This window comes from Chionomys nivalis, chromosome 18 (assembly GCF_950005125.1).
Source record: "Chionomys nivalis chromosome 18, mChiNiv1.1, whole genome shotgun sequence".
Taxonomy (NCBI): Eukaryota; Metazoa; Chordata; class Mammalia; order Rodentia; family Cricetidae; genus Chionomys; species Chionomys nivalis.
This window is the reverse complement of record NC_080103.1, coordinates 5,629,203-5,700,177: the sequence shown is the minus strand read 5'-3', so window position 1 is coordinate 5,700,177 and position 70,975 is coordinate 5,629,203. Positions and strand designations below refer to the sequence as shown.

General features: G+C 47.1%; 2 protein-coding genes and 2 pseudogenes across 2 annotated transcripts; all 4 read left to right on the top strand.

Annotated features, from left to right (window-relative positions):
• The first annotated feature begins 26,366 nt into the window (after positions 1-26,366).
• On the top strand, positions 26,367-31,852 carry Aqp10 (aquaporin 10). The gene is given in 10 exon segments (XM_057793815.1): positions 26,367-26,393; positions 28,270-28,341; positions 29,093-29,126; positions 29,129-29,158; positions 29,161-29,198; positions 29,200-29,218; positions 30,299-30,436; positions 30,561-30,679; positions 30,925-31,142; positions 31,669-31,852. Coding segments are annotated over 10 exon segments (879 nt in total).
• LOC130890282 (U1 spliceosomal RNA) lies at positions 28,585-28,736 on the top strand (annotated as a pseudogene).
• Positions 31,853-33,197: 1,345 nt separating the features above from the next.
• On the top strand, positions 33,198-56,768 carry Atp8b2 (ATPase phospholipid transporting 8B2). Its single transcript, XM_057793248.1, is given in 29 exon segments — positions 33,198-33,360; positions 35,301-35,368; positions 37,364-37,422; positions 37,744-37,857; positions 37,977-38,075; positions 38,199-38,260; positions 38,360-38,432; positions 39,906-39,976; positions 40,194-40,273; positions 42,246-42,404; positions 42,547-42,635; positions 43,847-44,043; positions 46,833-47,041; positions 47,820-47,863; positions 48,312-48,477; positions 48,623-48,811; positions 48,952-49,067; positions 50,136-50,300; positions 50,378-50,489; positions 50,616-50,721; positions 50,836-50,980; positions 51,211-51,394; positions 51,573-51,683; positions 51,686-51,795; positions 52,584-52,667; positions 52,937-53,182; positions 53,268-53,406; positions 54,677-54,807; positions 55,048-56,768. Coding segments are annotated over 28 exon segments (3,570 nt in total). The 5' UTR covers positions 33,198-33,360; positions 35,301-35,337; the 3' UTR covers positions 55,327-56,768.
• A 1,695-nt stretch (positions 56,769-58,463) lies between these two features.
• On the top strand, positions 58,464-65,522 carry LOC130889880 (protein arginine N-methyltransferase 9-like; annotated as a pseudogene).
• Positions 65,523-70,975: the final 5,453 nt, after the last annotated feature.

Sequence of the window (70,975 nt, the reverse complement as noted above, 5' to 3'; positions counted from 1 at the left end):
TCTTTGGCCCAGGGGCATAAAATATCTGACAGACTTTTCTGTGAAGCAGTAGTTTTGAAAGACTCTCCTACCTTGTCTTGTCAAAGTTTGGCAGTTGTTTTGTTTCGTGCCTTGTTTGTACAATTTGAACAGCATATTGTCAGCAGTTGAAGCAAGGGCAGGGTTTTTTGTCCAGTGGCTAACTTTGTCACAAATGAAAACAAACTCCATATGGAGGTTTTCTGATCCCAAACATCCTCTTATGGAATATACTGGTGCTGTCAGGAGCAGATATGTCTCACTGTCATAAAAAGCACTATGTTATTAAAACATTAATGTTTTTATGTCTCTAAAGTGTTTGAAGACATCTATCTATTTAAAATGTTTCTGACTGCCCTTAAATATACATCTAAAATGACTACAAATTTGATTATAGATGACTAACTACTAACCTATATTTTTTATTATCCTAAATAGCTTTCAATGACTTGAACTTTAATTACATGTTTAAATGAGCTGTAGAGGTATAACACCTTAAGCAATAAATAAAAACACATAATACAGTATAACAAAAATAACCCTAAATTTATATCAATATACAAAAATATCTTAAACAAGAGGAGAAACATATATACAGTCTAACAAAAGCCCCTTAAATTTGTATCAGTATACAAGAATCTATACCAATGTAAAATATTGGAGACTAGTAGTCCTCTTTTTGATTTGAAAGTAGATTTAATAATCTATCCTTTATCCTATAGTTTCTTTTTTAAAAAATGTTTTATTTTTTTATGTGCATTGGTGCTTTGCCTGCATGTATGTCAGTGTGAAGGTACCAGCTTCCATGGAACTTACGGGACAGTTGTGACCTGCCATGTGGGTAGTGGGAGTGGACCTGGGTCCCTGGAGAGCAGCTGGTGCTCTTAACTCTGGAGCCATCTCTCCAGCCCTATCCTATAATTTCTATGTCCCCTCTTGTAGAATATTATTTTAATTTTGTAAAGCTATATTACATTTGATTCTGCTGCTTTTGTTAATGATGCAGCGATATGTTACGTTTGTTTTATTAAACAAAATTAACCTGGGATCAGGAGGCCAAGTCAGCAACTAGTGGTAGGGAGGAGCTAAGTTTAGTGAGGTTTATTTAGCGGCAGTTGAGCAGAAGGACAGCCCTTTGTTCAGGAGACTCGAACAAAGAGAGGGTAGCCATTTGATATTCAATCTTTCTAAGCTAGAAGGAGTTCACCTAAAAAAAGGGGGTATATAGGAATGATAAGATAAAAATATAGATTACAGAATCCACTTTAAACTAAAAAAACAACTATTAATCTAAAACATTTTGTATTGGTATGGACTTTTGTATATTAATACAAATTTAAGGTAATTTTTGTTATTACACACTGTATATATGTTTCTATTCTTGTTTAAAAGATTTTTGTATTTTGATACAAACAAGGTTATTTTTAATACAACACATTGTATATATGTTTCTACTCTTGTTGAAGGTATTGTACCAATGCAGTTAATTTTATTTTATCTATTTAATTAATTAATTTATTTTTTTGGTTTTTTGAGACAGGGTTTCTCTGTGGTTTTGGAGCCTGTCCTGGAACTAGCTCTTGTAGACCAGGCTGGCCTCGAACTCACAGAGATCCACCTGCCTCTGCCTCCCGAGTGCTAGGATTAAAGGCATGCGCCACCACCGCCTGGCTTGTAGTTAATTTTAAAATGTAAGGTAAGGCCAGGCGATGGTGGCGCACGCCTTTAATCCACACCTCCAAAGCCACAGAGAAACCCTGTCCCGAAAAACCAAATAAATAAATAAATAAAATAAATAAAATGTAAGGTAAAGTTCTAGTTTTTGGAAGCTAGTATTATGAGATATTTAGGATAATCAAGAACCATGAATCAGTAGTTAGTCAGCTATAGCAATCCAGTTTGTAAATATAATAGGCATGTTTTCAAGATCATACAGAGATATATTTTAGGTAGGTAAATGATCTTCAAACACTTCAAAGACCTATATAATATGACATTTAAAATGTTTTGTTAACATAGGGCTTTTCATGACAGTGAGACATGTCTGCTCCTGGCAGCACCAATCTACTTCATAAAAGGATGATGGGCATTAAAGAACCTCCATATGGAGTTTGCTTTCAATGTGGCAAGGCTAGCCACATTGGCAAGTGTAGCTGGTCATGTGTCTGGGTGGCTGGCCCCTGGCACCCTCCTCTCCTCCTTTTCCCACCCCAGCTCTTCTCAGTCCTCTTATTTATTCTCTCTGCCTGCCAGCCCTGCATATTTTTTTCTTCTGCCTAGATAATGGCTGTTAGCGCTTTATTAGACAAATCAGGTGTTTAGACAGGCCAAATAACACAGCTTTACAGAGTTAAACAAATGCAAAATATTTGAGATTAATAGCTGTCTTTTAGTTTAAAGGAGAGTCAGTGATCTACCCTTTTATCCTATCGTTCCTATATCCCTCTCTTTTTTTGAGGTGAAATCCTCCTAACTCAGTGAGGCTGAATGACAAATAGCTAACCTCTCCTTGTTAGAGTCTCTCAAGCAAGGGGTTGTCCTCCTGCTCAGCGGCCACTACAGAACCCTTGCTACACGTAGCTCCTCCCTACCAGCTAGGTATAAGAAAGGAAGAATGACATATAGAATAAAGAAAGGTAAAAAGCCCAGAGGCAAAACCTAGAAGAGAAATGGGATAATTTAAGTTAGAAAAGCTGGCAAAAAAAAAAACAAAAAACAAAAAACAAGCTAAGGCCAGACATTCATAAATATGAATAAGTCTCCATGTATTTATTTGGGAGCTGGGTGATAGGCCCACAGAGAGGGAAGAGTGTAAAAACCAACTACACCCCCTTTTTCTTTTCAGAATGAGATCCTGATTCTAATTTTCCTTTTTTATTTCCCTTCCTGACCATGACCAGTAAGAATTTGTGACCAACCCCCTAAACACTGACAAACATCCACTGAATGACCAAAAGCTACCTCATGGGAATGTGGACACTGTGTTTTTAAAATTACTTTCTGTTGCCTGGGGGTGATAGTGTCTTTAGGGGCCCCTGAAAATTGAAATAAAGATCAAGTTTAGGGAGACGTGGCTGTTGTCCACTCTTGGTGTGAGGGGAGAGTGTAAGGCTTATCTGCAGTCCTGGCTGGAGTAGTCTACGAGGCTGAACCATCTTTAGCTAATTGCTTTGACGTTGTCCTGAGCAGTTTGTAGTATAAAGCTGGTCTTTGGGTGGTGTTTGTCCGTTTAGTAATGTTATCAGAATCAGATTCATCTTTGTGGGTCCCCAAGATCCTTTTGAAGACTTCAAAGGTCACTGTTAGGAATGGTCACATTCCCTGTAGGGCACTATTGAGGGCCAACTTCAATGCTCTCTCAGATCCAGATTAGAAGCTACAAGAAGTGAAAAGAACTTTTTTCCTCTGGCTACCTGAAGGCAAACTAACAAATACTTATTCCATACTTCTTTGAGCCAGTTCTGCAGTGTTGCAAAGTCTCTGGTTTACACACACACACACACACACACACACACACACACACACTCAGCAATTCTCTGGTAAAAAGCAAGGTTACAGGGCTGGAGAGATGGCTCAGCAGTTAAGAGCATTGACTGCTCTTTCAGAGCTCCTGGGTTCAATTCCAAGCAACATCATGGGAGCTCACAACTGTTTGTAACTCCAGTTCCAGAGGACCCGACATCCTCACACAGACATACATACAGGCAAAAACACCAATGCACATAAAAATAAATAAAAAATTTTTTTAAAAAAGAAAAAAAGCGAGGTTACAAGGCCCAATTTTCCCAGGGTCATAAAACAGATATAAGCACTGCCCAAAGTAATACTGTCAGCATCTTTATGGCCCCAGAGAAGCATAGCTAGAAAGATGCTCAGGCAGCACTAAGAGGAAAAATGCTGATTAAGGAGGCTTTACTTTCTAAGAAGGGAGATGGGGAGTCCAGGCATGATACTGCATCAGTAAACCGAAGTGAGAATAGGTGTAGGGAATTCATAGCTTTTCTAGGGTTAGAGCTGGGGTCAACTGAGGTTAGCTCTTTCCCAGGTCAGCTGCAGAGTACTTGGGACACCCAGCCTCCTTAGTTCAGACGTGCCATACCCCTGTCTTTGAAGGTTCCAAATGTGACCTATTTGAAAGACTCCTCTCCTGACTAAATGCCCTGATAAATAAAAGGTAATTACAGGAAGCTGACTTCTAAGTTGTATCTCAGAGAATGAGCAGAGATTTCACTGTGGGAACCAAGGTTTTTGACTGTGTGACTGAATTTTTTCATCAGGGGTCCCACAGAGTGGAGGAAGTCACCCAATAAGCAAAAGTACAAGGCAGGTTTTTAAGTATTCCAGTCTTGTGGGACAAATAGATCCAGTTATGAAGCATGCCCCAGTATATATTCTATATATTAAAACTATCCAGTTAAATGAAAAGTCATCTTCCTGACCACCCACAGATATATGTACCCATAAGATTGAGATGCAATCATGAGATTACATCTCATGAGATTTCATACTACAATGCAGATATGAAGAGACACCAACCTGCTAATGTGAGCAACAGTTTCCAGAGTCAATGGCCCTGCAGGCCTTGCCAGGACAGGATTTACCTGCATCAGATAACCACTCCTCTGGTGGGCTGACACCTGCTGTGACTCTCATGGCACCTGACAAAACTTAAACATTTTAAATGATATGTGCAAAAGATCTCTGAGAGGTTAAAGGACCACAGTCTGTTAAATACATGCTACACCAACCTAGGTCTTAGCTACCTTTGTCAGACTTAAGCCTGAAATCACATACAGGAAGCTAGATGAAGACTGTTTTTAGAATCAGTTAGTACTCAATATTACCATTTAATATCACAACAAAAGGTTTAAATATATACACACACACAAATAAAATCTTTAAAATTCTGAGATAATATTTATACCTTCAGAAAAGTTTTAAAGAGTCAAAATAAAACTAAAGGATTATGAGACTAGTGGCAATAGAATAGTTCCAAATTTTGATTTTTCTTCTGTTCCATGCCAGTTGGCTCTGCTGACATGAGACAGAGATCTTGGATTTTCATTTAATACACATGATTGAGTTTAGAGTAGGAGAGAGCCAAACTCCAACTCCAAATCCAACTTTAATTTTTAATTGAATTGGGACTATGAAAAGACCATTTGCCTTATATGTCTGTAGAGAACAGTAGAGACAAACATTTGGGAAGATACATGAGATTTTATTGTGTTGGAAATATGCTATACCATTAGACCATTTTGCTCTTTTTCTTGGGGCATTGTAAAATTACAGAATCAACAGTTGTCCATGGAGATTCTGAATCTATGGTATGGTGCACATATTTAAATTTTCTACACTTTGTAAAATGATACACTTCCATTTGGCAATTTTTTTTAGTACCTTGGGTTACTTCCTGTAGCTAGTGGAGTTTGGTTTACAAAGAAAACATAGGACATTTCTTTATAATTTTCTTGGCTTTTTGCCAAGTGGTAGAAAAAAATCTTTAAAAAAAAAAAACTTTGTTTAAAAAAAAAGGGCTGGAGAGATGGCTCAGAGGTTAAGAGCACTGACTGCTCTTCCAGAGGTCCTGAGTTCAATTCCCAGCAACCACATGGTGGCTCACAACCATCTGTAATGAAATCTGGTGCCCTCTTCTGGCCTGCAGGCATGGAGGCTGAACACTGTGTACATAATAAATAAATCTTTAAAACAAACAAACAAACAAAAACTTTGTTCAAAGTTATAGTAGTGTATTTTTTAATGAAATTCTGAGGTTTCTAGCACACTCCCTACCAATAGCTGATCAATTTCATCATTATGTTGTAGACTCACATGGGATCTGATACTGATATGTGGTATATACAAGGAATGATTTTTTTTATTTCTTTTATTTTCTTCCTTCCTTCCTTCCTTCCTTCCTTCCTTCCTTCCTTCGTTTCTTTCTTTCTTTTTCTTTTTGGTTTTTTGAGACAAGGTTTCTCTGTAGCTTTGGTGCCTGTCCTGGAACTAGCTCTTGTAGACCAGGCAGGCTGGCCTTGAAATCACAGAGATCCACCTGCCTCTGCCTCCTGAGTGCTGGGATTAAAGGTGTGCTTGATTATTTCTTGCAACTGAATAAACAGCTAATTTAATTTTGAAGCATCTGGAAACATTCAATGGTGTTAATATGTAAAACAACTCTTTTTGCATATTGAGAGTCAGTAACTATGTTAAAAGGCTTTGAAAAATCTAATAATACCATGAGAATAGGATATAATTCTGACTTTTGTATGAAATTATAAGGGCTTTGAGTCATTTTACTTAAGCCTGCTTTTTTCTGATTTTTTTTATCAGTATAGGATGTAGGGGCTCCAGAAATTGGTGTTCCTTGAACAATGTGAGGAAGAATCCAATTTGTTTTATGTGTGTGTGTATATATGTATACACGCACATATGCACGCACACACATAAACTGAAGTCTCTTGTTTTGAGGATATTTGTGGCTATCTCTCCCCAAAAATTACTGCAAGCTCTTTGTCTATGTTTATTTTCTGACCATAATGAGGAAACGTGGTAAAAGGTACTACAATTTCTGTTGGGTCTATTCTTGCTAATTGACAAGGTTTCACTTTTCCTGTCATAATCAATTTAGAAAACGTTTTTACATAGTTCTTTAATTTTTTATTCTGCTTGTGTGGCAAAAACATTCTTTCTAAAATATTATCTTCTCTGTGCATAAGAATTTCTGTAGGGGAATGTGTAGAAGGTAGAACAACAGCAAGAACACAGTCAAGCTGTGGAGACGACAATCTACATGTGCATCCTGCAACTTCTTTTTAACCAAATGTAATTTTTTAGCTTCAGATGATAATTTTCTTGAACTATTTAAGTCCCTATCACCTTGCTAGGTTTGAAATAAATTACTTAGTTCTTCAGTTGTTAATTCAATTGTGGGCTATAGCTAGTTAGTATCTCCCAGCAATTTAAAAAAATCATTAAGAATTCATAGTTGATCTCTCCTCATTTGTACTTTCTGTGGTTGAATCTCCTGTAAACCTATTTTATGTCTTTCTAAGTAATTAACAGAATCTCCCCTTCGTATTTTTAGGAGCAATTTATAATCCCCAATAAAGCAAACTTTTTTACCTCTTTAAATACTTTTTAAGGTATCTGAATCAGGTAGTAAGATATCATCCATATAATGGTAAATTATAGATTGAGGAAACTGATTGCAAATTATTTCCAATGGCTGTTGTACAACACATTGACACAAGGTGGGGCTGTTTAACATCCTTTGTGGAAGAATTTTCTATTGATACCATTTAACAGGCTAGGAATTATAAGTAGGCACTGTGAAGGCAATTTTGTTCTACCCTGTTCTTGTAAAGGTATAGTAAAAAAAAGCAATCTTTTAGATCAGTCATGATAACAGACCATCCTAGACTATAAAGATCCCACTGGTGGGATCACCTTATTTATCCCTCTTAAATCTGTTAACAGTCTTCATTTTTTAGACTTTCTGAATGACAACTATAGCAGAATTCCAAGGACTGACTGATTCTTATGTTGAGCATTTAGTTGAACCTCTAATTTTTTGATATCAAAGGCCACTGTTCCATTTAACATTAATTGGCCAGTTAATCATTTTAAAGGTAGGATTGGCTCCCCAGTCCTGTCCAGACACTGAAGAAGAAAGATGTGACCTGTCCCACTGAAAAAGGTACCAAGTCACGTGGCTAATGCATACTAGAATAATGGGTTAGTATAAGTTATAAGAGTTAATAAGAAGCCAGAGCTAAGGGGCCAATCAGTTTATAACTTATGGAGAGGGGGCTGGAGAGATGGCTCAGTGGTTAAGAGCATTGCCTGCTCTTCCAAAGGTCCTGAGTTCAATTCCCAGCAACCACATGGTGGCTCACAACCATCTGTGATGAGGTCTGATGCCCTCTTCTGGCCTGCAGGCATACACACAGATAGACCATTGTATGCATAATAAATAATAAATAAATATTTAGAATAAATAAATAAATCTTTAAAAAAATAACTTATGGAGACCTCTGTATGATTTTCTTTGGGACCTTACCAGCTGTGGGAATTGGGCAGGACAGAAACCCCAAAAAGCAGGCCCTCATGTTACAAATGGTGCCAATGTGTGAACAACTGCATCCACATAAAGCCTGACAGAGCTGGGGAAGTAATTCTAGATCAAGATAACAGCATTACGCATGGTTTCTTGGTAGCAGCAATTTCTCAGTTCTGCTTTGCTTGCTAGAGGCAAGCAAGTGCTCTTATCTAAGAGAAGCTTCCTGACTCAGTTTTAGCTGCAAAACCCTGAAGCTCTTTAAGAGGTCCTGCCATGAAACACTTAAATGGTGTTGATAAAAGCTGACCACATGCTTGTTGGTTTTCAGCCATAGCAGGAAAAAAAAAAGCTGTGCCATTTTAAAATGCCGGCTTTCTGGGCCATCATGCCAGGGCAAACTCTGACTCTTTCAGGCAGGCAGTCTGACTATAGAGCATTTGAATGTTGTTTGTGAGCACACTGCTGCAGCTTGCTTACTGGCAGGGACCTTGAAACACCACAGAGTTGTGGCAATAAACATGGCTCTGGTGGTACCTCCCCCATGAGCCTGGAATCTCATAAAGCTAAGGAATGGGATGGATCCAGACATCAAAACCATGGCTTTAATCCTCCATATTGCCTAGCAAATTAAAGACTCATGTGGTCAGAAAAAAAAAGAGAGATATACAGTAAAGAGAGAGTCAAAAATAAAGAAAACCTCTAGATGTTTTTACAGTGTGTTAAAAATACATGCAGGCTAAAGGTTAAGGTCATTAAAATAAAAAAGAAAGAAAGAGAGAAGTTGGGTTTGTTGGTACATGCCTTTAATCCCAAAGCTTGGGAGGCAGAAGCAGAGAGACCTCTGTGAATTCAAGGTGAGGTGGCACACACCTTTAATTCCAGCACTTGGGAGGCAGAGGCAGGCAGATATCTGTGAGTTCAAGGACAATCTGGTGTATAGAGTAAGTCCCAGGACAAAGGTGCACAGAAAACTGGTCTCGGAATAGGCAGGAACCTGGAACCCCTGTGGGTCTGAGTGCGAGTCTGACACCTGTGAGGAAGTAAGCAGGTCCTCTGCAGGTTCAGGCGCACCCGATCCTGGGACCTCTGAAGCAGTACATCAGAACCAGAAATCTTTCCAGGTCCAACTCCAACCCAGGGGCTTCTGCAGGAGGGAATCCAGACCAGGATTACAGATACAGGTCGAAGCCAGTAACCTCAGCCAAAGTTGCCCTGAGGCAAGGAACTCCACCTTGGGCAACAAATTCCACAGGATAGAGAGGGCCAGAGGAAACAAGCTCCTCCAGGAGCAGAAGTCAGGAGCAAATCCAGCCCTGGGAGCCAAACCAGTCCTGGGATACTGGCAGACCATGGTCTTGTGGCCAGCTGCCCACTGCCACCACTTGGGGGACCTGTAGCATTTTATTTTTACCATAACAGTTACCTTGCCTATCTCTTGTTGATCTGCATTCATTAGTCCAATGCCAGCCTTTTCCACACCTTCTGCATACTGCAGAAGGCTGGGGCCTTCTGTTTAGATTATCTCAAGAAAATGCATTGATTCTAGGAATATCTTGTCGACAATTCATTTTCAAATGACCTTGTAGATTACAAAACATCTGACATTTGGATTTTTAAACAATTTCCTAGAAATTACTTCTGTCAAAGCAGCTTTATAAGTGTGAGATCTAATATCAGCTATATTCTTAATCCATCCATCTATTGGTGCTAATCTTGCCTTCAAAGGCCTAATTACCCTTTTGCATTCTGAATTAACATTTTCAAAAGTCAAAGATTCAATTAATATCTGTCTAAATTTCTGGATCTGATATCATTCTATTTACAGCTGAAGTCAATCTTTGTAAATAATTGATGAAGGTTTCTTTTTGGTCTTGTATAATTTTAGTAAATGACTCACACAACTTTCCTGATTCTTCAACCCTGTCCTAAGCATTCAAAGCTGCTGTGCTACACAGAACCAAGATGTGGGCTGGAGAGATGGCTCAGTGGTTAAGAGCACTGGTTGCTCTTCCAGAAGTCCTGAGTTCAATTCCCAGCAACCACATGGTGGCTCACAACCATCAATAATAAGATCTGGTGCCCTCTTCTGGCAAGTGTATATATAATAAATAAATTATATATATAAAAAAAGAACCAAGATGTGATCATCAAATGTAATCTGTCTTTGCAAATAAGCATACTGGCCTCAACAAGTAGCTGATTTTGGGAAAATTCAATACTTCTATTTCTATGTTGTTCTATGACCCTAACTTCCTCTCTTCACCATGTTTTCCATTGTAAATGAGGACCAGCTTCCAATATTGTTGTAACTAAGTCTTTCCAACATTGTAGAAAATTTCTATTCCTAGTTGCTTACAAAGGGTGTGTACATACCTTATGAAATGACTGCTTCCTTAAATCTCTTCAAATCTAACATTTCTACAGGATCCCCATTAACTTCTGCGTAGTCATGGGGGTGCCTATTATCTGGAGGATGTTCTTCTATGGACTCTGGATAAATTATGTTTCTTTTTTAAAGAACCCTCTTCAGTTTCATAATGTAACAGTATGGTGGATTCTGCTCTAAATTCTACTGTCTGAGTCTGAGTGTTTTCTTATTTTTATTAGTAGGTCTTTCTGAAGCTTGTATCTTATCAATAGTAAGTCATTCTAAGGTTTGTATCTTATCAGTCAAATTTTTCTTATTTTCATTAGCCAATCTTTCTAAAGCTTGTATCTTATTAATAGTAAGTCTTTCCAAGGTTTGTATCTTGTCAGTCAAATTTTCATATTTAGCATAGTTATCAAACCATTTTAAGGATAAATATGAATTACCAACCTGACAATAATTATGGTCAACATTATGTGAATCCCAGCAAAGTTGTTTATTTCCTCATTTATCATTTTTTCCATTTTAAGCCATTCATAGTAGCACTAAACAGGTTCATAAGTCCCGGCTTTATATTTTTGATTTTTAATATAGGAAATATTTTTCTCTCTTTTTAAAAACTTAATTGCTGTGGGAGCACATTCTGATCCTTCAGCCAATAGCCTTTAGGATACCAGTCCACTTGGGCATGGTCTCTGATACTGTTAAAGCGACTGTAAACATGTGTCTATTCTCTCTTGCTTCTGGCTCCCTCCAGCTGCTAGACTCTGTTCCTGTTCACATAGAAGACTGTTATCTAGGACAGTGATCTGTAAGTTTTCCCTTAAATAAATAATCTTTTTTATTATTCATAATTCTGAACTGGTATGGGATTGTTTTTTAACTTACATTGTCATATTTTTGATCTAAGCATATCTTTTAGCATCTCACTCTAAAATCAGATTCAGACCAGTCACATGACTCCAAGTGCGCTGCTGGGCCCAGCTGGGTTCGTTTTGTAAGTGACCTGCAACACCTACTGGCACATAATGATTATTGCACCTAATCCAGCTAATAAACCGCAGGTAAGATTTAAAATCTAAAATATAAATCATAAGTTTCTAATTTAAAAGGGCAATATGTCAGACAACTGTCCAAGGTTTCAATAGCTTCTTACATCATGTATGAGGTTTTACAAGACTTATATTATGTCCATTCTACATCACTATTTTTGATTCTAGAGATTAGTCTTGTTCTCAATATTTTTTTCTTAAAAATATGGTTTGACAATAGGGCTAAGAATGAGGCTTTTTTAGAAATGGTACATTATTTACAGACTGATACCAGGCTTCTCAAAAAAAAAAAAAAGAGGTTGGAACTCTGAAGAAGGATATGACCAATTTAACTAACAAAACTCAGTCAACTGAGGTACTTTTAGAAATGGTACAGATTGACAGTAATTTATTTAAAAGAAGATTCAGCACTCTGGAGAAGGATCAGCCGATTTGGCACATATAACCTAATCAATGACAGTGGGTGCTGAAACATTATTTGAGAGAATTCACACTGTTGAGTGTATTAATCAGACTCTGTCAAAGGGGTATGACAGATTGACTGATAGAATGTCTATCCAGGAAGGTAATATGTTATGAAGATTATGTCCAACAATGAGACATCTCTACTGGACAGACTTTATACCCTGGAATCCTCAATGTGGGTATTAGAACAGAACACTGGACAGGAGATCCAGACATTACAAAAGGCAGTGGTAAACAGACTTGCAAAGATTGAGGAACTTATTGAATTTGATGACAAGGGACAAAAGGTACAAAGGCAAAATTTAACCTTGTTGGTATGTAAAAATCTCCAGGATAGCTTCCCCAGAGTTCTGCCTGTCTTTCCAGTAATAACATCAGAAAACATATCTGGCCCCAAGTACCCTAAGGTTGTCAAAGAATATACATGGGAGCCCATACATATGACTGATCTAAAGGAAGTTAAACAAGCAATTGTAGCTTATAGACTACATTCGTCCTTTGTTAGGGAAATGGTCAAAATGTGGGCTTTCAGTAACAAAGCAATGCCTCAAGATTGGACTCAGTTAATCTCAAGTCCTAGAAAGCAGACAGCAATTACTTTGAAGGTGCTTTTTAAAAGGAAGCTAGAATTTTAGAGCAACAGGAAAAAGCAAAAGAACTTGAGATTTCCCTAGATCAAATTCTAGGCAAAGGACTTTACTCTGATCCTCAGGATCAAGTTATTTCTGATGACCACACCTTGTTCCTATGTAGCACAGCAGCTTTAAAGGCTTGGGACAGGATTCAGGAACAAGAAAGAGAGTTGAATCATATCTTTGGGTTAAACAGGGTCAGAGAGAACCTTCTAGTGACTTTTTGCAAAGACTAACTAGGGCTGTACAAATAGGGTTAACTGACCCCGAAGCTAAATGTATCATAATTGAATCTTTGGCTTATAAGAACGCCAACATAGAATGCAAAAGGATCCCTGGGCCTTTAAAGATCAGATCAGCACCCATGGATGAATGGGTCTTGCATGCAATGAATGTTGAGACACTTGATTATTGTACTGAAGCTTGGGTAGGAGAAGCAATTTTCCAATGGTAAGAGAAGACATCAAAATACCAAATTTTAATTGTGGTAGGATGGGACATCTGAGAAGGGATTGTAAACAATGGATTCCTAGGACTGATGCCTCCTCTGGGAATGGCAGAAATAGGGGGACTCAGCCTTCAGGTATATGTAGGAAGTATGGCAAAGGCCAACATTAAACCAATGAATGTAGGTCAACAAAAGATAGACAAGGCAACTGATACAATCAGGAAACACTGTGGGGGACCTCTTGTAGGTCCCCAAGATGAATGTGGTCCAGTCATTCCCAGTTACTGTCTCACCAGGAAAATTTAAAAATCCAATTCCTGCTGTTAACAATACTGGTCTGAATGATGGGTGATGTGGGATTTCATTGGTCAATAAAGAAACTGCCTTGGCCCATCTGATAGGGCAGAATTTAGATAGGTGGAGTAAACAGAACAGAATGCTGGGAGGAAGAGAAAGTGAGCTCAGACGCCATGCAGCTGCTCCCCAGAGCAGACACGATGAAGCAAGCTGCCAGGTCAAACATGCTGAATCTTTCCTGGTAAGACTGGTGCTACACAGATTATTAGAGATGGGTTGATCGGGATATGAGAATTAGCCAGTAAGGGCTAGAGCTAAGGGGCCAAGCAGTGTTTAAAAGAATACAGTTTGTGTGTTGTTATTTTGGGGCATGAGCTAGCCAGGCAGCCGGGAGCTGGGTGACAGGAACGCCAGCCCGCAGCTCCCACTACAGATGGGTTATAAATGTGGAGGTTGAGTCAAAAACTCCAGTAGGACAGAGGAAACATGTATTCTGGAAGACTTTTATAAGTGGTCAAAGACTAAATCAAGAGTGTGTATAAATGGTTTTTTACTGAAGGCTTATTAAACATGGGTACAGATGTAAGTATCATTATTCCAAAATCTTGGCATCTGAATTAGCCTCTTCAAGAAGTAGATGTTCAGTTCCTGGGAATTGAAACCCTATCTTGGGTAAAACAAAGCATGAGATGAGATGGGTTGGACGCATAGGGCCTGAAGGGTAAATAGGAAGACTAACGCCATATATAGCCAATATTGCAGTGAATTTGTGAGGTTGTGACCTATTGCAGCAATGGAATACCCATATTAACATTTCTGCAGCCTCAAAACTTATGTTTCTAAGGAAAATATTAGAAGATATTATAGATGATGGACACCAGCCATTTGGGATATACAAGAACACAAAGCAATTGATAAACCTTCAGAGGTACCAACAGCCCTATCTTTAAAATGGTTGACTGAGAAGCCAATATGGGTTAAGCAGTGTCCTCTAGCTGAGGAAAAGTTGCAGGCTTTAGAACAACTGGTATAAGAGCAACTAGATGCTCGTCATATTGAAGACTCAACCGGTCCTTGAAATTCTCCTGTATTTGTTGTTAAAAAGAAATCTGGAAAATGGAGAATGGTGACAGATCTAAGAGCTATCAACAAGGTTATTTAACCAATGAGCCCTCTACAATCTAGAATTCCTCTGCCTTCTCTGTTACCAAAGGGATGACCTCTCATAGTTATTGATTTAAAGGATTGTTTCTTCACTATACCTTTACAAGAAAAGGATAGAGAAAAGTTTGCCTTTACAGTGCCTACTTATAATAATTCTCAGCCTACTAGAAGATATTAATGGACCATCCTCCCACAGGGTATGCTCAATAGCCCCACCCTGTGCCAATACTTTGTCAGCCAGCCATTGCAAATAAAATATAAGCAATTTCCTAAGTCTATAATCTACCATTATATGGATGGCATTTTGTTATCTGAATCAAATACAGATATTTTAGAAAGGATGTTTGAAAAACTAAAGAAAGTCTTGCCTAAATGGGGATTACAAATTGTTCCTGAAAACATTCAAAGAGGAGACTCTTAATTACCTAGGTTACAGAATAGGACTACAGAAAAATTACAAAACAAAATGCACAAATTAGGAGAGACTGATTGTAGATTCTTAATGACTTTCAAAGTTTATTAGGAGACATTTCCAGTCTATGACTGGCTGTTGGGATAACACCTGATCTAATAATTCATTTAAACAAAACCTTAGATGGTAATAAAGACTTGAATAGTCCCAGAGAATTAACAGTTGAAGTGGAAAAGGAATTGATTATTGTTAAGGAGAAATTACAGGAAGCACAAGTGGATAGGGTTAATCCCAATCTTAATTGTATTCTAGTCATATTGCCTTCCAGAATTTCTCCTACAGGAATTTTAATGCAGAGGGATGATATTATCTTAGAATGGTTCTTTTCACCACATAAACCAAGTAAAAAATTAAAAACTTAGGTGGAAAAGGTCTATGAATTAATTATAAAAGTTAAATTGAGACTTCATCAATTAGCAGGTATAGACCCAGCAGAGATTATAGTGCCTTTTACTTCTGATGAAATAAATGTTATGGGAAGACAATGAACCCTGGCAAAGGGCTTATGCTAATTTTTGGGAGAAATTAATAGCAATTATCCCCAAAGATAGCAGAAAGTTCTCCACACTATCTCAAGGTAAAACTCAGACACAGACTGCCATACTTTACAACCTCCATTATCAGAGCTCATTAGTCAGACCAGGTGTTTGCACCATGGTCACTGTTTCTCCTGGTACCTCCAGGCAATGTATACTGAAGCCCATGTCTCCCCTTTGATGGTGCCAGTTTCCCATAATAGAGACAGTGCCTAACCAAGAGGTCATGTATCTCTGTCTCCTAAAGGTTAACTCAGTTCATATCTGTCGTTCATCAGGGATGGCCAGGACACTACTCTGTTTGCAGGGAGAAGCTCTGCTCTGTAAATAGAACAACCAGTTGTAAAATGAAATGACCTAAGCTGTCAGAGGCTTCTTAAGCTTCTGAGAACATAGCTCACTGTGAATGACTGATCCTTGATCTGCTGAGAAAGCTGCTGATAGTCTGTTCTCGTTCTCCTAGACTTATAACTTTATATTTCTTTATTTCTACATTTTCATTTCTGGAATCTACATTTTTATTTTCTTATGCTTGGACTCTTCAATATGAATGATGTTTAAGTTTTCCATGATGAACAATAGACTTTCCTACAGATCTTTTTCTTGCAGTAATCTTTGAAGTTTCCAGGAAGAAGATGGGGCCCCACAGCAACAACTTCACCCAGTTTAGATGACATCATTATGTTGACAGTGCTACTATAAGACTGTTTTTTTTTTGTTTTGTTTTGTTTTTTGTTTGTTTGTTTGTTTTTTTTTTTTTTTTTTGTACCAGCTGCTGAAATGGTGCATCTTCTCAGGACATTCTGGCCAGAACTCCAAATAAGAACATTGAAAACACAAAACTAAACAAAACCGTATTGACTACTCAGAAATTGTTTGCAACTATACTAGACAGTAATTTTGACACCTAACCATCACTTTACTTTTGCAGGATCCCATTAAGAGAACATTGCACCCATGACAGCAGGAAGCAATTCTAGAGGATGATGCCCCCTATCTCAAAAAAGTTTGTCCTTAGGGTTGGGAACACTGTTTAGGGGTTGTTGATTATTACTTGTACTAGATAGAGGGTTGGGATGAAAACTATGTTTGTTCAAAAAAAAAAGGATAATAGTGGGTAATAGAGTGAACACTTGTGAGCTATAATTTATGGATAATTTGCATTACATTGGTATAGTTATATTTGTTATTTTCATTTACATTATTTATACACCTATGCAAAGTTATTCTGTCAGATTGTATATATGCATGTTTCTACTTCTGTTTAGGACATTTTGTATATTGTACAATTTTTAGGATATACTTTCATATTGCATTATATATTACTCCTACCTCTGATCAACATACTTATAGACTGTTTACACGTTGAGGTCATTGTCCTCATTTGTTGCACATTCGTTTACAGATTATTTAATATTCTAACATGAAATTTTAGTCTTTAAGTTATACAGGTATTAATTATTATAGGTCAATAGTTGTTCATGTTTGTTGTACATACAGTTAGATCAATTAGGTTCTTTAGATACATAGAAATTGTATTCTGTCTAGATAGGTAATCTTCAACCACTTCAAGGATCTGTAGAACATGGTATTTAAATAACTTAGGGTTCTGTTGACATGAAACATAATTGCTCCTGACAGCACCAATCTATTCCCAAGAGAATGTTGAGCACCGAAGACACTCCACTTGGAGCTTGTTTTCTTCTTGGTAAAACTGACCCTTGGGCAAGGAAATAGCTAATTGTCTCCATCATACATTGCTTGCTTTGACAGCTGCTTGATTGCACTTCCTGCCTGCTCAAGTAATATTATCTCCCTTCTCAGGCCTTCGATGGGGTTGAAGATTAGATAGTTGTAGTTACTGTATTCTTATGATCTAGCCTAATAATTTCCTTCCTCCCTTTCTTTCTTCCTTTCTTTCTTCCTTCCTTCCTTCCTTCCTTCCTTCCTTCCTTCCTTCCTTCCTTCCTTCTTCTTCTTCTTCTTTCTTTCTTTCTTTCTTTTTCTTTCTTTCTTTCTTTCTTTCTTTCTTTCTTTCTTTCTTTCTTTCTTTTCAAGACAGGGTTTCTCTGTGGCTTTGGAGCCTGTCCTGGAATTGGTTCTTGTAGACCAGGCTGGCCTTGAACTCACAGAGATCCACCTGCCTCTGCCTCCCGAGTGCTGGGATTAAAGGTGTGCGCTACCACCGCCTGGCGCCATTTCCTATATAAGACTTAGACTCCATAGGATATAATGTTTATTAAAATATTTAGCATATGTTCCTTGTTTAATATTGTTTATGCTGGCTATAATTCTAATTATACTTGATATCTGTTCCTAGTGTACATAGTTTTGTATTGGGTTTGGAATTCTCTTATTTAAACAAAAGGGGGAGGTGCTGTGGGAGCACATTCTGCTCCTTCAGTCAACAGCCTTTAAGATATCAGCCCACTGGGGTGTGATCTCTGATACTGTAAAAGCAGCTGTAAATGTGTGCCTATTCTCTCTTGCTTCTGGCTCCCTCCAGCTGCTAGACTCTGTTCCTGTTCATGCAGGACTGTTATCTAGGACAGTGATCTGTAAGCTTTCCCGTTAAATAAATAACCCTTTTATTATTCATCATTCTGAACTGGTGTGGGATTGTTTTGTGACTTAAGTGTCTTACCAGTTTCGTTGCTGCTGATAGCACAGGCAGAGATATGCAGGGTAATCAGCTTCTGTGGTGATGTCTGATTGTGCTGGCCCAGAGGACAAGGGCAATGGGGCCTCACTATTACAGCTCACGTGCCAGGCAAGGAGGAAACCGTAGAAGAAATCTGTGGGGCTGGCATGGGGCACAAGACCGGACCACCTTGCCTGTTGCTAGTGGCAGCTAATTGTCACTGCTCAGCATGGCTGGGTAGGAGATCCTGGTGGTGCAAGATGGGGCCCCTTGGCAGCTTATGGTGTTGGCAACAGCAGTAAAATCCTGAGCCCTGATTGGTCTCAAGGTGGCTGAGTTGACCTGAGTTGGCAGTCCAGTGAGGGAGGCTGGGGGAAGCCCACACGGTAGGAAGTGAGGGCATAGCCAGTGGTGGGCGGCTAACCCTGTGATGATTTAGGGCTGGGGACAGGCAGCAGCTGAAGGCTGCTGTAGAAACACTGCAGCAGAAAACTCTCAAATATGAAAAAATAGGTGTGTATGTCCTGTGGGGAGGGAGACACAGCTGGCTGCTGGTGGCCGTGGTGGTGTGGTTTAATAATACCTCAAATTGGGCACCAGATGTAACAAATATCTAAATTCTTCCAGTATAATAAAATTTGGAGTCAGAAATTGAGATAAAGACCTGATAAATTCAAGGACAAAAGAAAGCCAGCTGGTTAATTCTCCCTGTTTTTACAAACCACCTACCCCGGAAATCCTCTTTCCTCTTCCTGTCCTCTCTAGCAGACATCTTTAGTCCTCCAAGAACTCTATGGCTAATTCCAGCCAGCCAACCATTGACTCTGTCCTTTGATTCAAGGTTCCTTTATTGGCACAGTGGAATGGTTGTATGAACAATTCTCCTGTAACAGAGGTCAGCCTGTCTCGGCTTCCTCAGTGCTGGGATTAAAGACATGTGCCATAGTTTTTTTTCTTTTTTTTTGGTTTTTCAAGACAAGGTTTCTTTGTGTAGACCAGGCTGCCTTCAAAGTTACAAAGATCTGCCTGCTTCTCCTTTTCAAGGGCTAGGATTAAAGATGTGAGCTGCCACCTCCTGGCCATGTAATTTATTTTTAATTGGAAAAGTAATTGTTTCCCCTAGATGAGGTTATAGGCCCAGAACATAGCTTTGAGAAAATACTCTCTTGGAGTACGTGCTGTGAGAAGATATTAAAGAGATGCTTGTAGACACGTATCTCTATGGAACGGAAAGCCACAGGGCTGGCTACAAAGTCATTACCCTCACTGAGACCATTCAATGGGCACCTTTCCCTCCATGCCCAGGCTCACCTGGCAGAACTGGAGCTCAGCAAAGATCAGAGTGTTGGTATCTATGTAGATTTGGAGTGAGCCTTTCTGGTTCTCTGTGCCCGTGCCATGATGGGGAAGGAAAGACATCATACAGCAGCCTTTGCATCTCCTAGTGCGTATCACCAGGACCCTGCCCAACTTTTGGTCGACATCCTCCTTCCTTCCAGCGTTGCAGCAATGTTCTGCAAAGAACCTCAGAAGGACATGAAAGAGATGAGCAGGCAGTCAAAGTTATTGCTAGTAGCACTCCCCCTTCAGAGCCAACAGAGGCATGCCTAAGTTGGGAACGTGTTCCAGAGGGGATGGGTCCACAATATTACCAGGAGGAAAGGACTGGGACCATTCATGGGACAGGGTGACTTCATAGAGAGAAAAGAAAATTGCTCTTCCCTGAAGTTAATCAATAGAAAACTCCTAAAATTCTTCACCAGCCCTTCTATTGGGGGCAGACTAGACCTATCAGATGGCACAAAACACTTTATAATCAAGGGAAAATAAATCTTTTTATAAAGATCATTAAACAGTTTGCCAGGAGAACAACTCATGAATAATTGAAGTACCAGGGGAGGTACCAGGGGAGGACTGGCAAATAGACCTCACCTGCCCAAGCCCAGGGACGTGACACCCTGCTTAGCATTGGCAGACACCTCCACAACAGTTTCCCTCCCTCCTCTCCTTCCACCTCTCCCCCACTTCCTTTCTCCTCAAAGGGTAAGGCTCCCATGGGAGTCAACAAAGCATGGCATAAAATCAAGTCGAGGCAGGACTAAGCGCCTCCCCACTGCATCAAGGCTGAATGAGACATCCCATAAGGTGGATATTTCCAATACCTGTTCAAAGTGACCCATACCTAGGATGAGTACTCCCTGACTTATGGAAAAATACCGTCCTCCATGCATTAGAATGATTGGCTGCTGTGGGGCCCCTGAGATCTGGCATCTACTGAACAGTGTCTTAGTGTTGCCGTGTGATGAGGCAACAAGACCAAGGCAACTCTGACAAAAGAAAATCTTTATTTTGAGGCCGGGCGTGGTGGCGCACGCCTTTAATCCCAGCACTCGGGAGGCAGAGGCAGGCGGATCTCTGTGAGTTCGAGACCAGCCTGGTCTACAGAGCTAGTTCCAGGACAGGCTCCAAAGCCACAGAGAAACCCTGGCTCGAAAAACCAAAAAAAAAAAAAAAAAAAAAAAAAAAAAAAAAAAAAAATCTTTATTTTGGTGCCTGCCTAAAGATTCGAATGGTTAATCTGTTACTATGTCAGAGAGAACAGAATATGCATGGCTGGAGCACTAGCTGAGAGCTGCATCCTTCCTGATGTTCAGGGAGAGAGAGAGAGAGAGAGAGAGAGAGAGAGAGAGAGAGAGAGAGAGAGAGCGCATGAGTGAGCGCCTGGGCCTGGCTTGGGCTTTTGAAACCTCAAGGCCCATCCCCCAGTGACACACTTCCTTCAATAAGGCCACACCTCCTAGTCCTTCTAATCCATTGGTTCATATTGTGGTGACCTCTGACTATAAAATTATTTTGTTGCTACTTGATAACTTCAAATTTTGCTCCTCTTATGAACTGTAATAATATCCGATGTGCAGGATATCTGATGTTACCCCTGTGAAAGAGCCATTTGACCCCCAAAGGGGTCTTGATCCACAAATTGAGAACTGCTGTTCTAATCCTTTCAAACAGTTCCTGATGACTAAGCATTCAAATATAAGAGCTTATGGGGCATTGTCATTCAAACACCACATTCCATTCCCTGACCCCCACAGGCTTGTAGCCATAGCACAATACAAAACGCAGTCAGTCCAACTTCAAAAGTCCCTGTAGTCTGTCACAGTCTCAACACTTTTTAAAAGCCCAAAGTGAGATTTTGGTAATCTCTGAACTGAAACCCCATGTAAATCAAAATGAAAAAGCATATCTCTTACTTCCAACAAACAATGACACAGACCATTACCATTCCAAAAGAGAGGGCTGAGCAGTGGTGGCACTGCCTTTAATCTCAGCACGTGGGAGGCAGAGGCAGGCGGATCTTTGTTCAAGGCTAGCCTGGTCTACAGAGTGAGCTCCAGGATAGCCAGGGCTAACAGAGAAACCCTGTCTCAAAAAACGAAAGAAAAAGAAGAGCAAATGGAGCACAGTGAGAGGCACGGGACCAAAACAAGAACAAATAGTAGCAGGGTAAACTCTGAATCTTCTCCTTGTCTGATGTCAAAGAGCTCTTTAGATCTCCAACTCTTTGTTGACTGGAACACACTTCTCTCTCTTAGGCTGGTTCCCTGCCCAGTCTGCAGCTTTCCATGAAAGGTATCTTATGACTCTAGCATCATCAACAACTTGGGGTCACCAATGCAATCCAGGTTTTACCTTCATAACTTCATATAACAGCCTCTCTGAGCAGGACTCAAATAATGCAGGGGCACCTCTGACACACACCTGGCCTCAGTGTCTCTCCTTAGCCATAACCCTCCTATAACCTTCTATTGTTGACTCTAAAGCCAGAACCACATGACCAAAGCTGCCTTGTTCTGCTGATTGCTGGGGCTGGAATATGGCCCCTCCTTCATTTGCACCTGCATAAGCTCTGTTGTAGATGGTTCCCTTCACTGCTTAGGTTTAACTCCAGACAGGTGCTGGTGGTGCACACCTTTAATCCCTGCACTAAGGAAGCAGAGGCAGGTGGATCTCTGGGGAAAATAAGTTTTCCTTTAATTCCTTTTCACAAGTTGGAAGCTTAACTGGGTGGGGTCTTGCCCTGAGGTTCACATTTGTTTCATTTAGCATTAGACTTTTCTTTAAACATTTTTATCACCTTGAGTCCTGGATCTGACTCCATTACACTTCCTGGTGCTCCTTTTCTCCTCAAACTGTGCATTTTGTACTTCTCATTGTTCAGCTTGTTCCTTTTCATTATCACAAGGGTGATTGCTAATAACCTCAGGAAAGAATCAATACTCCATGGTCTTGAAATCTCCTCTGCCAGCACCAAAACGCTTCACGTTTTAGCCTCAGCAGATTTGTAGGACAAGGGCAAAAAGCAGCCACATTCTTTGTGAAAGATACTACAAGAATGGTTTCCAGGCTACTTACTAATATTTGTCTCCTCTGAACTTGTTGAGCTGGGTCCCTGCTGTTCACATTGCCCTTCCCATCTCTGTCTATGCTCCCACTAAGCCCCACACAAAGTCTCCTATGTTTTTCTAGTCCAAAGTTCCAAAATCTTCCATATTCTTCCAACAAATAGCGTGTCAGGCCTGTCAAAGCATTATGCCACTTTTGGTACCGACTCTGTCCTAATATTCTAAATATAGGAGCCTACCAAACCATCACAGGCAGTCTCTAAATACATTATTTTTTATTTTATTTTATTTTTTTCTAAATACATTATTAACCTTTAGCACCAGCTACCCCTGGAGGATGGATTGGCAGATATACTCCAGGATTTTCTTGGATGCGGGACAGAGAAACGGAAAACTCTAGATCACCCCGCTGCTTACCATTGTTACAGTGTTGCTGGACCCAAAGTGTTTACTGCTAGTATGTGGTTATATAGCTTCTGTTCTTACTCCCACTACAGGTCTAGACAGGTCTAGATGATGGGATTTTGTATATTGAAACTCTTACTAAGCATACACAAAACCTTTAAGTAATACAGCTCAAGGAAATTCTCTTCTGTTAAAACGTTTTAAAATTTTTAGATTATTATTCATTTTATGTATATGAGTGTTGTGTCTTCATGTATATGCACCACGTATGTGCCTGGTGCCTCTGGAAGTCAGAAGAGGGCAGTGAATCCCTGGGACTGCAGTTAGGATGATGTGAGCCACCATGTGGACCACAGGCTGGGAAACAAAGCCTGGACTTTTGCAAGAAAAGCAAGGGCTCTTTTTTTGTTGTTGTTTTTGTTTTTGTTTTGTTTTGTTTGCTTTTTGCTTTTACGAGACTGGTTTCTCTGTCTAGCCCTGGCTGTCCTGGAGCTCACTCTGTAGACCAGGCTGGCCACAAACTCACAGAGATCCACCTGCATCTTTCTCCCAAGTACTGAGATCAAAGGCGTGCACCACCACCACCTGGCAAAGGCAGTGCTCTTAATTGCTGAGCATCACCTAGCGTCATCTCTAGCCCTTAAAACATTTAAAAAATTACATTTATTTAGTGTGTGTGTGTGTGTGTGTGTGTGTGTGTTCCTGAGCACCATGGAGCATATGCAGAAGTAAGAGGGTGACTTTGAGGAGTCAGTTCTCTCTCTATCATGCAGGTCCCAGGGATTGAAATCAGGTCATCAGGCTTGGCAGCAAGTGCCTTTACCTGAGCCATCTCACTGACCTGAATTTCCCTTAGTTCTGAAGTTCACATGATGAGAAACGGTTACACAAACAGTATGGCATCAGCTGTCTCTACTTTAGCTGAAGAGACACTTGTAGTATTTCCAAGGTTAAATGCTGTGTATATATTTCTGGTAATTCTGCCAATGTCTTGTCTACAGCAGGCTTTCTCAGACCGACAGTCCCCAAATCATGACACGGAGACTTATTGTTAGTTACGAATGCTTTGCCTTATCTTACGCTTGTCCCACTAGCTCTTATAACTTAATTTAACCTGTTTCTCCCTATCAACATTTTGCCTCAGGGCTTTCTACCTTTCTTTCATTCTGTCTGTCCTATTCCATATCTGCCTGGCTAGCTCTGGGCATCTCTCTCTCTCTCTCTCTCTCTCTGAGCCTAGATTCATCCTCCTATTTATTTTCTCTGCCTACCAGCCCCACCTTTCCCTCTACTGCCTAGCTATTGGATATTTAACTTTTTATTAGAACAACTGGGTGCCACAGGCAGGAAAAGCAACACATCTTTTAAAGATTTTATTTACTTATTATGTGTACAGTGTTCTGCCTGAATATGTGTCTGAATGCCAGAAGAGGGCACCAGATCTCATTATAGATGATTGTGAGCCACCACGTAGTTGCTGGGACTTCAACTCAGGACCTCTAGAAGAGCAAATCAGTGCTCTTAACCTCTGAGCCATCTCTCCAGACCAGTAACACATCTTTATATCATTAAACAAATGCAGCTCGGAGTAACTCTAACCAAACATGTGAAAGACTTGTATGACAAGAACTTTAAATCTTTGAAGAAATTGAAGAAGACACCAGAAGGTGTCCACCCAGCTGATATGTAGATATTTTACATAATGATGTTAACTGCGACTGACTTTTTTTTTTTTTTAAATACAGGCTCTCATTATATAGTTCTGGTTGACCTGGAACTTGCTAAGACTAGTCTATACTGAGATTCATGGATATCCAGCTGTTTCTGCTTCCCAAACATTAGAATTAAAGATGTGGGTTATCACATCCAGCCTGAAAGTCCCATGGAGTGCTGAACTACGTGAAGATGCTCCAGTAGTGAGCATTTTCTACTGGTTCCTCACACCAACCACTCTAAATTGGGCTCTCTGGAAACACATGAGGAGAAACAGGCACAAGATTCACTGAGGAGTGTTAGGACTCAAACACACAAGTGATAGCTAACAGTCTCAACTTGACAGATGGGTTCTCTAGCTTGATCTCTGGCTGTGCCTATCAGGAATTGTCTTGATTGGGTTAAGGCCCGCCCTGAGAGGGCAGTACCACCTCAGCTTGAGTCCCAGATAACGTAAAAAGGAGAAAGCTAGCTAAGCGGGGAACATTCACTGCTCTCTGCTTTCTGACTACAGATGCAATGCCCCCTATTGCCCCCATCCTCTCGACCAGGACTTTCTAGTCACAATGGACTGTGACTTGGATGGACTGTACCCTTGAACTGTGAGATAAAATAAGCCCTTTTCTCAAAGAAGAAGGTCGGTAAGCATAGTCGGTATAGAAAAAAATTATGCCAAGAGGTATCACATAACACCCATACTCAAAGTCCTCACCATGGTCCTCAGCCTGTCTCCCCAAGGCTGCTCACCTGTGTGTGGCACACCTTAATCAAAGTCTCTCATGGTAGTTCCCAGTTCAAGGATCAGGATCCCAGGGGAGACTCTCCAGTCACAGGACAGAGTGTCCCCAGCAGTCCTGAAGATGTGCAGAGCGCTGCGCTGCTCTTGGTCTCCGCCTATATACCGTCTAGTGGGTGTCGTGGGGTTCTAGCCGTGTGTCTGGCTATCCTGAGTGAGTGATGTCCCTGGGCTATCAGGTGCAGTGGCTAGAGATAGTGGGGCTCCTGACAGTTATGTTCACATGTCTGAGAGGCATTTTTACTCTGCTCCTCACACCCTTTCTCCCTCATGTTGCTGTAGTCAGCTGTTTTATCACAGCACTGGGAGAAGAAACCACTGCAGTCTGTGAGGGGGTTCAGAAAGCAGGCTCAGGCCCAGGAAAAACTCAAAGTCATATCAAAAGCCTTGTGTCAATGCAAGTTCCTGTCCCACCCTGTCCCACAGTCATATTAATTATAAACTCTTTGGCCTATTATCTTAGGCTTATTATTAACTAGCTCTTACAATTTAAATTCACCCATAATTCTTGTCTATGTTTAGCCTTGTGGCTTGGTACCTTTTCTCAGTGAGGCATTTCTCATCTTGCTTCTTCTGCATCTGGCTGGTGACTGTGTCTCTTCCTTTCCTCTTCCCAGAATTCTCCTAGTCTGGTCATGTCACCTTTACTTCCTGCCTGGCTACTGGCCAATCAGCATTTTTATTAAACCAGTACAGGTGACACAGCTTCACAATGTACAAGAGCACTGTCCCGCAGTAGCTTTGGTTGGTCCTATTAACTGCACACTCTGGCAGTGGAACTGTCCTTTAGAGCTTCCCAAATAGAGGTAACAAAACAAAGGCTACAATCACTGCTTCAATCAGCCTTGACATGTGGGCCTTGAAGGAGGGCATAAAAGTTTGGGTGACGCAATGTCCTGTCTTGGAAGGTACTGCCCAGTGAGGGAGGGAAGTGTGTGGTATCAGCAGCTGGTATTCCCAGGAGCTGGGCGTATTGGTCCCGAGAAGGGTCTATTAGGAGTGCTGTTAAACAACACACACCTGTGCTCTTTTTTTTTCTTTTGTTTCCGAGACAGGGTTTCTTGGCTATTCTAGAACTAGTTCTGTAGATCAGGCTGATCTCAGACTCACAGAAATCTGCCTGCCTCTGCCTCCCAAGTGCTGGGTTTAAAGGTGTGCACCACCACACTCAGCCAAACCTGTGATCTTAACACTCAAGAGGTCAAGGCAGTCTGGACTACCTGGAAAGACCTTGTCTCGCTCCTGGACCCAACTCAACAATCATTACCATAGCCAACAGTCTTCAGTCCAGTGTCTCTAGATATCTTTCAAGTTCTTCATGCATCCAAGTAGCTCAGAGGGCTATCATGTTACATATGAGAAGCACTGGAGAAAACCAGACAGATAGACCTGGATTTGAATTCATTTAGCCACTGTGTGGTCAGTGTGGGTATTTTCATCTGTAGACTGGGATCTGTGGTTCTTAATGAGGAGTTATCTCTAATTTTTTAGTGACCTTGACTGAGATCAAACTAGGATTCATGGTTTTGATACAGAAAAGAATTTCAGTATGCTTTTAATCCCGGCACTAGGGAAGCAGATCCACTTGGTCTCTGTTCAAGGCCAGCCTGGTCTACAGAGCGAGTTCCAGGACAACCAGGGCTAACAGAGAAACCCTGTCTGGAACCACTCCCTAGAAAAAGATAGGGTCTCACTATATATCCCTGGCCACCCAGCAACTCGATGTATAGACCAGGCTGTGCTCAAATTCACAGAGGTCTGTCTGTTCATGCTGGAATTAAAGGAATGTGTCACTATACTCGGTGAGTTGGAGATTTTATTAAATATTTTTAAATTGATTAATGTATTTTGTTTTTTGAGACAGAGTCTCACTTTATAGCTTCTTTCTGGTTGTCCTGGAAGTCACTACGGAGACTGAGCTGACCTTAAAGGCAGAGAGCCACATCCTCTGCCTCCCAGTGCTGGGTTCCAGGTATGTGCCACAATGCCTGGCTAGTAGATATGTTAGCATGCATGGGTGTGGGCTTCTCAAATAGACTCACAGAAAGTAAGGCATGCTTAGGTGTGGGCTCCTTACAGGAGAGTCATAATTGTCTGAGCGCTGGTTAATATGTGCATTTTCTGTGGTGCTCATGTTATATCTCAAAAGGTTGCTATAGAAACTCAACAATTTCTTTCTCTCTCTTGGTAAGCAGTTACAGCAGCAGTGGAGCTTTGGGTGGAATTATAATCTGATAAAGTCCAGTCAGGAGCCACCAAGGTTGTACAATAGTATCTGGTTAGAGTCCTAGAAAGCGAAGGTTTTTAGCTGGGAGGAGATGAGAGCCTTAAGCAATTGCTAATTGTCTTGGGCTCTTGCTGCTTTGTTGTTGAGACACTCCAACTAGAATCCTGGGTGAAGGGCTGCTTTTCCCTCTCGGGCTCCCTTACTTTGCCTTTCTAGCCTACCTCAGCACTACCTTACAGGACAAGAGAACTCTGTGCGCGGGAGGGTCCCCCCCATCAGCACAGGGGAAGCCAGTCCATGAGGAACGGGGGTGATGGCAAAGACAGGGCCTCACCAACCTCTTACACTCTAGCGTCTGCTTGTCAGATAGAGCCTTTTTTTTCTAGGTTACACGTATCACAGCAGTAACTATTATTTCAAAGCTGAGATAATTGGTTTCAAAGTCTCTCCCTTATCTCTTCCTCTGCAGGCATTAGTTGTGTGTGCAGCAGCTGTGTATCTGAACAGACGGAGGGAGCAGTGAACAGAGACGGGGGCCACCATGGCTCGTGCTCTCAGTGAAATCAGGACCCACCTCCGATCCGGGGCCTCGTGGTCCGACAGTGCCTAGCAGAGTTTCTGGGTATATTTGTGCTGTTGGTAAGTGGGGTAATTGAGGGAAGGGAGGGTCAGGGTTTCTGGCTCTTCTTGGTGTCATTTTCCCCTGGTAACCCACTTACTTCCTTTCACCCCAGTTTCTTCTCTTTTCCTTCTCTCAATCTCTTCTTTTCTCTTTTACTCCCTCATCTTGTTTTCAAGGTCTTGCTTTGTATCCTAGGCTGGATCCCCCACAAACCCCCCAGCGTAGCCTATTTTCACTCTGTTGAAAGTTTTCTTATTTCTATACTTACCTGGCAGGGGAAAGGCCATGACCATGAAGGTGATTTTCTCAGAGCAAGGCACCCCAGATGTGCTAAACCCTGAGATGTCCCAAAATGTGGGAAACTCAACTGTGTAATTTGTAATAGTGGTAACTCTGTTCATGCTGTCTCCTAAAGAAAAAAGAAATTACCCATTTTCTTACTATGTAACCTTGGCTGGTGTGGAACTTGCAGACCCTCCTGTGAGTGCCGAGACAGGGTGTGGCACCACCACACACACACACACACACACACACACCTGGTTGCTCCTTCTCCCTTTTGATTTTCCTCCTCTCATCCCTCACTTTTCTCCAATTCTCCCATTTCCTTCTTTCTGAGTCTCTCAGATTTGTTCACTTTTCCTGGTGGTTCCCTGCAGCTGCTCGCTCACGCTCTCTCTCTCTCTCTCTCTCTCTCTCTCTCTCTCTCTCTCTCTCTCTCTCTCTCTCTCTCTCTCTCTCTCCTTGGTCTCCTGGGTGCTCCCTCCCCAGCTCCTCACTCAGGGTTCTGCAGCCCATTCTGTCACCGTGAAGAAGACAAAGGCAACTTCCTTACAATGCTCTGACCAGCTCTCTGGCTGTTACAATAGCTATCTACGGTGGCAGGCAATGTCTCAGGTGAGTAGGGTGGGGCCTGAATGTGGGAATGAGTGGTGGGAAAGGCAGGTACTTTTGATGACTCAGGGCATGGGCATTACCTCCCTGAGCTTGGCCAGTGCCCGGGACCTCATCAAGTTCCTCTCCTTCTAGCTAACCTCCCACCAGGTCTTGTTAACTTGACACATCTAGGGTTATCTGTAAGGAGGAAATCTGTTGAGACAACGCCTCCATAAGATCCAGCTGTAAGGTATTTTCTTAATTATTGGTGATGAGGGAGGACCCAGTCCATCGTGGATGGAACCATCCCTGGGTTGGTGGTCCTGAGTTCTATAAGCAGGCTGAGCAAGCCATGGGGAGCAAACCAGTAATCAGTACACCCCTCCACGGCCTCCGCATCAGCGCTGCCTCCAGGTTCCCGCCTTGCCTGAGTTCCTGTTCTGACTTCCTTTGGTAGTGAATGAAGAGTGATGTGGACGTGTGAGCCAAATCCTTTCCTCCCCAAGTTGCTTTGGTTATGGTGTTCGGTCGCAACAACAGAAATCCCAACTAAGACTCCTTACAGCAGCCTCCTACCTGGCTCAGGCGGAAATCTATAGCAGAGCCCCGAGGATAATCACTGGTAGTTTGTGTCTCACGCCTGAAGCCCTCATCTCTGTTCAGGACCTCAGCAGCTTGTCTCAATACAGACTGTGTTAGTGTGCCTGGCCCTGGCCCTGAGACACAGTGTGCTGCAGGGGAACCAGGAGATCTGCTCAGGTTCAGAACCCGGGGTCACCTAGAGAAATGTGTTTGGGTGTGTTGCCTGTATGCACGTCTGTGCATGGGCATGAGGCGCCTGAAGAGGGCATGGGATCCCCTGGGACTGGAGTTACAGATCGTCTGGAGCTGCCACATGGGTGCTGATAACCCAAGGTCCTTTTCATGAGCAACCAGTGCTCTCAGTCACTGAGCCATCCCTCCAGTCCCCAAATCATCATCTTTTTGAGACCTAATTGTTTAAACTGAATGATGGAGATGAGCGTTGCAGGAGAAAGCCTGCTGCTGTGAGAGGGTTGGCAGTGAGACCTAATCCTGTCTTTCCCCTGTTCCATTGCGAAGGAGCCCACCTAAACCCAGCCTTCTCTCTGGCCATGTGCTTGATAGGACGCATGCCCTGGGCCAAGCTCCGCATCTACTGCTCTGTGCAACTGTTGTCTGCTTTCTGTGCCTCAGGAGCGACCTGCGTTCTCTACCACGGCAACAGAGGGGCACCGCCAGGGCAGTTGCTGTGGGCAGGGCTGCCTCGCAGTGGTTAGGGATAAACACAGACAGAAACTCTTGAGTCTCTTTCTCCCTCTCCCTCTCCCCCTCTCTCCTGAAGATGCCCTCCAGCACTACACAGGTGGGAACCTGACAGTGACTGGTCCCAAAGAGACAGCCTCCATTTTTGCCACCTATCCTTCCCCCTATCTGTCCCTGAACAATGGCTTCTTGGATCAGGTGAGTGTGGAGGGAAGGGCCTGGGGCACTGAGTCCCAACCTTTGCCTTGTTTTCTAGGACCCCAGCCCATTATAAGGTTAGTTCTACCTTGGTATCCCTAGCTTCAGTTGGGCAGACAGCAGGGAGGCAGTGGCATGAAGAGAGGCGGGAGGGAGGAAGAGAGAGAGGAAGGAGGGAGAGAGGGTGTGCAGGTGGAGCACCTACCTGGCCGTTGATGGATTTCCTCCTACCACCATCACCCAAGGTTCTGGGCACCTGGATGCTGATTGTGGGGCTGTTCGCCATCCTAGACAGACGCAATAAAGGAGTGCCTGCGGGTCTGGAGCCTGTGGTTGTGGGACTGCTGGTCCTCGCCATCGGACTAGCCATGGGTTCTAACTGTGGCTCTCCACTCAACCCTGCCCGGGACCTGGGCCCACGGCTCTTCACCTACTTGGCTGGCTGGGGCCCTGAAGCCTTCAGGTAGGGGACAGTCTCCCTTGGTCCAGTCCTCCATTCACTTCTATTAATATCTTTGTCTGGGCTTCTCTGCCCCCCCCCCCCGCCGTTTTGAAACAGGGTCTCACTATGTACCAGGCTGGCCTCCCTCAGAGATCCTCCTGCCTCCACATGCTGAGACTAAAGGCATGTGCCACCATGCCCAGACCAAGTTCTCTTCAACTAGTGTTCCTTCAACTGGCAAAGTCTCCCTTCCCTTATGGCTCTCCTGCTCCCCAACCCTTTCCATGGGAATAGCGGATTGAGGGGTGTCCTTGGCATGTCATACTAGTTCTTGGGGCTTTAGTGACCCATCCAGAAAACAAGTCTATTCAGCTAGTTCCCCTAGAGGCTGGACAAAGCTGGGCTGGGGGTCCCCTCCTAAGAGCTTCCCATTAATGGTGACCCCATGCTCACTGTGGGACCTGCCTTACTATTCCCAGCTCATAGGGGAGGTGTATCTGAGAGAAACACCTCTGACATCTCCTGTTTGTTTGTCCTCCCATTGCAGTGCTGGTAACGGCTGGTGGTGGGTGCCTGTGGTGGCTCCTATGGTGGGGGCCACCCTTGGCACAGCCACATACCAGCTCCCGGTGGCTCTGCACCACCCTGAGGATCCAGAGCCCCGTTCCAAAGGTGGCAGCGGCTCGGCTGGGGGCTTCAGTCTCGGGAACTCTAGTTCAGCTGGAGTGTAAGCTGTGATTACAACCTTGTCTCGCTCTGCAAGAGCACCACGAGCTGGCAGCTTGTGAGACAGATGTTCTCTGTGTTAATATGCCAGATTCCGAGACGCTTAGACTGGGGAGAACCAGAAGACGTGAGCTGGTGCTTCCTTTCTCAAGCTGGTCTTTGCACCCTGAGGGCCTCTAGGCACACAGTTCCCTAAAGTGGCCGTCAGGGGGTGTGTCACACCAGGGGGTGTGCTGGCTTTGGGAAGGCTTCTAGAATCTTTTGGGTGGAGGGGTACTACCATCCTTTGAGGAGTAGGGCCCAGGGGCTTCGAGAGGGAAGCTTGTTTTCCACCGCTCTGACTCCCAGCTCCCTCACCCCCACCCCCTGCCTTTTTCCGTTTAAGACAAGTCTCCCTATGTAACCCTGTAACTTTCTATGTAGATCATACTGGCCTTGACTTCACACTCCCTGTAGGAGTACTGCATGTGACCCAACAAGAATGATTTTTTTTTTTTAATCAAACAAAAAACCAAACTCAACAAGAGCAATTTAAGCACTAGTCGGGAGTGATGGAGGACTCAGATCTCTGAGACGTCCAGGCCTGGCAGAGATACAGAGTGGGACCCCGTCTCAAAATAACAACAACACAAAACACACCAAAACCACTTAAAGTTCTGCGGTACTACGGATTGAATTCAAGGCCTGGGCAAGTGCTCTTCCTCGGAGCTGTCTGTCTTCTGGCTGCCAGTCCAGACAATCTCGGCCAGACAAGGGCGCCTCCCCTGTACTCCAAAGACCGCTTAGAGGTGTGTGTGTGTGTGTGTGTGTGTGTGTGTGTGTGAGAGAGAGAGAGAGAGAGAGAGAGAGAGAGAGAGAGAGAGAGAGAGAGAGAGAGAGAGAGAGAGAGAGAGAAACTGTTCTTAGAAAGGTGTGCTCGCGCGCACATCACCCAAGGGGCGTGGTAAGGGCAGAGCCATCTTCCCAGCGACTGACAACCAGGCAGAGAAACTGAGGCACAAAGCAACACCCAGGCAATGCGGGGCTGTGCCACTTAAGGAGGTGAAAGGCCAGGAGACGAGCCAGGGCGAGGAGGGAAGCGCGCTAAGGGGCTCCTTCACCGCCTCTCCCGCGTCAGGCTCCTCCCCGCAGATGTTCTCTGGCTGAGACAGCAGCATTCTCTCAGTCTCAGGCTTCCAAAATAAAGAAACAGCATCCCGGCGCTCTCCAGCCTCGCCGAACGCCTGCGTGTCCGGGGCTGGAGCGTGGGACCCTCCCCTCCGCACCAAAATGGCGCACGCCGCGCCCCTCACTCCCCAAAGCCCCTCCCGCCCCCCGCCCGCGGCCGCCGCCGTCACTTCCGCCCCGCGGCCGAAACTGACACAAAGTAGCGGGCCGGGGCCCGGGTGGGGAGAAGCCGGGCCGCCGCTGGGGGGCGGGAGCCTGCGGGCAGCGGAGCCGAGCGCCCCCGCCCCAGCCCCCGGCATGGGCTGGACGGGGCCGCCGGGCGGAGCGCAGAGCGCCGCGCGCTGAGGTGAGGCGCCCGCCGCGGGCCGGGGGTGTGGACCTGGAGGGCCGCGGGGCCACGGGGAGCGGCTGGGGAGAAGGCTTCTCCAGGATGGAGAGAGCCGGTCGCTGTGCGCAGCCTGGGAAGATGGGGCGCGCCGAGAGTTGGGGTGCGAGGAGTTACCCTGGTCCCAGCCTTTAGGTGCCCGGAGAGGGAGTTTGGGGACGATCGGATTTGTCCCGCGAAGGTGGAGGGCTCTGTGCCCCAGGAAAACCAAGGGTGCCGGGGGTGTTCGCGTTGGCAGCTCAGAGCTGTGCAGTGGGTTCTGGATACTGTCCTTGGCAGCGAAGGAAAGTGGCCCCTGGCGTTCTTGTTTTCTCCTGCCTCGCCGACCTGCCAGCTTCCTCGGGAGAGACTCTTGGTTGGGAAGGAACGGAGGCCAGATTCAGAGGAGGAGCCCTTTTCCTTAGTGGAGCGTTGCCTCCTTCCCAGGGCTGGCTATTTTTATCCCAGATGTGGCTGCAGAGGGGGCTGGGGTAGGGTGACGGGGCAAGGCGACGTGGCTGATGGGCCTACCCGGTTTAGAAAACCCAGGATATCCTGAGAGGGAGACCCTGTTGCCAGTGATTTCTGTTACTGTGTTTGTCCCCTTCGAGGATTGAGGCCAAACTTGTTTTCAGTCCGTCTCCCCAGGGTCTTAGAGGTAAAAGAACTTTCCTGACCCGTGTCCAGTCTTGACTCTTGATGGTCAGCTAGTTCTACTGTTAACTCTTCCAAAGGAGGAAGACTCAGATCTTAGGTCTAACGAGGCTTGGTAGCCTCCCACCGGGGTGGGGCTAGGTAGGAGCCAGTAATGCCCACCCTGCATCCTCTCCTTTAACCTCTGGCTTCGCTCCCCACCCTCCCATGACTCATGTCTCTATTGGGTGGAGACCCTTGGCTGGGGCCCTGGAAGAGGCCTTGGCATCACCGAAATGCGATTGAGGTTTCCTTCCCGAGCCAAGGGGACAGCACCGTTGCTTGCCACGGTCGTGGAGAGTCAGGAGTGGAAAGGACATACGCCTTTCGGGATTGTCTGCTCTGAGGTCAAGGAGGGAGTGTGTGTTAGTGAAGGGAGAATTGGTGTGGGTGACTGGGCTGGGACCAGAGTCAGTAATTATAGAGATTGGGTAGACAGGCAATTAGTAGCTCTTGGGGCTGAAAGGAGGGGAAGGTTTTCCATCTAAAGGAAGGGTTTCCTTGGCCAGGACTTGCACCTTTTTAGGAGAAAGTTCATGAAAGGGTGGAAGGAAGCAGAGGCCTCCTGAGCCTGTGTCTAGTGTCACACTGGCTGGCCTAGACCTGGGGTGGGAGAGAGAGCGGACTCTTCAGCAGGCTTGGGAAGACCTCTCTGATGGCCCCGATCGCTAGGAAGTGGTTTGGGGACTGTCTGCAGGAAGTGGTGGCCATGCCTCTGATACAAACCCCTCTGGGGAGGAGGTGATAATGGGAGTCCCAGTAATGAGAGTGGGGGCGGGGAAATTATGAACTTTCTAGAAGGGTGGGACGTGCCCACCCTGTTTCCTGATGCTCTGCCAGGTGTTTCCTGGCTCATGTTATCTCCACCCAACCTGCTGGGACAATTCTGTTTTCTAGTACAGGCCATATTCATCTCAACCGGGAGGGCACATGGGACATCCATTGTTCCTGAGGGGGATACCTTGAGGGCTGCGTGGCATTTGTCAATATCTGGTCTCTTCTAGGCCCCTCTCTGTAGGTTTTGGTTTCTATTAATTCTGAGTTTCCTCATGTTATCCAGGACAGAGGGAAGAACACCCCCCCACACACACACTCAGGTATCCGTATCAGCAGGTAGAGGAGAGTTTTAGTGGGGTTGGAGGCTGTGGGGGAGGCAGTGCCGTAGGTAGAATAAATTCCAGAAGGGAATGCAGAATTCTCGACCACGCGTGTCTGTTGCTTTCTTGCAGGGTCTCCCATGGGATTGCTGGAACCTTGCTGGGTGAGATGGCACTGTGTGCAAAAAAGCGCCCCCCAGGTAAGAGCAGCAAGGAGTGGGTCTCTGTGACCATGATCAAAGTGGCTGTCATTATGACTTAGGGAGCCAAGGGAAGAGGGATTGCTAGTAAGGTTCTGAAGGGGGCGCGGTTAAGGCTGCCAGGCATGGGGGGGTAGCCTGAGAAACCAATTCCTCCTTTCATCCTTGGCTGGAACTCAGCCGTGAGTGAGAAGCACCTGCAGATTCTACTCTTTGGTCTGGGCTCTTGGGCTCTGGCCTCCTTTGCCTACCCACCGGAGTCCTCCTCAGTTTCCCGCGGAAGGAGGGGGGTGTGGGATGAAAGCCGTTGCCCTGGACAACGCAGGCGGTTCTCTCGCCCGCATTGGCTGGGGGAGGGGGCGGGGCCGCGCACTGGCTTTCGCCTACGCGGCACTGGCAGACTTCAGCTCTGCAGTGGGAGCAGGTGGGGCGGAGCCTGGGGCGTGGGCACCGTTCCGGCCACCCAAAGCTCCACCTCCCGCCTCTGTCCTGGGATTCAGGAGTGGAGCTCCTGCAGAGCTGGTGGTCCCAGGCGCAGGTGGCCGCGAGGATGGTTTGGGCTGCTGCGGGTGGCATGCGCGCCCAGCGGCCGGGGCTCCCCTCTGCGTGGCCGCAGCTCTTGCGCCTTCCCGGGGGACCGCCTATGCCCCATAAGCGCCGCTGAGGCCAACGACAGACAGTGCGCCTTCTTAAAACGGGATCATGACGGTCCCCAAGGAGATGCCTGAGAAGTGGGCCCGGACCGGGGCGCCTCCATCTTGGAGTCAGAAGAAGCCCTCTTGGGGGACAGGTAAAGGGAGGCAGTGTCTGGCAGCTCTCACATCCGTGATTTCCCTCTTCTGACCTCCGCATTCCCTTGTCCTCGGCCTCCCTTCCTCCGTTGGCCCTTTGGGATCCTCCTTCTTCCTTTGCATGGCCTTTGGCGATTAGAGTCTCAGTAGAAAGGGGACCCTCTGAGAGAAGTTTCTGGTTTTCAAATGACTCGTTTGTCTGGTGATTCTGTGGCCTGGGGTTTGCTGTTGCATTGTGCTTGTTGGGGGAAGAGGTCTGGAATATTACCTTGGATTCTCGGTCAGATAGATACAGGGTGGCAGGCTGACTACTCCCTTTTAGGTCTGAGGAGGGAACCCCACATAGGACATCAATTTCTTGGCCTGAAATTGGCACCCGCAGCCTGGGTCTTCAGGGTTTCGGTTAGGTGTAACTAAATAAGGGTCGGTAACAGTGACCTTTCCTTTTAAGAAAAATATCTGAAAATGGTTGAGAAAGATCGCAGTTGCCTCTCATCTTCTCTGTTCTGCTCAGTCTGCATGACCCACATCTCTGACACACACACCCCCACACTTGAAGATGCGCTTGGCAATAGGATGATGTCATTGTCCACCAGTCAGAAACTGCTTACGGTGACATGTGACAAGAGGCTCCTTTAGAGATACTGCACGTGGGCCTGGGATGCTGCCGCAGAGCAGTTCCAGGGCACTGTGACCCTCTGTCTTGGCCCCACCCACCGTGCTCCTCCCCTGCTTTAGGTGAGGATAGTGCCAGGAGTAGGTTTGCAGTAGTCTCCACACGGTAGGGAACTTCCCCAGCCCCACACCTTGACCATGATGATGGATATGTTATGAACAAGAGCAGAGGGACCTGGGGATGCACGTGGCGGTGGGGGGGCACACACACACACACGACTCGACTGAGTTCTCTGAGTGGAAGGCCTTGGCAGTTGGCAGGAACAGAGACTTGTCCTGCACTGTGATGATAGCACAAGGAGGCTGAGGAGGACCGCGGCCAGCCTGCATGCCACAGTGAGACTTTGTCTCTAGAGGGGAAGTGGGGGAGCAGCATGCAGCTGTTGACAAACTGTGGACTAGAGCAAAGAGTCTAGTGATACCAAAGCTGTATTCTGGGGAGAGAAGCGTCTCTCAGTGGAACCCTCACAAAGGTTGAGACGGCCTGACATCGTTCGCGCCTTCTGACCGCAGCCTTGTTCCGTTGCAGAAGAAGAGCGGAGGGCGCGGGCTAATGACCGAGAATACAATGAGAAGTTCCAGTACGCGGTAAGTGCTCCCTCTTCTAGAGCTGGGCAAGAAGAGTATAGGGAGCTGAAGCCGAGGGAAGGGGACTTGGGCGAGGCAGGGAAACGGCTTTGGCCAGTTTCCATCTGCTGGGCTAAAGTTTCCAGCTCTCGCTGAAGCAAAATACATTGGCCTGGAGAGACTTTTCCTTTCCTCCTCCTCTTCCCTGTGCCACACCTGGGGTGTTGGCAGGGGAGTGTGTGCAGAAGGTTTGGGAAGTACAAAGAAAGAAGAGGCAGCCCCAGCCTGACTAGGTTGGGATGAAGGGTGCCACCCTCATTTTCTCCCCTTCTACTGCCATAGAGTAACTGCATCAAGACCTCCAAGTACAACATCCTCACCTTCCTGCCTGTCAACCTCTTTGAGCAGTTCCAGGAGGTTGCCAACACCTACTTCCTGTTCCTTCTCATTTTGCAGGTAAGTGACCTGTCTTACATCTTCTGTCACTCACAAAACTGAGTTAAGCCAAAGAAGAGCTGGGATCAGGGGAAGAACCCCTGGACAGGGACTTCAGCACAGCGCGCCTCTCTTTTCAGTTGATCCCCCAGATCTCCTCCCTGTCCTGGTTCACCACCATTGTGCCTTTGGTTCTCGTCCTCACCATCACGGCTGTTAAAGACGCCACTGATGACTATGTGAGTTGTCACCCCCACCCCAGCTGCCTTTAGGGAGAGTTCCCAGGATGCTCCGAGCTCCTCTGATCTAGTTCCAGGTGGGGGGAGAGGGAAGGTGTCTCACTTTTCTCAGTTCTCTTCTAGTTCCGCCACAAGAGTGATAACCAGGTGAATAACCGGCATTCTCAGGTGCTGATCAATGGCGTGTGAGTGGCTGTTGGCGCCCAGGGCTCCGGGGAGGAAGGAGGTTTCCATGGAAACCTTGGTAGTGACTGATGGCCTCTGCTGTCTTCTCTTTGCTGTAGCCTCCAGCGGGAGCAATGGATGAATGTCTGTGTTGGTGACATTATCAAGCTAGAGAATAACCAGTTCGTGGCGGTAAGAGCCCGGGTGCCTTTTCAGTCTGCAGGGTTGTTTGTACTCTTTGGTTGAAGGGGACAATTCCTTCCTGGTTTTCTTTTTTTTTTTTTTTTTCATTTTTTTTTTATTCTTTTTTAATTAAAATTTCCAACTGCTCCCCGTTTCCCATTTCCCTCCCCCTCCTCCCACATATTGCCCCCTCCCCCCGCTCCCCTCCCCCTATGCCCACTCCTCTTCTTCTCCCCCCAGTCCATTCCCCCTCCCTCTTGATACTGAAGAGCAGTCCAAATTCCCTGCCCTACAGGAAGACCAAGGTCCTCCCACTTCTATCTAGGTCCAGGAAGGTGAGCATCCAAACAGGCTAAGCTCCCACAAAGCCAGTTCATGTATTAGGATCGAAACCTAGTGCCATTGTCCTTGGCTTCTCATCAGCCTTCATTGTCCGCCATGTTCAGAGAGTCCAGTTTCATCCCATGCTTATTCAGTCCCAGTCCAGCTGGCCTTGGAGAGCTCCCAATAGATCAGTTCCACTGTCACAGTGGGTGGGTGCACGCCTCGTGGTCCTGATTTCCTTGCTCATGTTCTCCCTCCTTCTGCTCCTCATTTGGACCTTAAGAGCTCAGACCGTTGCTCCAAATTGGGTCTCTGTCTCTCTCTCGATCCATCGCCAGATGAAAGTTCCCGTGCCATTCTCCTTGGCCTCTCGTCAGCTCTCATTGTCCGCCACATTCAGAGAGTCCGGTTTTATCCCATGTTTTTTCAGTAGCAGTCCAGCTGGCCTTGGTGAGCTCCCAATAAATCGGCCCCACTGTCTCAGTGGTTGGGTGCACCCCTCATGGTCCTGACTTCCTTGTTCATGTTCTCTCTCCTTCTGCTCCTCATTATAACCTTGGGAGCTCAGTCCGGTGCTCCAGTGTGGGTCTCTGTATCTATCTCCATCCATCGCTAGATGAAGGTTCTATGGCGATATGCAAGATATTCATCAGTATGATTATAGGATAGGTTCATTTCAGGTTCCCTATCCTCAGGTGCCCCAATGAACTAACTGGGGACATTGCCCTGGGCATCTGGTAGCCATTCCAAGTTCAAGTCTCTTGCCAACCCTTAGGTGGCTCCCTTAACTAAGGTATGAGTTTCCCTGCTCCCCTATCCCACCTTCCTTTATCCCCAATCACCCCGCTGGTTTTCTTAACACTCATGGAAAGAGATTTTCCAGATGGTGGCTTCTGGGCCGTGTTAACATGCTCAGATTAGTTTTTCATGCTTTTTGAATTAAAAACAAAAGGATACACCTCTATGCCAGTCACAATGGGCATGGTCCTTTAATCCCAGGGCAGAGGCAAAGGCAGAGACAAGGCCAGCCTGGTTTGCATAATGAATTTCAGACCAAACAGGATTGTATACAATGAGAGACACTGGGGTGATTGCTGCTAAGAGCCCACAGAGGGCAGAGGTTTGCGCGTGTGAGTTCTCATCAGGCTTTCTGTGTAGGCGGACCTCCTCCTCCTTTCCAGCAGCGAGCCCCATGGGCTGTGCTACATAGAGACGGCAGAACTGGACGGGTGAGTGGCATGCTTGCGGTCAGCATCCTTTCTCCTTGAGCCCTTGTTTGAAGGCGGTTCCCAGGCCAGGGCTCTGTACCTTTCAGAAAACTGAGGAGTAAGAAAGGCTCTGAATACGTCAGAGTTTTCTAGGCCAAGACATTTAGGATCAGGTGCCCACGGATTGATTCCAGCTTCTGGAGAGGCCAGGACTCAAGGGTATTTATTGTTCTTCCAGAGAGACCAACATGAAAGTGCGCCAGGCAATTCCAATCACTTCAGAGCTGGGGGACATCAGTAAGCTGGCCAAGTTTGATGGTGAGTAGTCCTGGAGCAACTTTGGAAGGAGATGGTGGGCTGGGGTTGGAGTCCATTATTGTATCTTCTGGATTCTGGTTGGCACAAGTCTCTGGACGTTTTCTAGAAGATCATGTCTGGAATGCCAGGTAGTACCCTGAACTTTTGAACTGATGGTTATTTCAAGTGAGCTTCATGACTGATGGCATGCTGAGAGAAATTCAGCACATTCCTTTTACTTATCAGCCAAGAACAGTGCTTTTCTTATAACCAGTCAGCCTGTGCAGATGTGCATGAGAAGTCCATGTTCTCACTCCTCTCCAGCTCTGCCTCCTCATAGCCGTATTAGCTGACAGTTTACTTACATGTGTAACCCTAAGAACTGTGGTCTTACTAAAATCTCTACAACATGCCTGCTTGCCTGTTAAATACATGTGTTTGATATATAATAGTCTTACTAAGACCTGGCTGGCCTGGACCTCCTTCTGTAGACCAGGCTGACTTGGAACTCAGAGATCCGCCTGCCTCTGCCCTCGGGGTGCTGGCACTGTAGCTGTTGCACCACCGTGCCTGGCCATCGCATAAGGAATCTGCCCTGTCCTCTTTAGTGACGTGGTGCTCGTAGATTGGCACTGTTCGGCCATTTAGTCTTTTGTTCCAGTGATGCTTAAGGATAAGAACAAAGTGTTGTGACCTGCTCTGTATGTGGAATAGTCTCAGCTTTGTGGTTTGGGGAGCCAAGGAAATGCATCAGTTGTCAGAGTCCTTACTGTATAAGCCTGAGGCCCCGAGCTCAGATGCCCAGTACTCACAATAAAAGCCAGGCGTAGCAGCACAGCTGCAGTCCCACGCCAGGAGCTCCTTAGGGTTTGTGACATCTAGGCTGGCCAATCGGTGAGCTCCAGGTTCAGTAAGGGAGAGACCCTGCCCCAGAAAACAGGGTAGAGGCTGGTGAGGTGGCTCAGTGGGTGATTTGCTGCCAGGCTTACCTACTTGAGTTGAATTGCTGGGAAGAAAGCTCTGAATCCTGCAGTGGACTCTGACCTCCCATGTGCACCATGGTACATATGTGTCCACACATGCTTGTCCACACATATGCTCACACATATGAATAAGTAATAGGAAGGAGTAAAGTGGGAGTGGTGGAGGAAGAGACCCTGTATGGACGTTGGCTCCATGTGCATGTGGGTGGCGCATGCCGACATCACACACACACACACACACACACACACACACACATTTCTGGATCTAAGTGTATATACTTTTTTTTCTGTGCTGCTAGGGATGAACCCAGGACCTAGGCAATGGTCTTCCACTGAGCTATGTCCCTGGCATGAATATGTATATTTTTAATGTTAGTTCATGCCACCCTATTATTTTTCCCTATGTTGTGGAGGTGACCTTGAACTCCTGATTGCCTTTCCCACCCTCTAGAGTTCTGGATTACAGGTAGGCACTACCACACCCGGTTTATGTGGTGTTAAGTAAGTTCTGCAAGCAGTATGTCAATAGCTCATGTCTTTAGAGGCCACACACACACACACACAGCTACTTTTTCTATTAAAACGTTTTTTTGTGTGTGAGAAGGTCTCAGTATAGAGCCCTGTGGCCTAGAATTCTATGTAGATCAAGTTATCCTCAAACCCAAGAGATCCACCTGCCTCTGTCTCCCCAGTGCTAGGATTAAAAGTGTGCACCACAATTGTATTATTTAAGATTCATGAGTGTGTGTGAGTGTGTGTGGGTGTGTGCGCACGTGCACGCATGTGTGCGCATGTGTGCCAGGTGTGCAGATGCCTAAAGAGGCCGGAGGGAGTATCAGATCCCCTGGATCTAGATTTATAGGAGGTACCGAAGGATGCTGGGAAACACACTCTGGTCCTCTGAAAGAACAGGAAGTGTTCTTTAAGCCTCTCCCAGCCCCTCACTACCTTTTCTGTTCCCTTATCGTATGACTGGACTCTGAGCAGTGGCACTTTTGTCTCGAGTCCAGGTGAAGTAATCTGTGAACCTCCCAACAACAAGCTGGACAAATTCAGTGGGACATTGTACTGGAAGGAAAATAAGTTCCCCCTGAGCAACCAGAATATGCTGCTGCGCGGCTGTGTGCTGAGAAACACCGAGTGGTGCTTCGGGCTGGTCATCTTTGCAGGTGAGCCTCCTGGCGTCCCTCGGGATGTGGCTGGTAGCACACATGAGTCGCTCCTATGGAGGTACGGCCCTTCCCGCCTAGTGCTTCTGCTCCGATGGCTCCGCGTGCCACTGTGTTTATTTGACTTCCCATTATTTCCAAGGCCCTGACACCAAGCTGATGCAGAACAGTGGCAGGACAAAGTTCAAGAGAACGAGTATCGACCGCCTGATGAACACGCTGGTCCTCTGGGTGAGTTTCCCAGAGGTTCTCCCCATAGCCCCTTCTGCCCCCTTGGTTTTTTCTAGGCAGCAGCCAGGCTTGGCTTCTCAGGGGCGGTGTTTGTTTCAGATGCCTTTCAGACTTGGAAGATGTTGTTTTAAAAGTCTTAGGAACACTTAAAGAGAGCTAAGCTAAGCCACCCTCTGTGGCTTGGTTATGATGGCATCTGGATACGCATGGGACCTCTTAGCCCTTGCTGGGGACAAGGAGGCCTTCATGGAGATGGAGTCAGAGTTAAAAGAAAACTTCCATGGGGAAGATGGTTAGCAGGCTTCTAAGAATGCAGGCTCTCAAGAGGAAGTCTCTGTGCTTGCTTTGGCAGTCCCTGGGCTCTCCTGTCTGTCCAGAATTGGGTTTCCAGGCCAGGCGGTGGTGGCGCACGCCTTTAATCCCAGCACTTGGGAGGCAGAGGCAGGCGGATCTCTGTGAGCTCGAGACCAGCTTGGTCTACAAGAGCTAGTTCCAGGACAAGCTCCAAAGCCACAGAGAAACCCTGTCTCGAAAAACAAAAAAACAAAAACAAAAAAAAACAAAACAGAATTGGGTTTACTTCTTGGGCTTTCCCTCCCCATTTTGTGCCTCTCCTTCCAGTTGCCTGCTTCCAAAACGCCATCTTGGGAAACCTGAGGACAGCAGTTGAGTTGCCCCTCTTAGCTTTAAAGGTTTCCAGAAACCCAGGCTGAAGTCTGGCTAATTCCTCCTACAAAGGCTCTTCTCGCCCCCTGGTGGCCGCTGACCTGGATGATCCCTGCTTTTCAGAGTCAGAACATAGGCGCAATTTTGGAAGTACTTGTTGGACACCAGACAGTGGACTCCATTGTTCCCTCCCTGTCTCTGTCTCACTCAGATAAAGTCTTGCTCGGTAGCCTAGACTCCCCTTGAACTCTCGATCTTCCTAAACCAGGCCTGCTGGCGTACACCCGAAATCTCAGAATTTGAGGACCTCAAATTGCCACCGATTTGAAGCCAGCCTTGTCTCAAAGCAAAAACGAGATTGGCTAGCATGCACAAGGCTCTGGGTTTAATTCCCAAGAAGGGAAAAAGGCATTCTATACAATAAATCTGTAGAGTATGTGTTGGCCTTGTGTGCGCTAGCACAGGCAATAGATTTTTAATTGTGTCAGAAGTAGCTACCCCAGTTCTCAGTCCTGGCCTTATCTGTGCTTTTAATTCCTTCTCAGATTTTTGGGTTCCTGGTCTGCATGGGAGTGATCCTGGCCATCGGCAATGCCATCTGGGAGCACGAAGTTGGGACACGTTTCCAGGTCTACCTGCCCTGGGATGAGGCGGTGGACAGTGCCTTCTTCTCTGGCTTCCTCTCCTTCTGGTCCTACATCATCATCCTCAACACCGTTGTGCCCATCTCACTCTATGTCAGGTGTGTGTTCTCTGCCCGTGGCTCTCCGTCTCTCTGTCTGTCAGGTGTGTGTTCTCTGCCCGTGGCTCTCTGTCTCTCTGTCTGTCAGGTGTGTGTTCTTTGCCCGTGGCTCTCCGTCTCTCTGTCAGATGTGTGTTCTCTGCCCGTGGCTCTCCGTCTCTCTGTCAGGTGTGTGTTCTCTGCCCGTGGCTCTCTGTCTCTCTGTCTGTTAGGTGTGTGTTCTCTGCCCGTGGCTCTCCCGTCTCCCTGTCAGGTATGTGTTCTCTGCCCGTGGCTCTCTGTCTCTCTGTATGTCAGGTGTGTGTTCTCTGCCTGTGGCTCTCTCCAGGAGCTCAGGGGCTTCCTTGCCAACTTCTCCAGGAAGGTCAAATCCTTGACAAGGAATATGGGGTCCTTTCTATACTGTGGCCATTTAATGTTACCTGTTTATTTTTTTCTCAAAGTTTCCTGGCTTTGGATTATAGTGGGGGTAGAAATTATATTGATTTATTCAGCACTACATGCTATTGCATGCCTATTCTGGGAAATAAGCACAAAGATGAACAAAAAAATTGATCTCCTTCCCTTGTATACTTAAATATGATAGAGGAGGAAAGTCCTAAACATGTCACAGAATAGAAGCTGTTCTCCTATGAGTCCTCTGTGGGTCGCTGGGGCTGCTAAGCTGGGTGGGTCTTCTCTGCCCTCAGAGTAGCAGGTTGGCTCACCCGGGATTAGAACCTGAGGTAGCTGCAGGCACCAGTTCTTGAGGGCAGGGAGACATAGCTCTGAGCAGTCAGGCATACATCTCAGACACGGAGATGACTGTGGGAGGGTTGGGTGGGTGGAGGCTGGGGAGCAGAAGGGAAGAGGCTAGAAACGAGGGTGTACAAATGAGAATCTGGGGTGTTAGGAGCAGTTGGGAGCTGTAGGGAAGAGGCTGGAAACGAGGGTATACAGCCGAGAAGCTGGGGTGTTAGGAGCTGTAGGGGAGGGGTCTGGAAACAAGGGTATATATCTGAGAAGCTGGGATGTTAGGAGCAGTTAGGAGCTGTAGGGGAGGGGTCTGGAAACAAGTTTCGACTGGATTGATTGGTGAGGGTCTTCAACCTTTGTCTGGGGACCTTTAGGAATGGGTTTTGGAAACCTGAAGGCTGTGATGGAAGTCTTCAGGAGTGCCGTAGCAGTCGCTGGCTGGCTGTGGTGAGCAGCAGGAGTAGGACGTGGAAAGGAAGGAGAGTGTTAGACAGAGGCCAGTGAGGACAGAGGAAGGAGAGGGTGGTGGCGGCTGAAGAGGAATCTCTCCTACAGGGCCTTGCATTTGTGATAAGGGAGCCTGTGATCTTTTGTATTCAAATCAGTCACTATGTATCCCCTGCCCGTTTACAGCTGGCAGTCCTTCTGCCTCAGCCTCTCTAGTGCTGGGGGCGCGGGTCTGTATGCCACACCAGGCTTGGCCTATGCGTTTTTAAGGAGGTGTTTATCCAGTTGCTCAGAATTCTTCCTAGCTTTCATTTCACTTAACAAAAATGCCCACACTTCTCAGCTCTGCTCCCCAACCCAAATCCTAGTGATGCCAACTGTGAGAAGATGCAGGGCATCTGAGAGTCTAGGTTGACCGCTGCCTACTTAGCCACGGGACCTCAGGCTCTCCCAGTCCCCTAGGGCCTCACTTGCTGTCTGTTTTCCTTTCCCACGTGGTACCTGTGTCTCTTTTTTCATAAGGGTGTTTTGGTAGAAGACACTGGATTGGAAAATAGATATAAAAGGTTAGGTTACTGTGTCAGTCTGGCCTGGCGCCTCGTGCCTCATTCACAGCACATGGGAAAGCTGAAGCAGGAAGACCACCACAAGTTTGCGGTCAGCCTTGGCTTCAGAACGCCCCCACTCCATTGCACACCCCACCCCCCCAAAAATATAAAAAACAAAACCAACCACAACAGCACCAAATCCCTTTGCAAGTATTGGTTATTTCCCTAACGCCGTCTTGATCACTTTACTTCTTTGCTGATATTTAGATGTTTTGCTTAGGCCCTCATTTTGTTTTCCCACTTTGTGCTGTGCTGAGCCTGTTTTTGGTAGCTGCCTGGGATAGCCTTGACCACATTCCTACTTATCTCACTTTTCTGCCCAGTAGCAGGATCCTGATAGGAGCCTCAGTCACGTTGAAGGAAAGTTCCAGATGTGTGGCCCACTGTTGGCCACCTGGGACCAAACACAGGGCTCTTTTCTGGGAATGTGAACAGCCCGGATCATAAAAGTAATGATTAGCTGAAAGTCCCTCGCGCTTGTGACGTGCCATCACTGCCCACGTTTCTAGATTCTGCTCTGCAGCGCGACAGTGGAGCCCTGCTTGTGCTGGGCAGTGAGGGATGACGGGACTGGGAGCCTCTGGTCCTGTGCGTGCACAGCACCCTCACGCTCTCTCTCTTCTCTCTCCCTTCCCTCTTGCACTTTCTCTTATTTTTCTCTGCATGGTTTCTGTGTTTAGTTCTGAGGTAAGAACTGGCCAAGTACCCTGTGTCCGGTCCCTCTTCCTTCTCTGCCTGTGCTGTCTGTCCTGCCTGCCCGGAGCCTGTGCCCCTTTCTGTGTGGAGAGCATCAGGAGGGTCGGGTTGGAAATTTCCTTTGTCAGTGGTCCATGGTCAGTTCCACCTGCAGGCTTCCCTACCCCTCCCATCCAGGTTCCCTGCCCGGGTATCTTCTTCATTCCTTTTCCTCCCAGGCCAGCACCTGCAGCTAAGGCCCAGTGAGTGGGGTATTTCCTTCCCTTCCTGCTTCCCAGGCCTCACCTCCTGTCCCCTATGCAGTGTGGAAGTCATTCGTTTGGGCCACAGCTACTTCATCAACTGGGACAAGAAGATGTTCTGCATGAAGAAGCGGACGCCTGCAGAGGCCCGTACCACCACTCTGAATGAAGAGCTGGGCCAGGTGGAGTACATCTTCTCTGATAAGACGGGCACCCTCACCCAGAACATCATGGTGTTCAACAAGTGCTCCATCAATGGCCACAGCTATGGTAAAGCGGCACCATCACTCCTGACACTGGGTTTGACGTCTTTGGTGTTGGGAACGAGGGACCTTGAAAGGGTGTACCTGTACCCTGTGCCCGGATTATACTGAGAATCCCTTTCTTGCCCTCCCTTGAGCCCTTGTACTAATCTTGGGGCTTGCACCAGGGGAATGCCTTGGTTATTTGAAATGAGCCCCAAGACACTGGCCGCTGGGCATTCTGGCCAGGGTGGACCTACCTTGGCTGCCCAAAGGAATACAGACTCCACTGTTGCTTCAAGGGGCCCTTGTGAATCTCTGGACTGTAACTGCAGTCCTCCTGGTATGGGCCTGTCATAGTGGCCTTGAGGCTGAGCTGATGGAATGGTGGGGGGCAGGGTGTTTGCAGGTGTGAGACCCTGCAGTAGCTGGTTTTTGTATTAACCTAGACCTTGTTGCTAGGGTATAAGGCTTTATCTGCTTTCTGGGATTGGAAGGTGCCAGGCACCTCAATAGACCTGGAGTGTTGTAGGGTCAGGTAGAGAGTTGAGAGTTGGAGCTGCCTTTGTGGGGAGAGCTACTGAGAGGTGGTTGGGATGAGCATGGTGAGCAGGGGGCCCTACGACCCTTGTGGCCAGGTTCCTGGATTCTGGGATCCTGGGAACTGCAGGATGCGGGCCGTGGCATCTACAGGATGAGTAGGCCTGAGGGTCCTACAGACCATGGGATCTGCACTCGAGGCTTCCCCATGCTGCTCTGGAGCCGTCCAGTGCTGATGTGCTTTTCCTTCTTTTGGGCATGTGCAGGTGACGTGTTTGATGTCTTGGGACACAAAGCTGAACTGGGAGAGGTAAGATCCAGTCTCTGAATATTCTTTCAGCCAGTTAGATACAGTCTGGGCATCTGGCTAGCAATAACAGGCATAGATGGGAGCAGTGTGCTCTCTGGACAGGAAATGGAAGACACTGGGGAAGCAGATGTTTAGAGGAAAACTGGAAGCAGTGTGGGAATTGCTAGATGAGGCATGGTGCACACCCATAATCTCAGCACTCGCGAGGCTGAGTAGGAGGATCACAAGTTTGAAGCCAGCCTGGCTTGTATAGAGAATTCCAGGCCATCCCAGGCTCCATAATGAGACCCTGTTTCACAGAAAAGGGAAAAATAAAAGTAAAGGCCAGCTAGACTTTGGAGGCCCAAGGCAGCCGGGATCTTGGCTCTTTGGCTGAGAGGTGGGTAGGTAGGACAGTGACTTCCCTGGGGGTCGCCTGGCAGCTCACCAGGCTTCCTGCCTGTTCCAGAGACCAGCGCCTGTTGACTTCTCCTTTAATCCTCTGGCTGACAAGACATTCTTGTTTTGGGACCCAAGCCTCTTGGAGGCTGTCAAAATGGGGGACCCCCACACACATGAGTTCTTCCGTCTCCTTTCCCTGTGTCACACCGTCATGTCAGAAGAAAAGGACGAAGGTGAGCTGAGGGACGGCTCAGCCTCGGGCACAGCCCATTCATGCTCCTGGGCTGCTGCTCTGCCGTGCTGCTCTGTGGGCTTCCTGGGCAAGGTAGGTGGTTGGGACCATGGCCACTTTCTGCACATGCTCCTTTTCCCCACCAGGAGAGCTGTACTACAAAGCTCAGTCCCCGGATGAGGGGGCTCTGGTCACCGCAGCCAGGAACTTTGGTTTTGTGTTCCGTTCCCGTACCCCTAAAACAATCACTGTCCATGAGCTTGGTACAGCCATCACCTACCAACTTCTGGCCATACTGGACTTCAACAACATTCGCAAGCGGATGTCAGTCATAGGTGAGGCCAGTACTAGGGAGCTGAGGAGACTTGGGGCAGCAGGCAGGCCTGGGTGGGGAAGGCGCTGGAGGGCTCGTGATGATACATTTAGTTTGGATTTTGTCTGAATTTTTGGCACTCTTCTCCCTTGTGTTTCACAGTGCGAAATCCAGAGGGTAAGATTCGACTCTACTGCAAAGGGGCTGACACAATCCTGCTAGACAGACTCCACCCCTGCTCGCAGGAGCTGCTCAGCAGCACCACTGACCACCTGAATGTAGGTGTGATAGCCTGCGCTTCCTCAGTTCTCAGCACTGGGAGGTGGCCAGGGCATGCTCTCCTTATTTATTTAAAATGATTTATTTATTTTTATTTTATATGCTGTGGTGTTTTTTTTTTTTTTGTGTGTGTGTGTGTATTCCTATCTGTGTGAGGTGTTGGATCCCCCAGAACTGGAGTTACAGACAGTTGTAGGCTGCCATGTGGGGGCTGGGAATTGAACCCAGGTCCTCTGGAAGAGCAGCAAGTGCTCTTAACTGCTTAACTATCTAGCCAACCCCAGATAGATAGTTTGTTGTCCTTTTTTAAAAAAATATGTGTGTGTGTGTGTGTGTGTATACATACACACACGTGTTTAGTGCATATATGTATATATTTTGTAGTTGTTGTATGTGCTCATGTCACAGTGTACATGTGGAGGTCAAAGAACAACTGGAAGGAATTGGTTCTTTTTACCATGTGGACTCTGGGGATTAAGCTCATATCTTCAAGCTTGATAGCAAGCACCCTTATTTGCTGAGCCATCTCAGCAGCCCACAATGTTCGTTTGTGTGTCCTTCCTTCCTTTCTTCCTTCTTTCTTTCTCCTTTCCTTTTCCTCCTCCTCCCTTTCTTTCTCCTCCTCCTCCTCCTTTTTGTTTGTTTTGAGACAGGGTTTCTCTGTGTAACAGTCCTGGCTATCCTGGAATATCAGCCAGGCCTGGTATTGCATCATGCCTATGATTCCAGTATTTGGCACATAGAATCAGGACGAGGAGTTTGGGGCTAGCCTGACTTACATGAGACTTTGTCTTAACAAACCAACCAGGAAGATCATTAAAATGGCTCATGAGATTGAGGCATTTGTGGCCAACCCTAGACACAAGTCTGGTCCCAGAACCCATATGGTGGGAGGAGATGGCTCCCTTCCTTGACCTCTGCACATGCACACAAATAACAAAGTCATGTTAAACATTGTCTAAAATCCAACTGAAGATATCTAAGCTGTCTGTTGAGGTTTGAGTTGCAGTTCTTTTGCTGTGTTTTCTAGAATTCCTTTCATTTGATTCCCCCAACTCTTGGTCTAGGAATATGCAGGGGACGGACTGAGGACGCTGCTGCTGGCCTACAAAGACCTGGATGAAGAATACTATGAGGGGTGGGCCAGGAGACGCCTCCAGGCCACCCTGGCCCATGACAGCCGAGAGGACAGGCTGGCCAGCGTCTATGAAGAGGTTGAGAGTGACCTGATGGTATGAACAGGACAGGCAGGGTGATGCAAGACAATGTGGAGCACAGCTCTCTTCAGGTGCCCTTGTGGTATTTTCAGCTGCTGGGTGCCACGGCCATTGAAGACAAGCTTCAGCAGGGAGTTCCAGAGACGATTGCCCTCCTGACTCTGGCCAACATTAAGATTTGGGTGCTCACTGGAGATAAGCAAGGTGAGAATTGGTAGCAGATGGGCACAGTGGTGCTGTCGTGCCCTTGTGTGGAGCTGGGCCCCCAGGTGGAAAGCATGCGGTCCCTGGTAGTCACCTGACCGCGCACCTTTGTTTTTTTCTCGGCAGAGACAGCTGTGAACATTGGCTACTCATGTAAGATGCTGACTGATGACATGACAGAGGTGTTCATAGTCACGGGCCACACTGTTCTGGAGGTGCGAGAGGAACTCAGGTAAACACAGGGCTGGGAACACAGATGCCCTGAACGTGCCCGGGGACTGGCAGGCTTTAGTTTCCTCTCTGCCACTGTCGTGGAGCCCCCACAGTTTCATCCCTGCCTTCACAGGAAAGCCCGGGAGAAGATGGTGGACTCATCCCACACTGTGGGCAATGGCTTCACCTACCAGGGGAAACTCTCTTCTTCAAAGCTCACTTCTGTCCTGGAGGCTGTTGCTGGGGAGTATGCCCTGGTCATCAATGGGCACAGCCTGGTAAGACTTCCATCTCTAGCTTGGAGCAGGCTGTCAGACAGGAGAATGCTCAGACCTTGTTGACTGCTTGCCCACAACTCCTCTGTTCCCTCTTCAGAGAGGACGACACTGGCTATGCCCTCTCTCAGTATGGTCTTGCAGTCTTATCTTGCTCACAGCTTCCCTTGACTTGAGGGGTGGGGGTGGAATCATCAGTGACCAGAAGAGCTGAGGTATCCCCCGTGTTTCAGGCCCACGCCTTGGAGGCTGACATGGAGCTAGAATTTCTGGAAACAGCATGTGCCTGCAAAGCGGTCATCTGCTGCCGGGTGACACCCTTGCAGAAGGCACAGGTGGTGGAGCTGGTTAAGAAGTACAAGAAGGCTGTGACACTTGCCATTGGGGACGGGGCCAATGATGTCAGCATGATTAAAAGTGAGTGTGGGCTGTGCGGTGTGCAGGCTGGGCAGGAGGGCTGCAGTGTCCTTAGGAAGAGTTGGGGGCAGTGAGGGGCAGGGCTACTATAGCTAGGAGGGAGGACTGAGGGGTGGGGTCTGTAACTAGTGGGGTCTGAAGTTTATGGTCATTCTTCATGTCATCTTTGTCTCTGCAGCTGCTCACATTGGTGTGGGCATCAGCGGGCAGGAAGGGATCCAGGCCGTCCTGGCTTCAGATTATTCATTTTCCCAGTTCAAGTTCCTGCAGCGCCTCCTGCTGGTGCATGGCGCTGGTCCTACTTGCGCATGTGCAAATTCCTCTGCTATTTCTTCTACAAGAATTTTGCATTCACCATGGTCCACTTCTGGTTTGGCTTCTTCTGTGGCTTCTCAGCTCAGGTAGAAAGTGTTTCTAGAACTCTCTGCTGCATATCTAGGCTGGGGAGAGGCCAGTGCTTGTGCCGTCTTGAAGGCTTGAGTTCGGATCCCCAGAATCTCTGTAGAAGCCGCAGCGTAGGTCACTGTGCCTATAGGACGTGGGAGCTGGAGGTGATGGGATCTCTAGAAGCTTGTGGGCCAGCTAACTTGGCTTGCACAGTGGCAGAGACTGTGTCTCAAACAAGCCAGAAAGCTGAGGACCGAGACACATGGTTGTTCTCTGATCTTCAGGCTCACCGTGGCACACATGTTCCCAGACAGGCACACTTACATCTCTCTTACACACATGATAAATAAACTCCTAGGAGCAGATACTACATCTCTCCTGTTAACTGACCTCATGGTTAGTACATACAGTCAATAAATGTTTGTTTTTCTTTTCCTTCTTTCCTTTTTTTTGGGGGGCCATGGTTTCATGTAACACAGGGTGACCCTCTTATTTACTATGTAGCACTGGTTGATCTTGAATTCTGAATCTGGGCATGGTGTGCACACTTACAATCCAAACACTCAGTAGGTGGAGACAGAAGGATTGAAAGTTTGAAGTCATTTTTGGCTACATAGTGAGTTCAATGTCAAGGTGAACCCTGTCTTAAATAGTTAACCTAAGAAGACAATGTTCATTGGGAGAGTCAAGATCTTAGGACCTGGGGAAGTTGTTAGGGCTGCTTGATGGTGTGGAGCTGTGTTTCTGTGCCCGATTCCTAGAGGAGGTTGGTTGCCCACTGTCTTGCCCTTGTCTCTTCCAGACTGTGTATGACCAGTATTTCATCACCCTGTACAACATTGTGTACACGTCACTCCCAGTGCTGGCCATGGGGGTCTTTGACCAGGTATGGGGGCGTCACTATTCAGACTGGAGGGGAGGTTGTCTGACATAGCAGGTGTGGGACAATGGCCCACGGCCAGTGCACACTTCCACTTGGGGAGGGTGTTGGATTCTTTATTCTTTCAGTTGTGGCTAGAACCTGTAATTCTCCTGGGTTGCTGAACACTGATAGGGAGAATCTGGCTTGAGCCTGAATCTGTTATCTAAGAGACTAGGAAGCCAGGGCTAGCATCTGTCCTTGACTGGAGAACATCACTGTGGCATCCCTCACAGGATGTCCCTGAGCAGCGAAGCATGGAGTACCCGAAGCTGTACGAGCCAGGCCAGTTGAATCTCCTGTTCAACAAGCGAGAGTTCTTCATCTGCATCGCCCAGGGCATCTACACCTCTGTGCTCATGTTCTTCATCCCCTACGGGGTGTTTGCGGAGGCCACACGGGACGATGGCACCCAGCTGGCAGACTACCAGTCTTTTGCGGTCACTGTGGCCACATCACTGGTCATTGTGGTCAGTGTGCAGGTATGAGGCCATCCCTCAGCACTCCGTCTCTGTTTCTGACGGGTAGGGTTGGGGGTCCTCCTACCTGCGCTGCTCCTTTCCGCAGATCGGGCTGGACACGGGCTACTGGACAGCCATCAACCACTTCTTCATCTGGGGCAGCCTCGCTGTTTACTTTGCCATCCTCTTCGCCATGCACAGCGATGGGCTCTTTGACATGTTTCCGAACCAGTTCCGGTTCGTGGGTGAGTACCTGAGCATCCTCTTCAGTCAGTTCTGGGAGCAGCAGGGTAGACAGCACTTGCCATACTTCAGTGCCAGGTATCTTGCAAGGTACAATGTATTACCAAGGGTGATTGACCCAGGCCCTGCTACCAAGGAGCGTCTACGTCCGTGAGAGTGCTGAGCAGCCCTTGCCTGACTATGACCTCTAAGGAAGGTGTGGCGGGCTTCATGGTTAGAGAGTGGGAGCCAGTGGGGGTGGCCAGGCAGAGCCCTGTAGAGGAAACTGCTGCTAGTGAGCTGGGAGCTCAGGGTCCTTGACCTAGGGTGGGGCAAGAAGCCTAGGGAAGCAGAAGGAGAAGGAAAGGCCCCTGAATGGCAGGCTCCAAGTGTGCCTTGCACTGCCTTGCCTGAGTCTTCATTTCCTTAGAGCGAGGAGACCACGGTGGCAAAGGTCACTTTCTTTTTGTTATTTGTTTTGATCTTTCCAAAAGATCCCTTTAGGAAATATGTAGGCTAGCACAGGCCTCCAGTTCCAGCCCAAGAGGTGGAGGTCAGAGGGCCAGGAGTTCAAGGCCCTTTTCTATACTGCATAACAAGAATAGCCTGAACTACACAAAGTCCTGTCTCTAAAAGGAAAAGGGTGTGTGTGTGTATAGAAAAGAGGCGTCTAGGTTTGAGGATAGAACTCAACAGAATGCTTGCCTAAAGTGCACAAAGGCCTTGTTCCGTCGGAGGGTTTGAGCAGGAACTACGCAGGCCAAGGCTTGTTTTTAGAGTCACTGCCTTACCGTATTCGGATAATAAAGTAGAGGCAGGCACACAGGAGAAACAGATCAGTTAGGCCCTCCACCAGCAATCTCAGTAGGACAGGTGGGATCCTGGAATTCAGTGATTGTGGGAGTCTTTGGATATCTAGAAAATGAAGCCAGCAGGTTAGATTGTGAGTGTGAGAGCCAGAGAGGCGTGAGCTGGGTGGTGTGGTTTCAGCCCAGGTGGGTGGCAGTGCTTACCTAGCTGGAAAAAGCACAGAACAGATTTGGGGTGGAGGAGGAGACTGTCTATTACTTATGCCCTATTAGCCTAGAGATAGCTTCACTGAGGTGGTTGAGGAAACAGGGCTGGTATTTGGGGAGAGCTAGAGACCAGAGACAGACGTAGAGATAAGCCCAGAAAGAAAGGAGAAGTCAAAGGTGGCTTGGGCTTTGAGGTTGAGGACATGGAACCATCAGAAATAGCAATGGGGGAAGTGAGAAGATCTCCTCTGTCAACTTCGTGACTCCTGTCCCCCAGGGAATGCCCAGAACACCCTGGCCCAGCCCACCGTGTGGCTCACCATCGTGCTCACCACGGCTGTCTGCATCATGCCTGTGGTTGCCTTCCGTTTCCTCAGGCTTAGCCTGAAGCCTGATCTCTCCGACACGGTGAGAAGCCTGGCAAAGCTGGCCGTAGACTTGGGGGGCAGCTGCAGCGTGACATAAAAGCCTCCCCTGCTTGGGTGCTCTAGAGCTGTGTCTGGGCTGCGGGACGCTGGGGGCTCATGCTGCACATAGCTACGGAAGTTCCTGTGATGACCCGCCATGGTACTCTGGGTCCCTGTACATGGCGCTGCCTGCTGTTGTGAGCAGACACTGAAGGATTCCCCTTCCCGGTGCCCTCCTCAGGTCCGCTACACACAGCTGGTAAGGAAGAAACAGAAGGCTCAGCACCGCTGCATGCGGCGAGTGGGCCGCACGGGCTCCCGGCGCTCCGGCTATGCCTTCTCACACCAGGAAGGTTTTGGGGAGCTCATTATGTCTGGCAAGAACATGCGGCTCAGCTCGCTGGCCCTCTCCAGCTTTAGCACACGCTCCAGCTCCAGCTGGATCGAGAGCCTGCGCAGGAAGAAGAGTGATGGTGCCAACAGCCCCAGTGCAGGGGCTGAGAAGCCCCTCAAGGGCTAAAGACCTGGACTGGGACCCCTTGTGCCCGGAACCAGAGCTCGCGGGCCAGCGTCGGGGAAACTGCTGGTCCTCCCTCCCAGCAGCCTGCCTCCTCTGCCTGGTGGACTGCCCTGCAGATCTCAGCAGTTTATGGAAGGAGAGGGAGTGGGCCCCAGGGGCAGACCAGGACTTTGGGCCTTGGACAGGGGCCACAATGAGGGACCAGCCGTGGAACCAAAAACCATGAAAACTGAGATTGGGTCTACCCCTGTCCTGCTTGGAGTCCACAGGGAGACTATAATCTCCATATTTTTTTACTCCTACTCCCCAGAGGGGCCCTAGTGCCCTGTTCCTGAATTACACAAGAATGTATCATGCCGGGAAGCCAGAGACCTGCTGGGGCCTCCAAGCCCCTCACATCATCGTGTGTCCTCTTGGTTTGTGTTTGTGTTGTTTGACTTTGTCTTTTTTATTTGGTAAGTGGAGGAGGCCTTCATGTGACTTTATGTTATGGTTAGTGTCTCAACTCTTCTGGGAAGAGGAGACGGGCGCACACTGGGATTCCCTACCTGGTGGAGTGGCTTGGGAGGGGCTGCATCTCATGGGTCACCTTTAGGGTACTGTTGTCCTTATGGGTACAGGAGCTACCAGGTAGGGAAGAACTGTCAGGCAGGGGGTGTTGGGAGAATGGAAGGAAGAGTTGTCCTGGCTCCTGCCTCCCCAGGGCACTTGTGAGTTCTTGGATTACCTAAACCCTGTTGGGGGGGGGGGAAGTGTCCTCAGAGTCCAGGTCGAGTCCCCAGTTCCTTAGCCACTTCCCACTTCCCTCCCTCCTTCCTTTGCTCTCTTCTCCTCTCCTCTCTGGTGCTGTTTCTTCCTACCCTGAGGTAGGACTGAGAAGGAAGCTGGCCTCTGCTGCTTTGTCCCAGGAACCTAGGACCCTGCCCTTCTTGAGCAGTTGCTACCTTGTCTGTTCCCAGAAGAGCCCTTATTTGCTAGCAGCAGAGTAAGGGGGAGGAATGGTGTGGAGCTGGGCATACAGGAATCTAAATGTTCCCTGTAGGAGCCCAAAGGAGCTAGAGGGAGGTTGTGGTGGGGAGAAGAAAGGGGAAGGCTTGACAGGGAAATCCCTTTTGGCCACACAGTTTACAAGCCCAGTATCATGTCTGTTTGTGTGTCTCTTAAGGGGAAAGTCTGATTTTTATACCAAAGAGGAAATGAATTTTTTTTGTATTTTGTTTGTCTATATTATATAAATACATATATATATATAGATAGCTATATATATTATTATTTTTGGTTCTCTCTCGTTTTTTCAGGGAGGGAGGAAAGTACCATGTTGCATTGAGTGCATTGAGCTGTAATTAAGGAACATTCTGTATAATTTATGACATTTCTATAATTGCAAAAATTATATCATTTTATGGATATAAAAGAAAAATGCCTTTTTATAAAAGTCCAATTTCTGAGATGTGGGTAATTTGTCTCTCTCTTTTTTTTTTTTTTTTTTTTTGATGTTTGCATAAGACGGTAAAAAAACGCCCAGGCAGAAAGTCTGCAGTGGGATTTTGTGGGTGGTCTGGGTGGAGGCTGAGTGTGGAGGGCAGCTGTACACACTGCTTCGTGACTTTCAGCAGGACTGTGGGCAGTGCCGAAACAGTGCACGTGGACTTTGTGTTCAGCTAGTGGCCACGTGATGCTTCGGACCTTGACTTACTGCCGTCATAAGCAGAGACCAACTTAGTCCACGTCCCTGGCAGACACAGCAGACGCACATGCAGATCAGGGTGTGTGGAAAATGCCTAGGAAGCATTGTAAGGTCTAATTTCCAGTTCCAGGGATGACTGAACCTAGGGTCTGAGCATGGTAAAGAGATTAAAAGTTGTGTGTGTGTGTGACGTACCCATGAGTGCAGGGCCTGAGGAGGACAGGTGTTGCGTCTTATGGGGATCTTACACGTGGATGTGAGCCTCCCCATGGGGGTGCTAAGAACCACCGAGCCATCTCTCCAGCCCCTGGCTCTTGATTCTCCCTGCCCACTCATCCTCCATATTCCCTGAGGCTTAGAGGGAGGTGATCGTCTGTCACTTCCCCTTGGTACTTTGACTAGTTAGGAGTTTCTGTATTAACCACCACCTTAAAGAAACAACAGCAGTGCTGCCCGTCCCTAGGCTGGCCTCCAGCGTAGCTACAGGTGATCGGGAATTGTCCGGCCTCTGCTGCCCCAGTGCTCAGATCCCAGGCTGCACCACTAGGATGTTCGTGTGGTGATTTGGCACATGATTTGGCACATGTTAGGCAAGACTGTCACCTGAGCTACACCCACAGCCTCCAACCTTCCTTTTCAGTTTTAAAACCTTTTCATTTTGAGATGGATAGAATCTCACCAAGTGGCCCAGATAAGCCCAGGTCCGTCTTGAGGTGTCTTCTTCCTTCTCAGCCTCTGAGTAGCTGGGATTGCAGGCATTCACCATGTTCTCAAGGATTATTCGTTTTAATCTTCTTTGGTTTCTTTTCCTTTGAGAGCATCCTCCTAGCCTCATCGTTAACTGCTTTCTCCGGTGAGTATCAGCCCAACCAAGCACTGTAGGCCATGACTTCAGACCGAGTAGGCCAGGACGCCAGGCACCCTCAGCCTGGCAATCTAACGTGCCCCTGGATCCACCCAGTGTGACCTGTCTGTGCCCAGGCAGTGCTTCCTCCCGCTCAGGAGTTCCTAGCAGATGCTAAACTCAAAGGGAAGACAAACAGCAGTGTCTTCCTTCAAGAGGGGAGAGGAAGCTTAGGCAGGAGGATTGCCTTGAGACAGACAAGTCTTGGCAATATCAGCAAGACTCTGCTACAGACAAATGGTCCAGGACAAGAAGAGGGACCACAAACCTAGGAACAGTCTGGGTTGTTTGTTTGGTCTTTGGTTTTGTTATTGTTGTTTGTTTTTGTTTTAGAAAGGGTCTCACGTAGACCAGGCTGTCCTCAAACTCATGCCTCTACTTCCTGAGTGTTGGGTTTAATGTGCCTGCCTCCAAATGGGAAGAGCCTACCTGGCCTGCCGCAGCCCCAAAGCTTTAGGCAGCACAGGGTGTCCAGCTGGCCTTACTCCCTCCACCTTCCCTGTGGCGCTTTCATCCTACTGAAGGCTAATACTCTTGCCACCACCAATGGGCCCTCAGCTCTACCTGACCTTCCTGTCCCTGGAGGCCTCTTACCAGACCTATGGTGAGGTTTTTCAGAGTAGAGGAGGGTTGTCAGCCACAAAGAGAATGCCCCCCCTTTGTTTTCTTTTTGGCGAGAGTGTCTTGTTGTGTAGCCCAGGCTGGTCTTAAACTCACAGTGAAATGCTGGGATTACAGGCACGAGCCAGCAAACCTTTTGTTTATTAAGACAGGTTCTTATGGGGGCTGGAGAGATGGCTCAGTGGTTAAGAGCATTGCCTGCTCTTCCAAAGGTCCTGAGTTCAATTCCCAGCAATCACATGGTAGCACACAACCATCTGTAATGAGGTTTGATGCCCTCTTCTGGCCTGCAGACATACACACAGACAGAATATTGTATGCATAATAAATAAATAAATAATTAAAAGACAGGTTCTTACCAGTAACCTAGGCTGGCCTGGAACTCCCCAAATAGTCCTTGAATTTGTAGGAGTCCTGTCCCCGCTGGTTCAGAGGTGTACCTCCACACCTGGTCCAGGCGCATTTTCCCTCTTCTGTGTGAGTTGGTGACTTCCTCTCCTTGCCTTAGCCACACTTTGGTTTCTAGGTCCCTTGTGGAAGCTGGCATGCACTGGAGCGTTAATGTCTTCTCTGCTGTGGTCCCAGAGCCTGTTGTAACTGTGGATGCCACCTTTGATGTCTACACTGTTCTTCAGTGACAGCTGTGTTATTGTTCCTTTTTGACTTTTTATTTTATGTGCATATATTTTTTGAGATAGGGTCTTACTCTGTAGCTCAGGCTGGCCTCCTTGTGGGTAAATGATCAAATGATCACCCCTAGGCACCCCACTGTGTTCTAGAATGGTTCCATCTCTGAGTTTCAGTCTAGAGCGTGACCTCCCCTTTAAGCACTTCCATCCCATCATTTCCTGTCCTTATATGATGTGTGCATACCTGTATACACACATGCGCGGCCTGTGAGTGTTAGTACCTGTGCATATAGAGTCAAAGCAGGCCTTCCTCTGTTTCTCTGTACGTTACTGTCTCGAGACAGGGTCTCTCACTGACCCAACCTGGAAGCTTGTCCTTACAGCTGGTCAGAGAGCTCAGGATCTGTCTGTCTCTTCCCGCACCCATGCTGAGTCTCAGACACTCAAAGGCTACAGCCTTTCCTGTGGTTGCTGGGGAAATAAACTCCTGTCCTTGTCTGACCCAGTGAGCTGTCTCCGCCCCTCCTTTATCTTCACAGGGTCTTGCTGCTTTGCCTCCTGGGCTCTAGAGTTCCTCCTCCTGGACTTGAGTACTTCAGCAGTTGGTGATGGCCACACTCAGCAGTTGGTGACCGCCACACTCAGCTGTTGGTGACGGCCACACTCAGCTGTTGGTGACGGCCACACTCAGCTGTTGGTGACGGTCACACTCAGCTGTTGGTGACCGCCACACTCAGCTGTTGGTGACGGCCACGCTCAGCTGTTGGTGACGGCCACACTCAGCTGTTGGTGACGGCCACACTCAGCTGTTGGTGACGGTCACACTCAGCTGTTGGTGACCGCCACACTCAGCTGTTGGTGACCGCCGCACTCAGCTGTTGGTGACGGCCACACTCAGCTGTTGGTGACGGCCACACTCAGAAGTTGACTTTCCAGCCCAGCTCAGGCTGTGACTGTGCAGTGTGAAAGGCTGGAGGGGAGCCCAGAACCTGTGCTCATGTGATGGGCTCCCCTTTCAGCGGGCCTTCAGCACAACCGCCTTCCCTCTCCTTGCCCTCCCTTTTCCTCTCCTCCCCACGCTTCCCACCCTCCCCTCAGCACTTGGTCTGTCCTGTCTCCTGCTTTGCAGAAGTAGCTGCTACAATTCCTATACCAGTACCTCAGTGATTGGACCCAGTAACTCTGTCCTGAAGATGGACTGTTCACTGAATGTGTGCAGCTCCGATTTTTTTTTGTCAGCTCGATACAAGCTTGGGTTGGAAAGAGAGACCCTCAACTGAGAAAATGCCTCCATCAGATTGGCCTGTAGGGAAGCCAGTGGACATTTTCTTGATTAATGATTGATGTCAGAGGGTCTATACCACAGAGGGTAGTGCCACCCACACCTGGGCAGGTGGTCTTGGGCTGTATGAAAAGCAAACTGAGCAAACCATGGGGAGCAAGCCAGTAAGCAGCGCTCCTCCATCGTCTCTGCTTTAGCCCCCACCCTGAGTTTCTGTCCTGACTTCCCCCAGTGATGAACAGTGATAGGGAAATGTAAGCCAAACACCCCTCCTTCCCAGGATGCTTTTGGTCAGGTGTAAGAAAGCGAGCTAGGACAGTCGAGAAGCAAAGAAAATTCTCTAAGCAGGCCTGGTGGCTCTAACCTGCTGTCCCACGACGACTTTGAGACCAGCCTAGGCTACATAAAGACTTCAAGGCCAGCCTGGGCTTGAAGACCTGGTCTAAACAAAGGAACATAACAAAGGGCAACTAAGACTTGATACACCACCTTCCCGGAGAACAGACTAGAGCACCCAGGCCAGCCGGACAGGCAGCTACAGCACCCACTGTCGCCACCAAGTAGGGCACACAGGAGGGGGTTGCAGAGGGAGACCTTGCTCGCCAGCCTAGAGGGAGCTAGGTGTTGGGCTCTGCTGGAGGGAGAGGCAGAATTTCTCCCTCACCTCTGGTCCCAAAACTGCATCTGCACCTCTGCTGCTAAATGGCAGAGTCTGTGTTTTCAGTTTTGTGCCTCGAGGGAGGTTGAGGTGAGGGAGACTGGCTCTGCCCAGCAGTAAAGGGTCCAGTGCACAGCTTCAGTGAGTAGACTCCTCTGACTCACCTCTCTTTGAGACTGTGCTCTGACCTCAGTGAGGACATGGACTTGTCTGACCCTCCCAAAGCTTTCCAGCAAGCTGTCCAGTTCACAGAGTTGCCAGGAGCTGCCCCGCCCTGCCCCCAGCAGAGGAGGGTTAGGTAGCCCTGGCTGAGAAAGCCTGCTGTGTGTAGCACACAGGGCCAGGTTGTGTCAGGCCTTGGATTTAATCCCTGTGCCACAAAATAACAGCAAAAAATGTATCAGGTGTTTCTTCTCCAAAGAGGGTATGGTGGGCGTGATAGGTTTCTAATTCCAAGAATTGGGAGCTTGAGGGAGGAGGGTCAGAAGTTCAGGGTCACCCTCCACTGCTTAGTGAGTACGTTCAGTCAACGTGAGGATTTGTCTCAAAACAGAACTAAAAACAAACCCACCAACAATATAAAGTGTGTGTGTGTGTAAGTTAGAGAGCACGTGAGCTGGGTTCTGGGGACGGGGTGTGCATTTGTGTGTGTGTGTGTGTGTGTGTGTATGTGTGTGGGAGAGAGGGGGGGGTGCTGGGTTCTGGGGACGGGGTATGCATTTGTGTGTGTGTTTGTGTGTGTGTGTGTGTGTGTGTGTGAGAGAGAGAGAGGGTGCTGGGTTCTGGGGACGGGGTATGCATTTGTGTGTGTGTGTGTGTGTGAGAGAGAGAGAGAGAGAGAGAGAGAGAGAGAGAGAGGGTGCTGGGTTCTGGGGACGGGGTATGCATTTGTGTGTGTGTGTGTGTGTGAGAGAGAGAGAGAGAGAGAGAGAGAGAGAGAGAGAGAGAGAGAGAGAGAGAGAGCCAGCGAGCTGGGTTTCTGGGAACGGGATATGCATTTGTGTGTGTGTGTGTGAGAGAGAGAGAGGGGGGGGGGTGCTGGGTTTTGGGGACGGGATATGCGTGTATGTGTGTGTGTGTGTGTGTGTGAGAGAGAGAGAGAGACAGAGAGAGAGAGAGAGACAGAGAGAGAGAGAGAGAGGAGAGAGAGAGAGAGAGAGAGAGAGCCAGCGAGCTGGGTTCTGGGGTGTGCATTTGCAGTGCAGCTCAGTAGCAGACCTAGTCTGAGCTGAGTTCTAGCTTCCATCCCCAGCACCACAAATACCATCAATTTATTTGTGGACAGAGAACAAGGTTTTCTTTGGGCTAAGAGATCCTCAAGTTTGCAGACTGTGCTGTATGCAGTCTTGCAGTGTCCCTGGGGCAGTGTCTCCCGTCTTGGGAAAGACAGGCCTCAGTGGGACAGAGAGAAGGGGTGAACATGCTAGGTTTACTCAATATTCCACAGGAGGTGAGGATGTGGCAGCTGGTGGAAAGAAAGGACTTGTCCCACCCTTCATGTGGGCAGGGATGCTGGCCTGGTGCTGTTGTGGCTCAGGCACGGGTAGGAGGCTGATTGTGCACCAGCAGGCGATGGGGGCGGGGGCTACTGGCCCTGGCTTCCCCAGGGCAGGGGAGGAGATAACATCTCCAGTTTGTTTCCGGTGGGTGTTTCCTTCCGTCCTTCCCTGCCCGTGGCACTGTGAGGCAGCCTGCCTCTGAACAGCCTCAGCCCAGTTCAGAGGTTCACAGGCAGCTGTGCCAACTCTTACTGTTGCTAGGTATACAGCCCTGAGAGTGAGCACAGGCTGTTTGGGCACAAAATATCAGTATAGAACACCACCTAGGGTGAATGCTGGCTGAGGTGTGGGTAGAGCGGGGGTTCCATTGCTCCACCTTTAGTGCTTTTCTTTCTTTTCCCCTTTCTCTCCTATATTACATCCTGTTCTCAGTTTCCCTTCCCTACCCTCCTGCCAGTTCTTCTCCACACTTCCCTCTACCCCAGATCCACCCCACCCCCCGCCTCTGAAGAGCAGGCCTCAGAGACATCAGACAAACATGGCCTAACGTGCTACAATAAGGTGAGAAGGCACATACCATACATCAAGGCTGCACGAGGGACCCAGTGGAGGACAAGGGTCCCACTAGTAGGCCAGAGTCAGAGACAGCCCTGCCCCCACTGCTGGGAATCCCACAAAAGAGCACAGGTTAGACCCCTACAGGCGAGCCCCCTGAGTCCCAGTCAGTTGATTCTGTGGGTCATGATATAGTGGTGTCCCTGCCTCCTTTGGTTCCTCCCATCCTTCCTCCCGCTCCTGCATGTCTTCTGGAATTTACCTTGTAGACCAGGCTGGCCTCAAATTCACAGAGATCCACCTGTCTCTGCCTCCAAAATGCTGGCGTTAAAGGTGTGTGCCATTATGCCCAGCCTGTATTTTTGTTCTGTTTTGCTTGGGGTTTTTTGTTGCAGGGTTTCTCTGTGTAGCCCTGGTTGAACTGGAACACTGTACACCAGGCTGGCCTCGAACTCACAGAGATCCGCCTGCCTCTGCCTCTGCCTCTTGAGTGCTAGGATAAAAGGTGTGCACCAACACTGCCCGGCTCAGTTTCACTTCTAAAACAACAAAACAAACACAACTGACATTTGAAATTTTGATTTTATTTGTTTTTTTGGGAATGGTCTCCCTGCGTGGCCCTAACATTCATCTCCTGTAGCTCAGGTCAGCATCAAATGTTGTAATTATTTCTGTGTGATTATTCAAGTCTGGGCAGCCGGGAAATGAACAAGCAATCTCCATTTACATGTAGTACAAAGATGTACACACAGGCAAAATACCTATATGCACGAATTTTTTTTAAAGAGTTTTATTTTCTTTTAAATATTTATTTATTATGCATACAATATTCTGTCTGTGTGTATGTCTGCAGGCCAGAAGAGGGCACCAGACCTCATTACAGATGGTTGTGAGCCACCATGTGGTTGCCGGGAATTGAACTCAGGACCTTTGGAAGAGCAGGCAATGCTCTTAACCACTGAGCCATCTCTCCAGCCCGAAATATTATTTTTTTAAGTTTAAAGCAAGACATAGTGGTGTAGACCTTTAATCCTACCACTTGAGAGGCAGAGACAGACAGATCTCTGTGAGTTCAAGGCCAGCCTGGTCTACATAGCTAAGCTAGCCAGAGCTACACAGGAGACACTGTCTCAAAAAGGCACTAACTTCAAAAATAAAAATAAAAGTGGTGGATTGGAGAGATGGCTCAGAGGTTAAGAGCACTGACTGCTCTTCCAGAGGGCCTGAGTTCAATTTTCAGCAACTATATGGTGGCTCACAACCATCTGTAATGAGATCTGGTGCCCTCTTCTGGTGTGTAGGTGCAGAGCACTGTATACATAATAAATAAATAGATATTTTTTTTTAATGAAATAAGTGCTCTGGCTAACCTTCAGACCAGTAGAGCAGATGCTCTGGAGCAGCCCTGTGTATTAGAACCTACAGAGATTGCTTTCTCAATAACATTCCATATCATGAAGGCTTTAGGATGGCCATGAGGAAGGTGTTGTCTTCGCTGGCCCTAGAGAAACTGTGCCAGCCCATGGCTCCTCAGTGTCAGGACTCAGATGAACTCTGGAAGTGGACAGAGTGCTACTGCACCGAGCACCTCTGACCCTCTCTATGTGTTGGATGTGTCCAAAGGCTTCTCTCTTTTGCCTATAATTGCTGGAACACTTGGTGAGGTTAAGCCCTACAGTTCCGTGGAGAAAGACCAGCATTGTGTTGCTTTGGACCTCATATCTGAAGCCAATCACTTCCCTAAGGAAACACTGGAGTTTTGGCTGAGACATATAGAAGATGAAGCTGCTGTGTTACAAAGGCCCAAATCAGATAAATTGTGGAGCATAATTATATTAGATGTCATTGAGCCATCTGGGCTCATTCAGCAGGAAATAATGGAAGAAGCTGCAATATCCAGATGTTTATTGCAGTCTTGATGCTCAGGATGCTCGTGGAGTTGCAGATGCTGGTAGAAGAGAGTGCTGTTCAAGGAGCAGAGCACACTCTTGGGCTAAGCATAGCACCTTGATTAGCCAGTTCTAGGGGCCTGTCCGTGTGTTTGGATTTCTCTTCATTGCCATGTGTCCCTTTAAGTCAGCCAGTGGGACTCTTAAGATTAGATCTGATGACGTCATATCTGAACACTTCCAATAGAGAAGTGAAGGTCCGCATGTGTAGATCTGGACGAGTGACCACCATCCTGTTTTGATTTCATTTGTGCCTTGATGATGAGGTCAGGCTGGACACCTCAGGTGAAGCCTCCCACTGAAGCAAGCTGCCGTGGTTCTGGACACCCCCATCCGGGCGCAGGTGGGGGAGGAACTTGTGCTCAGTGTGCAGCATCACAGGAGCAATGTCAGCATCACAGTGAAGCAGTGAACGAGGCTGTAATCATGGGAGGAGTGTAAATTTCCTGGTCCTGGTCAAAGTAAAGCGTTAATACAGCACATGGTAATGGGCTTTAAAAATGGAGGGGCTGGGGAGGTGGCTCTGTAGTTAAGAGCACTGGCTGCTCTTCCCGAGTACCTGGGTTCAGTTTCCAGCACCCACACAGCAGCTCACAACTGTCTGTAACTCCAGCTCAAGGGGACATGGCACCCATGGCAAAACACCAATGCACATAAAATAAAAAATAAAGAAATTTAAAAAATAAAAAAGAAGGCACTGTAGTCAGACTTTTCTGCCCTGTCTGCCAGTTCCCAAATAGCCACATGGAGATTTCTTATTAATTAGGAAAACTCGGCTGATAGCTTAGGCTTGCTCCTAACTAGTTCTTATAACTTAACCCATTTCTATTAATTTACTTTCTGCCTCATGGCTTTATTACCTCATCTCCATATTGCCCATCTCGCTTTCTCTCTGTCTGGATGGTGACTCCACATTTTTCCCAGTGTTCTCTCTGCTCCCCAAATTCTCCATAGCTGCTGGCTGTTTAGCTTTTTATGAAACCAATCACAGTGACATATCTTGACATAGTGTAAAGAAATATTCCACAACTGGGTACTGGGGCACAAACCTTTAATTTCAGAACCCAGGAGGTAGAGACAGGTGGATCTCTGTGAGTTCAAGTATAGACTGGTTTATATAGGGAGTCACAGGGCAGCCAGGGCTTCATAGTGAGACTGTGTCTCAAAAAATGTATAAATAATAAGTAATTAAATTAAGTAAAAACAGCCGGGCGGTGGTGGCGCACGCCTTTAATCCCAGCACTTGGGAGGCAGAGGCAGGCGGATCTCTGTGAGTTCGAGACCAGCCAAGAGCTAGTTCCAGGACAGCCTCCAAAGCAACAGAGAAACCCTGTCTCGAAAAAGCAAAAAAAAAAAAAAAAAAAAAAAAAAATTAAGTAAAAACAGACTAGAGAGAAAAGATGATGGATGGAAAAGGCTGGGAATGAGCTACAGGGTTAGAGTGCCCACATAAACATTCCCCCACAGGGGAAATGGATGCCTGCCTTCAGAGCCGGCCTTCAGAGCTGAACAGGCATTTCCAAAATGTGAAGCTTTTGCAATGGCCTTTTTGTTCCCACTTCCATTCCTGCCTGCCTGCTTTGGTCAAGGTTCTACAGAGAGGCATATCATTCTGTCTCTCTTTCTCTCTCACACATTCTCTCTCTCTCTCTCTCTCTCTCTCTCTCTCTCTCTCTCTCTCTCTCTCTCTCACACACACACACACACACACACACACACATTCTCTCTCACATACATTGTCTCTCACACACACATTTTCTCTCTCACAACACACATTCTCACACACACGCACGTACACGCACGTACACACACACACACACACACTCATTCAAGTGCACAAGAAATTGGCTTGTCCTTTTTTGGAAGCTAAACCCCGCCTGCTTTAGGTGAGTCAGCATGCAGAACACATGCCACAGAAGGTGTCACTTCTGGCAGGTCCAGTGGTCTGAGTCATGAGAACAGACAGTTCCACTTCAGTCTGAGGGTTCTGAAGGTGCTCATGGGTCATTTCAAGGCAGACATGGGTGGAAGAAGTGTCTTTCTCAGCTCTGGGGTGCATAGGCAGGAGCAATGCTGTCTTCCTTGGGAGAGTTTCAGCTTCCTGCCTTGCTGAGACCGTCCATGGGTTGGATGAGGTGCATCCACAGCAGGGAAGACCTGCTGCACTCAGTCTGTTGAGTCATTGCATCCCAAACATGCCACAGACACACTCAGAACAATGCCCGGCTCACAGTCAGGGCACCCCACGGTAGACATGAAGATCAGAGCACCAAAGCCCTTTCTCCTGCGGTGCACAATAGGTGTTGAGAGCCTATGTCTCTTTCCAGCTGGCTACCGATTGCTACCAGTGGAAGTCATTGTGGCAGACTGGATGGAAAGCTGGAGAAAGACATGCTTTCCTCTTCTCTTGACTTACGGCATTCTTGCACTGGTGGTGATGGTGGCAGGCACATGTGTCCTCGGCACGGGTTCATTGGTGGCAATGGCGGTGGCAGTTCAACATCACAGTGACTGTATGGGGTCCAGGCCTGAAGGAATTAAAACAGTGACAGGTGTTTGGGGTCCTGTGTTCCTGCAACAAGAGCAGGAACACAGGCTCCTGACACCCTGCAAAGTGCCAGTTCATGACCTCTTCAGAACTAACAACAGTGGAGGCGCCGGCAGCTTTGATGGAACAAACATCGTTGTCTTGGGCTGACACCCTTTCCTCTTCATCCTTACAGTCTCAATGGCAACACTAGGACTTCATTGCAGCTGTCTCCCCTAAGGTCAGGAAGTAGGTACTAAGACCTCCAGGAGCTGCTCAAAAGTCAACTCTGAGCTCCATATGGATGTGTTTTTCTCTATGCGGACACTCATGATACAGTTTGACTTATAAATTAGGACCGATTGCTGCCACAAGTAGTGAACCTGGGGTGACTGTCCAGGAAGCTATACTGCTTCTGTCATTTCTCATAGTTTTGTAAGTTGTTTGTTCTGCACTTCCTGTTTACTCAGTTACTATTATAGCCTTCTCGGGTCTCTGATAGTGTTAAAAATTAGATAGTTACAGTTACAGTTTTCTTTAGTTATGACATAAAGCAAATTAAGAACAAAACTTTGGATTCACAAATAAAGGTCAGATAATTTTTTCTGAATTTGCCAAATGCAAATGGACTTGACATTTTGAATGTAATTCTTACTTGATAATTGCTCTTATTGTATGTGGTTTAACTATGTTAGAGTTAAAACCTTCCCTTTTTATTTAGATAATATCTGATATTGTTGTATATAGTTTTCCTGTGTTGGAGTTGAAGTTAAAACCTTTCTATTTGGGCAAAGGTGGGAAATGTTGTGAAATTTTTTTTTTTTTTTTACACTGTGAAGATGTGTCTTTGACAAGGCAACTTCTGATTGGTTTAATAAAGATCTGAATGGCCAATAGCTTGGCAGGAAGAGGTTAGATGGAACTTTCAGGCAGGAAGAAAAGAGGAGATGAATCTAGGTGCAGGAGAGATGCCAAAGGCTACAGAGAGTAAACAAGAGGTGCAAAATGGAAGAGATGTAAAAAAGTCATGTTGTAAGAGCTAGTTGGACAAGCCTAAGCTGTAGGAAAAACTTTCATAATTAATAGTAAGTTTCTGTGTTGCTTTTTGTGAATTGACAGCCTAAAGAAAAAAATCCACCTAAAACCATGGCATTATAAATGCATGCGTACACACACACACACAGAGAAAGAGAGAGTTAGTTATGCATAAGTTATATACATATACTGCATTATTTTGGTATTACTGGAAATGGATCCTAGGGTCTCACAAGGTGAGACAGATGCAACACAGAGCAGAACTCCTGGCCCTTTTACATCACATGGTCCTTACACTCCATGGCTCTTACATCCCACAGTCCCTATATCCCTGGCCCTTACATCCCATGGTCCTTACATCCCATGGCCCTTACACCCCATGGCCCTTACACCCCATGACCCTTACACCCCATGACCCTTACACCCCATGGCCCTTACACCCCATGGTCCTTACACCCCATGGCCCTTACATCCCATGGCCCTTATATCCCATGGTCCTTACATCCCATGGCCCTTACACCCCATGACCCTTACATCCCATGACCCTTACATCCCATGGCCCTTACACCCCATGGCCCTTACACCCCATGGCCCTTACATCCCATGGCCCTTACATCCCATGGCCCTTACACCCCATGACCCTTACACCCCATGGCCCTTACACCCCATGGCCCTTACACCCCATGGTCCTTACACCCCATGACCCTTACACCCCATGGCCCTTACACCCCATGGCCCTTACACCCCATGGTCCTTACACCCCATGACCCTTACACCCCATGGTCCTTACACCCCATGGCCCTTACACCCCATGGTCCTTACACCCCATGGCCCTTACACCCCATGGTCCTTACACCCCATGGTCCTTACACCCCATGGTCCTTACATCCCATGGTCCTTACACCCCATGGTCCTTACACCCCATGACCCTTACACCCCATGGTCCTTACATCCCATGGTCCTTACACCCCATGGTCCTTACACCCCATGGTCCTTACACCCCATGGTCCTTACACCCCATGGTCCTTACACCCCATGGTCCTTACACCCCATGGTCCTTACACCCCATGGCCCTTACACCCCATGGCGCTTACACCCCATGGCCCTTACACCCCATGGCCCTTACACCCCATGGCCCTTACACCCCATGGTCCTTACACCCCATGGTCCTTACATCCCATGGTCCTTACACCCCATGGTCCTTACACCCCATGGTCCTTACACCCCATGGCTCTTACACCCCATGGTCCTTACACCCCATGGCTCTTACTCCCCATGGTCCTTACATCCCGTGGTCCTTACACCCCATGGTCCTTACACCCCATGGCCCTTACACCCCATGACCCTTATACCCCATGGCCCTTACCTTCCATGGTTCTTACATCTCTGGTCCTGGACCCAGAACCTGGACCCAGCATGCACATGCTGGGGGAATGAGTGCATTGAATACCACATACATAAAATGGAAATTAGCACAGAGTTCTGGAAACAACAAAAGGGAAATGAGAACGAAAAATGTTACATGTATTTATTTATTGTGTGGGGTGTGTGTTGGATGTGCACCACAGCATGTGTATGGAGGTCAGAGGACAACCTGTGGGAGTCAATTCTTTCCCTCTACCATGTGCAAGGATCAAACTCAGGTCGTCAGGTTTGGCAGCAAGCACCTTAATGTAGTGGCATTTCATTTGTATTTTAATAAATAAAGCTTGCCTGAAGGTCAGAAAAGTAAATCCAGGAATGCTTTTTTTAAAATGCTAAGTGGGTGTGGCTAGGACCAATGCTGCAGCTTTGCCTGTTGACTCTACTCCATCCAGTATGGCGGAGGTATATTCACTACCTCTGTGAGCCACGCTTACCGTCCCAGCTCCACGAATCCAGCAGGTCTATAGTACCATTAAGCAACTGGTAGCATGCTTCTCACAAACTCTATTTAAGTGCTCTGTAGCAGGACCCTCCCAAAATAGCCAGAGTCATTAGAACTACCAGCATGAACCAGAAAGCCGTTTCTTAAAGAAGCTGCACCTCTGCTGGCAGCCTGCTAACAGAGCCTATCCGAAAGAATGCTGCTACCAAGAAGCTGCAATTGACTCCCATTTTTGTAGATTTAGAAGCACTATTTTTTAAACCTTTCTCAGGCTTTATGTGGAAATTCTTGCCCCATATTGGGCGCCATTCCTAAACTGAAAATATACTTTTGTTTCCCAGTTGCCCAGACCCAAATAATCACACAGAAACTATATTAATTATAATATTGTTTGGTAGATAGCTCAGGAATATCTCTAGCCAGATATCATTAAATT